Genomic DNA, 72,089 nt, shown 5'->3' with positions numbered 1-72,089 from the left:
GGTCACTATTATAAGCAAAATTTTGCATTCTAGATTCATTCAATTAATGATGTATATGATCTTTATTATAGACTACATACATCATTTAATGAATGAATCTAAAATGCAAAGTTTTGCTTATAATAGTGACCGGAGGGTGTATGTTCTTTATCAAAAGTTTGACTTCCATGACAAAAGGAAACATATAAAAATAAAATCATAAAGAACTACTCCCTCCGTTCGAAATACATGTCCAATTTTTGCAATGTACACTATTCACTTGACTTACTTTGGTCATACTTATTAACTGATGTATAAATACAAATATTAGCATGTAAGATGTTGTTTGATTTGTATCGACAAATATTTTCAAAATATTAAATTTTTATAATTTTTTATTTTACATAATTAAAGATATTAACGGTCAAAATTGTACATTGACATATGTGAAGTGGTTGACTTGAACATGTATTTTGAAACGGAAGAAGTAATTCAAACACGCTAAGACAAACGAAGACTCACAATTTTTTTATGAAGGCCCACATTTTGATCTTTGATGAATCACTATCTCTTATAGTGGCAACTATCCGTACGCAGCAATTTTGAATTTTAGGGCTGCTCTTTATTATTACTCCCTCCGTTTTAAAATAAGTGTCGCTTTAGCCAAAAAAAATTGTTTCAAAATGAGTGTCGCTTTCAGTTTCCAATGCAATAATAACTTTTTCTTTTCAATTGTACCTCCAATTAATACTCTGCACACTACTTCCAAAGTATTACTTTTAAAACTAACCAATAGTTAATATGGATAATTTGGTAAAATAACCATTTTCTTTCTCTTAATCATTGCATTTCTTAATATGTGTGTAAACATCTAAAACGACACTCATTTTAAAACGGAGGGAGTATTAGACAATAAGTTTTTAGGTGATATATTGTATCCCATTATCAGGGGCGGAGGGTACACTACAAGAAATAAGATCTTTCCCAGCGACCTTTTGTCAGCAATAATCAATTTGTTGGCAAAAACATATATATAGCAACAACTTATTTAAGTCGCCGCAATAAACTTATATTTTTCTTAACAATATCATTTTTGTTGGCAAAATTTATTTATCCCAACAATAATTATTTTCGTTGCTAATAATATAACTTTTTGGCAGCAATATAATTTATTGTTGGAAATAATGTGTGGTTTTGGCAGCAACATCATTTTACGCTGGGAATAATACAATGTTTTGGCAGCAACATAACATGTGATGAGAATTATACAAGCTTTTAGGAGCAATATTGTTAGGTCGCTGGGAAATATATACTTATGCCAACATAACTTGTCGCTGCAAATTCTTTTAATATGTGAATAAATTAGGCAATATTATATCCTAATAGGATATGATAGCTAAAAAAAATAATGAATTAACATTGTGGTTGTGAATTTCAAGTGGTTTTAGCCACTTCCTGCACATATATGATAAAAGGATGTGTTGATACTATTTTGACGGTGTCCGGTGTTCGAACCCCGGACTTGCATATATTATGCATTGTCCCTACCAATTGAGCTAAACTCATGAAAATAAGATGTGTTGAGACTTTAAAAGAAAGAACACTTCCGCAAGATATAGTTTTTTAATAAATTAAATAATGAAATAGCTTCCTTTTCATAATCGATGAAGGTCGACTCTATTGGTAAGGGATTAACTCACTCTCAAAGTCGTAGGTTCAACTTATGTTGTCGAAGTGAGGGCCTCTTTGATAAGTATCTCTATAAATGCTCTTTGAGTTTAGGGTTTGCGTCAATCATGATGAGCCTCTAGAACTTAACTCAACTAAATTTTTCCTTATAAAAAAAATAACTTCATTTCATAAAAGTGGTGAAATAAAAAGCTTAATTTACCTTATACATAATTTGTTTTGGTGTGATTAAAAAAACAGATAATAATAATAATAATAATAATAATAATAATAATAATAATAATAATAATAATAATAATAATAATAATAATAATAATAATAATAATAATAATAATAATAATAATAATAATAATAATAATAATAATAATAATAATAATAATAATAATAATAATAATAATAATAATAATAATAATAATAATAATAATAATAATAATAATAATAATAATAATAATAATAATAATAATAATAATAATAATAATAATAATAATAATAATAATAATAATAGCTAACTCCTAATTTTTTTGGAGTAATCCCTTAAAAAAACTGGAGTAATGATGATTGGGCGGTGAGTGTTTTCCTTAGCGCAACAAAAATAATTGGATCCATGTTCACCTTTTCTTAAGTAACTGTCCCCCACTATCTCCATTGGTGGAAATGAAGATTAATAGCAACTTCTAAAAAACAATTAACAATTTTCTTTAGGTTTAATAGAATGAAGATGGATTTTTTTTTTTCCTTCATTCTCATTCTTCTCGCACCCACAACATAGTTTCACTGGTACATATTCTTTTCATGCTTCAATTTTCATTCTTCTAGCACTTTCATATTCAATTGAGATTCTAATTTGTTTGGATCTTTTTCTTCTTATAAACTTGTATTGTTGTGTAACGCAGATTTAAATTTTACTTAGATTTTGTCTTTTTCTTCATCTTAATTTTACTTTATTCAATTTTTCATGTGGTTGCAGTTGAATTGAAATGAATTCCTACAGTCATTTTTACAGAATTGAAAATTTCACCAAAGTACCGAATAAAATTATTTTACTAACCAATAAACAAAGTTTGGCACATTTCAGATTCATTAATTTATAGTTTCATTTTGATGCGGTTTACTCATCCATTTTTATTTCGGTGTGTTTCAGTACTCTAATGGATTTGCCACTCGAGTCTTCAAGCAAAACAACAACTTGGTAAAAGAAACTCATCAAGTTCATATTTACTAATAAATTCTATTTTTTAGAGTTGCTTACACATGGGCAGGTACTTAGTGTATTACAAGCATTTTTACTAAGTTATTTAGTTTTTTTTTCTTCTCATATTACGAGTTAACTAGCCTTCATTTTAGTTGCTCTTTCGTTTATTAATTACATAGAAAAATACATATGAAGCTACTAATTCTCTATTGTAATAAATTGCAGGTCAAATAGGATTTTTCAGCTGCTTCTCAAAGAATTGTCCAAAGTCAAGTTATAACGAAGAAATGTTGCTATCAGACACAATTTATTATTTATTTTTTTAAGGAAGACACAATTTGTTGTTGTTGATTACAATATCCAGTTTTATTTGTATGAGAAAAGACCATTTATAATTTACTACTTTTATGTAAATACTTTTATGTAAAGGAGATGTTTAAGTAATGACATTTTCTCTTGTTGATATTTATTTTTTAATTGTTATTATAATTTAAATTATACAGATGATTGCTACTAGTTTAGAACTAAAATTTTGAAAACATATAATTAATTTTAATAAATGACCTAATCTATTGAGAAATATATTTTATATCAAAATATTTTGTTATTGAGGTATAAAAGATATAACGACTATTTGTATCATTGACAAAATATAATTTATTACAACGACTTTCATTGTTGTCAAAAGTACTCTATTGCAGCGACCGTAGTCATTGTGACATGTCAAATAAGGCAACAACAATTGTTGTTGTAAAAACATTAGTTATGGCAGCGACATCAAATGTTGTTACAAAACTTTTCGCAACATCACTTATACCAACGACATGCAACGACATTTTTTTCACTGAAAAAAGTACATTTCGCAGCAACTTTGTATTTTGCTCAGCGACATATGTCGCTGCTAAAAACCATTTTTCTTGTAGTGGTAGTGTATACATGGGGTAGCTTTGGCTACCCCAATTTTTTTTTATTTTGTATAATTAAGTAGGTATGTTTTCTGTCTTGCCACCCCAATAATATTTATTTCGCTACTGCAAATAAATTTATTTGTCAAAAACTGATAGAAACATGAAAGTTAAAAGAATATCACATAATTGATTAATTTATTTCGTGTTATCTTGGTACTTCTAGTCTATTCAATAACTATAAAGATAGTTTTGTTATCAATGAATCTTACTTAATATAAATCAAAGGTGGTCTGATTACTCCAAATCTCTAACCCTAATTGCAGCCCTAACACCCAAAATGACAAATTTATCCCTGAACATCAAGTCATTTCCCTCCAATTTGTTGTTTTCCAGCATTAGTCTTGAACCACTCAAACTCTGGTCCACTCACACGTTTTTCATTGGTCTTGAGCCACTCAATGAATAAAAGAACCATGTTTGCTATAAACGATGTATGTAGCTATTCAAAAACGCATTAACCAAGACTTAGGCCCAACTATCAACTACTTCATTAATGAGCATAACCTATTTGTGTCTATTATGCTAAGATTGCACGTTTTTCACCACAGGACAACAACTATCTCACTTCACTTCATTAATTAAGTTGGTTGATAAAGTAGCTTATATGTGCCTATGATCCTATAACTTGCATGTTCATTGTCAAAGAGCATAACCACTAATTCAACATTTATTCAGTTAGTTGTGTGCCTTGCAAACTTCATAGATGGAATTTGATGCCATAGAATATTGTGTCAATTTTGTATGTTTAATGTGATAAGGTTCATTGGATAAAAAAGTTCGCCAAGATTACCTTTTTTTTAGGGATTCATCAAGATTACCTATAAGTGTCTATGATGATAAGGATGCATTTTTTTAAGACAACAACTACCAAGCTTCATTTACGTGGTTAGTTGCTCAAAGTGACCTATTTGTGTCTATTAGCATCAACAATAGACTAATGAATTCAATAAAAGTTGAATAAAATTTATATGTCAATTTTATGCTTTATTACATTTAGATTCATATGTCAATAACGAATTCATTATTGGTTGTAAGAAAATATAATGATATTCATTTAAAACATACCCGCGCGATAGCGCGGGGCAGAAGTCTAATTGCTTACAAATGACACTCCTAGATAAATTTGACTCTTTAAAGCATAGTTGAACTCTAACATTTTTAAATAGTTATTGTAATTTTTTGTTTTTTTAGTGTTGTTTTAATTTACATTTATATAAGCAAAATTATAAATATATTAATTTTTCTTCAAAGTTAATTTAATATATTAATTTTTAATAAGTAATTTTTTCCTATATATTTGGCCCCCTCGTGAATTTATTGCTAGCTTCGCCGCTGCCCATTATGACCCCATATAATGATGGGATTGAATCAAAGGACATGGCACCTCCCATGTCAATACTACAATGTATATGCAACTTTTTGTTTTGGCTGAATGTAGTGCAACTTGACACTATATTATTCATTAGCCAACTTTAATTATCTCACGGGGACCAAGTTTAATGGGCATAATTTGATTAAAAATAAGAGTTTATATACAAAATAAATACAAAGAAATTTAACACAACTAAAATTTTATTGTTAGCAAACGTTTTTTTTTTAACTATATAAGTACCACTGGCCACCAAGTATAGCTTTTTTTTAACAAATAATGTTCGACGGAGTAGTAGGAAAAAATTAGAGAGAAAAAACAGAAAACATCCTCATAAAAGAAGTAGAAAAATAGTAGCTCATATAGTCTAAATGTATATTTATATGGATAAATGATGGACGAATTGAAAAAACTTAATTTGTGTATATGAGTGTGAGAGACATGATTAGATTTGCGTTACAATATTTTTTTAATAAATAATATGTCAAAGAAGAATACATAATACTTTTAAAACAAAAAAAATGGATAAATTACGAAAATGCAAGGGCAATCTTGGTATTCTATTGTTATTTTTTAGTGGTACCAACATGACTCACTCTTTAATGGATTCATGACATTATTCTTGCTCCCCTCACTTTAGTGATCACGCTTTTCAAATTGTTATATACGATGCTTCAAGCCTTCAAACCTTGAAAGAAATAATGGACAAAAGTGAGGATACACCTTTGCATTTTTTTTCCACTCTCTTTGAGCAAGGTGAAATGTCAACTTCTGATGCATGCATCAGTCCAATCGTGTCCGTCAATCATCATCGTAGCATTATTTAGAAAAGATGGTATGAATGTGATGACCAACCATTTATCCATTTCTTGTTCCGACAACAGCATCGGGCCTCGGCCTCACCAAACCCAGACTTTGTCTTTCTGGCCTCATCAATATTTTCCCAGCCGCAAAATGCTCTTTAATTTCTCCATAATTTTAGATGAATTGATAGAAATATTGAAATATTGTTTTTTTTTTTTAGGGAGAAATATTGAAATATTGTTAGAATTTGTATTTAAACCTTCTTTGTTGTTTTATTTCTTGAAGTAGGGTGCTTGGTTTTTTAAGGGGTGATCGACCTTCTACATTTTCGAAGGATCTTGCACAACAAAGGGTTATGTACAACAATGTCATGACTCTTAAGTTCATGAATGTTGTGTTTACGAAAATTGATTTTGTCATCTAAAAATGCTTAGCGACGCAGACAATGTCATGATTCATAGGTTCATGAATGTTGTGTTTACGAGAATTGGTTTTGTATCTAAAAAGGTCTAGCGGCGCAACTTGTTGTCCGCTTGCCTTTTTTTTTTGTGGTGGCTAGGGTTTGAACACCAGACCTTGTATATATTATGCATTGTCCATATTAACTGACTTAAGCTCACGAGGACGTCCGCTTACCTTCTATTCATGTGTAATTAATCATTGATATATAAACAATTTTATATTAAAAAAATATAGATTAAGTACTATTTATATTTATTTTGGAATATTGAAATAAGAATAAAGTTAGCCCGAAATAAAGATTGTATGTGAAATATGCAGAGATAACGAAATTAATGAAATAGAATTTAAACTTTGAATGACACTATCATAAAAAATGACTAAAAAAATTTCAAATTATTAGTTGATCAGCATGTAAATGGACTAAACACAAACAGTATAATCCATCTATTGAGCGTCTAAAAAAATCCATCTATTGAGATTGCGCTATGTCAATAACTCCTTATCTTCAACTTCAATATATTTTGCACATGTCATCTCGTCATCTACTTGTATAAACGATGTGCAAATTATTACAGAGAAAACACAACAAAATGTACGTATAAATTCGTGGCTAGTTCCGCAAAATTGCAGCACCGTGATTTTATGAAACTTCAAAGTATAATATTTTTCAAAATTACAGTGACTCATAGTGATTCTATTGATCTAATAAACCATTTTTAATTTTGAAAACTCTAAACCATTGGGATTATTTTTTTGTTGTCGTTGGGGCAATGTGTATGCATGGATGGAACGTTCTGCTCTAACTGGTAAATATACTTGAAAAGCAAGCTATCAGTTATGCCACTCAGCCTTGCCTCAGTTCTTGCTATCCTTTTCACAGCTTGTCAGAACCACTATTACCATTTGCCATCACTCGCCCGTCTTCCATTATTTCCTTCTTACAATCTTCTACCAACAATCTTCTTAGACCATGTACAATGGTTTATAACCTTCAACACCCACTTTTTCAATTTTTAATACTCCACATCATCTTCTCTCTCTTAATTCAACACCCATTCAACTTTTACCCTCTCCAATGGTTTTTCATTCAACACCCTACCCCACAACTTTTTATTTATTCCTTATTCTTATTTAACTTTTTGCTTTTATAATTACATAAAATTATAATTATCGATTATAATTAAATTTAAATAATACAATTAACAAATTATTTTTTAGTTTTTTTGGATAAACAAAATTTTGTAAAACTTGGTTTTTGTTTCTATGTCCAAATCAAATGATCCAAGATAGTGAAAAGCTAATAATAAGAATAAGAGAGTGAAAAACTTGATTTTTGTTTCTATGTCCAAATCAAATGATCCAAGTCTCTATGTGTAGAGAAAAAAAAATCACGAATTTTAGTAAAAAATAAAAAATTTATTTGCAACGAAATAATTGAGTCCAAAACATTAAGAAGATAAAAATTCGAAACAGCCAATCCTGATGCACCACGTGTCCCTCCTTCCCCACAATTTTTTTCTCTCTCTGCATCCAATGAAGCCTGACGCGCCCTGTCGGCGTGTGTTAGGCACTCGCTCATTTTCAGCAATTAAAACACTGACGCGTGGCACTGCGGGACCAGTTTAAACATGTTGAAAGCTTTCATCTACTCTCTCCTCCACTTCATCTTCAACAAGGATACTCCAATGGTTTCAATAGCTTAAAATTGCCATTCAATAGGCCATTGGAGATGGTCTTATAATTTTTTTACATTTGTGAAACAAATTTTATACATATACATCAAACAATCTTCTTAAAATTTCAATAATTATTATATTTTTGGAAGATTAACTGAAGTTGAGTTGAAAATATTGTATTTCTAGATGACAGAAAGGAAGAAAACAAGAAAGTCACCTATGTTTCCAAAGTTTTTTGTTTTGGATTTTTTTTTTTTTAATATTGGAGGACATGATACGGGCAATGGCAGAGCCAGGATTATTATCAAGCCTGAGCAACAAAAAAAATTGCAACACATTTATAGGGGGTTTACATAAGAAATTGCAAGTGAATAATCAAAAATCTAAAGAAATTGTCCAATTTATAGGGGTTTATATATAAGAAATTTAGAGGAATTTACATAAGAAATTGCAAAATATTTGGGCCGGAGCCCGGGCTCGTGCCCAAGGTCACCGGATGGTGAAACCGCCACTGGATACGGGTACGGTTCGTCAATAACATATATAAGTTTTCCTCTAAAAAAACATATATAAGTTTTTTTTTTAAGCATATATATATTTTGTTATATCTTATAATTAATATGAAAGAACTAAATTCTTTAACTCCCAAAAAAAATTCACAATAAATAAAAGGTTAAAAGTCAATAACATATTTGGTTACGAAACTTAAATACACAAATAATATCATATCGTTATATTAATATATGACAAAACCGCAAATTTCACTTGCCGTGAAATAATGAGAAAAAGTGGAGTACTGAAGTGAAGTGTGAATAGGTTATACTAAACTTAAGGCCTAAATTTGACATGTAACCTGTTATTTTAAGTCTGAGCCTAACTTTTTAGAAAATCCGATACATCATATTAATATGTTTAAATCGCCATTTCATATATGTAAATAAGTAATCTAACATGTGTTTAAAAGACCAACAAACTAATCAACCAATGGGAATAAACAATTCATTTCGATATTTAACATTATATTTTAAAGAATCTGACAAAATGTGTGTGTGTGTGTGTGTGTGTGTATATATATATATATATATATATATATATATATATATATATATATATATAATATCATTTTTCAATTTTAGATTATAATAATACAATTACATATGTAAAATAATGTAGACTAATAATTTTAAGTTACTAGTGAAAAATTCATCTAATTTCTAATTTAATACAAAGTAAAAAATTGGTTTAATTACTTGTAGGTCCTTGAACTATTTAAGAATTTTTAAATAGTTCCCTATATTCAAAAAAAGTAGTAATCAAGTCTTTCAACTATTTCCTTCAAAAAAAAAAAAAGTCTTTCAACTATTATATTTTTTAACAAGATCAATGTTAATCAACATCTAATCCATGCCGACAAGACATATGACATGTCAAGTAACTTTTACATATTACAACCATTTTATGATAAGTTTTGTGATAACTTTGTTTTTATTGGTCAAAAGTTATCATAAAATGTACACCTGTAAACAATAAAAATCTTAATAGGCCATCACATTATAAATTGGCTAAGATCCCTAATATACCATATTCAACATATTGTCTTTTCCACGCTGAAGAGTGCCTAAAGCATAAGGAGTTTGATTAGAAAGAACCACAAGCCAGTAAGTGCTTTTTACCCGTCGATTGCTATGAGTTCCAGAATTACCGTTGTTACTGCTTAGAGACTTTCACCATTTGACAATCAACATGCATGTCGTAAATCCTAAAACATTTGTGTGCTCATTTGTTTATGTGGTTTTTTTTTTTTTTTTGGGGTCAGAGTTCGAACCCAGACCTTGCATAAATTATATATTGTCCTATCAATTGAACTAAACTCACGAGGACTGTTTATGTGGCTTCTACTATAATTATAGTTTTAATTGTTGTATTGATTAAATATTAATTTTAATCCCAACAGTTGAAGTGTACAGTGGCGGATCTTGAGGTAAATTGTTGGGGGTGCCAAACTTTTGTGGAATATATAATATATGGTTTCAAAAACTACCAATTATTGATAACTGGCCTGGTGGTATAGATTGCCTGGAAACAGCAAGGGAACATGGGTTCTAATCCCCTCAATACAGTATCTAAAAAAGAAGAGAAATGTGTAAAAAGAAGAGAAAGAAGAGTATGGAGTGTTGAACCCGCGACCTTCAGCAACTTATGGCACCCCCGTTCCACTGCAACCGCGAAATTTTACTGATAATATACTATATAACGAAATAACGAAATACTGGGGGATGCCGTGGCCCCCGCCGGCCACCAAAGAGAACCGCCACTGGAAGTGTAAGCTCTCTATGGATATTGGAGAGACATGTATTTTCTTTGGATCTCTTTGAATTTATACGGAAAATGTATTCGGTCAAAATCAATTTTCGGTATAACTAAACTAAACACACCAATAGTTTGTTTGAGAACTTTAATAAGTTTCACAATTTGAAATAGTGCAAAGAAACAAAAAAGAGCATAAGAGAAGTGTACTGCAGTGGTAATTAATGTTATGCCAAAGGAGGCATGTAATGCATATATCTGAGCAGTGATGCATTGCACTGGCACTGATCAGCTACTACATACATCACCATCAACTGGTTGTGGTCACATGGGCATAATATATAGGTATTAATTTAAGATCGATGAAACATATATTGCAGACCATGACCCAGGGGGGGTCCTATCACTGTTCACTGATCGCAACTTTCTCCAAAAGATTAGAAAATAACACTGACACAACTCTTCAGTTATGATCAGTGTTATTATTAGTTCCACTTAATTACTACTGCATATTCCATTCGAGTGAATTAAGGAAAATTTAATTAGCCCGTATTTGAATAATTAGTTTGCTTGAATTTTTTATTTTTGCTTTTGAAGCTTTGTTTATAATTAATATTGATATTTTTATAAATTAAATTGAACAAACATTCCAGTAAAACTTGCACTTACTTGCAAATGGTTAGCAGTATCAATTAATGAATCTCTCTGAATTACGATTCATCAGAAGTAGCAATTAATTATCTCTAAAATATGAATCAGAAGCATAATTTTCGCAGTAAAACTTGCACACATACTTGCATATGATGTTGGCAGTTAATAGTTTTAGTTCTTGTTTAAACAAAAATATGCTAAGATGTTAGCCGAAAGGGCTACGGTCGAGATAAGATTTAACAGAAGTCCAATTAGTCCAATTAGTCGAATGAATGACTAGTTGAACTAAGCATAGTCGAATATGAGAAATGTGAATCTTTTTCACATCAAAAAGGTTTCACGGGGACATGGTGGTGTCAGAATTGGTCAAAGACACATGAATTTGATATTTCAAAGACTCGTGTTTCATGGTTTTAGCTCCATGAAATAAGGTAAAGAGTGCGTGGACAAGTCACCTAGAAATGTCGTGAAATAGGGGGAAACAAGGTCGAATGTGAGGCACCACATACATCCAACATGGTCGCAAATACGTACATTACCCACGAGTTCAGTCAAATAATGACAAAGAGAGCTGGATTTTGTACGTCACGATGTGTGGTTAATATGATTATGTATTTTGTCTCTTGTGTCTATAAATACAAATTGTAACAATTATTTCGCCAAACACAATCAATCAAACAATGATTTTTACTAGCAATTTCATTTACTTAGAGCATCTCCAATGGGGGGTCCTTACTTAACAAGGACCACTCCCCGTTAAGGACCCTCCATTGGAGGAAGAAAAATTGAGTCCCCGTTAAGGAACGGACAACTATATAAGGACCATCTCTCTCCTAGGTAACTAACGGGTCCCACGTTTAAAAAAGTAATAAAATGTGTACTACTTGGTCCCACTTGCATAAAGAATTAATAAAATGTGTACTACTTGGTCCCACTTGCATAAAGAAGTAATAAAATGTGTACTACTTGGTCCCACTTGTAAAAATGAGTAATAGATAAATTATTTTTGTTTAATATGTAAAGATTGTGGGACATATTTAAGTATTTTTTATTGGAGTCCTTATTAGTGTATTGTCATTGGAGTCATTGAGTTTTTAATAGGTACTTTTATTAAAAAATTATAAATAAGTGATGTGTCACGTGGGGTCTATTTAAGGAGTCCTTGTTAGGGAACTACCATTGTGGATGCTCTTATGTTTCTATTAGTATAGTAGCGTTAAAAAGACATCCCTACTTAATATTTTTAAAAGAGTTAAAGGAACCTACGATCGAAAAATAAAACTCTATCTTTGATATAATCGATTTGGAAAATATCTTTAAAAAAGTTAAGGAATTCACAACCGAAGAATAAAACTCAATCTATATATGATCGTTTGATGGAGAGAGAAAAAAATCATTTTTGAGTTATTATCTGAATTCTCAACTAATTTTCAACTTCAACAACATTCTCTATATTTATATGAAGAGGAGTGTTATTTGAACAATCACTTTTGTTGACAACTTGTGGGACAACCAAAATATAGAAGAAAATATGAGTATTGGCACAAAAATCAAAGCAATAGAGAGAGAAAGTAAAAACATATTGTGAGTATGAGAGAGAAAGTTGTCACAAAAGTTGTCATAAAATGGATGTTCAAATATCATTTCTCTTATATGAATCCATCATTTGTTATAGTTAAGAAAGTGAGGAAGAAAATAAAAAAAACGTGAGGATGTACCTTAGATTTAGTCGGTATTTATATGGCTTAATCTATATTAACTAACCCGATCAATTTGAAAATGAAGTGGGTGCATGCAGTGGCGGATCTCTTTGGTGGTCGGCGGGGGCCACGACATCCCCCAGTATTTCCTTATATAGTATATTACACGTATAATATCAATAAAATTTCGTGGCTTCAGCGGATAGAGGGTGTTAGAAGTTGCCGAAGGTCGCGGGTTAAACACTCCCTACTCTTCTTTTTACACTACTCTTCTTCTCTTCTTTTTACACATTTATTTTATTTTCTATTTTCAGATACTGTATTAAAAAAAAGAACGTGCTTGAGGGGATTCGAACGCAATATTGGATTTTATTTTCTATTTTCAGATACTGTATTAAAAAAAAGAACGTGCTTGAGGGGATTCGAACGCAATATTGGATTTTATTTTCTATTTTTAGTGCGATTTTATTTTCTATTTTCAGATACTGTATTAAAAAAAAAGAACGTACTTGAGGGGATTCGAAAAAAAAATGTGCTTGAGGGGATTCGAACTTAAAAAAAAGAACGTGCTTGAGGGGATTCGAACGCAATATTGGATTTTATTTTCTATTTTCAGATACTGTATTAAAAAAAAGAACGTGCTTGAGGGGATTCGAACGCAATATTGGATTTTATTTTCTATTTTCAGTGCGATTTTATTTTCTATTTTCAGATACTGTATTAAAAAAAAAAGAACGTACTTGAGGGGATTCGAAAAAAAAATGTGCTTGAGGGGATTCGAACAACTCATGTTCCTTTGCTGTTGCTGTTTCCAGGCAATTTGTACCACCAGGCCAGTTGTTAATAATTGTTACATTTTGAAACCATATTTTATATATTCCACAAAAGTTTGGCACCCCCAATATTTTAACTCAAGATCCGCCACTACTGGGTGCATGTTAGACTGAATAAATTTACATGGTAAAATAGTATATGTACTTACCTAATTTTTCTTGAAAGGATTACCTAAATTTCTTGTTTTTTAATATGTGTATATAAATTCTAAATCTTAAACGGAAGAATAATAACTTGAGAAACTTTCGTTTCAATGAAAAAATAGGCATGGAAACTAGAAATCAAGCTCTAAGAATTTTCTTACGTAAAACAAAAATAAACAATGTTCATGTTTTATATATGGAATCATCATGATAAAAAGTCAAAAAGTTAGCATCAAATCCACTATACACGCGTCAGCAAGTGAACCGGCTGTCTTCCATTCTTTCATTTTGCTATTTGCCACGTGTCGATGATGAATTAGCCAACAAAAAAAAGTATCATATTATAAATTTATTAATAATAATTAATATTAGTTATGCATGTTAGGGCATATAGGCACTTAATTTATGCAGCTGGTTCTTTCCTCCTTCAAAACAGTCCAACCCCACCTTCCTAAGCTGTACTGAACTACGACACACAAGGAAGCAGCATTTTTTGTTTATGAAAAATTGAAAGAACGATCTATTCTAATAAACAATTTTATTTTTTTTATGAAGGGTTTAGAATAAACAAGTTATTCAATGTACGAGTCAATGTCATTATATTTTTTTAATGTATCAAAGTTGTAAATACAATTTAGGTGTCTCTTCGGTTGATGTGATTAAGCACTTAAATTGAAATTGATTCTTAGAAAAAAGTTATGATCTCCTTATATTTTTTATATATGAATGACATTTTAATCGTATAAATTGTATTTGAGGAAAGATATGTGTAGCGAAAGTTTTTTTCACGTAGTCATCCTTAGAAGTGTTAATTAGCTACACATGTATGCAGCTAAAATACACCTTCGTGGAATTCTCGTGAAAATGTCTTTTGCTTGATATAGTATCCCTCATTGTATTTATATGTAATTTTGATGGTACAAGGGTTGATTGAAAGGTAGAGAACTATTTGTACTTCATTTTTTATGGGTTTTAGTATCATTTGTACTTATCTCTTTTTTGAATAAGATAAATATGATTTGTTTATTGTTAAAAAAATGTATCTTTTATTTATAATTTTATAGATTAATTGATTAAAAAAAATTGAGGACAAAAATGGTTGAGAATCAAAATGATTAATTAACTAAAGACATTGAAGTCAAAGATCTTGTATGCAATTTAATTTCAATCTCTTCAAAAACCAAATTATAATGACACTACCTCACACGTTCAAAAACTAAAGGTTTAAATATGATTTTCGTCCCTGTAATATAGGCGTGTTTTGATTTACATCCTTGTCAAAAAAAAAGTTTTAATTACGTCCCTGTAAAAAAAATTTTGTTTGAAAATGGTCCCTGGCCCCACTGTTCAGCTGACTTGGCATGGTTTTGGCCAGGTGGCAGTTGCTGACTGTGCAACTTTTGCCACGTGGTGCTGACGTGGAGTGCCACATAATATTAAATTTAAAAAAATATTTTAAAAATTATGAAAATTGTTTTTAAAATTAAAAAATATGAAAATAAATTTAAAAATCATAAAAAAATTCCGAAAAAAATCTGAAAATTATAAAAAATTTCCGAAAAATCTGAAAATAAATTTAAAAATCATAAAAAATTTATGAAAAAAATCTGAAAAATATAAAAAATTCCGAAAAATCTGAAAATAAATTTAAAAATTCTGAAAATAAATTTTAAAATATTAAAATAATTTTCTGAATTTATTTTTTTGTATAAATTTCAATATAAAATTAATTTTTTTGAATATTATATATTCTGAAATTTTTGAAAAAAATAATTTTCATAAAAGAATAAGAAATTAGATTTTTTTATTAAATTATAATTTATTTTCAGAAAATATAATTGCCATTGTTTTTCGAAAAAAATTTATATATAATTTTCAAATTAAAAAATCTATTTTTCGAAATTTTTTATGATTTATAAATTTATTTTCAGATTTTTCGGGAATTTTTTATAATTTTCAGATTTTTTTCGGATTATTTTTATGATTTTTAAATTTATTTTAAGATTTTTTAAATTTAAATAAATAATTTTCACAATTTTATTTTTATTTTTTAATTACGTGGATCGCCACGTGGCAAAAGTTGCACAGTCAGCAAATGCCACGTGGCGAATACCATCCCAAGTCAGCTGAACAGTGGGGTCAGGTACCATTTTCAAACAAAATTTTTTTTACAGGGACGTAATTCAAACTTTTTTTTTGACAGGGACGAAAATCAAAACACCCTTATATTACAGGGGCGAAAATCATATTTAAGCCAAAACTAAAATGAACGTTTACATTTTTATGATATATACCAATAATACATTAACTAATACTAGTAATAAGTGCGTTGGAAATGAAGATATTCAAAATTTTGTAGTTGTGTCTGAAAACCCAGAAAATAGGTTGTTTGTTTGCGGTGTGTTTTCATGGTACTACTAAAAGTGCTTGTAGTGTTGTGGAGGTTGACATCCTTTTCTCGTTGATTGCACGATGGTAAATGTTGATGGAAGATACTTAAGTGACACGAGTTATGTTGGCTTTTTCGAACAAGAAGTTTTTTATTTTAATTATTTGCTACTCAAATTTCTTGGTTGTCCTACAGCTAATTTTTAACTCATTTCATCCATCTCATCTTTTCCCTATTGAAATTCCATGCATTCAAGATTTGTTGAAGCTTGAATGGAATGTCCTATTGATTCTTATGTTGCGAGACTGTATCGAATGTGCATATTTCCTTGTTAAGTTTAGCTCTACTCAATGCCTAGAGGACTAGGTTCATACAAGATTAGTTTTTTTCTTGATTTTTTCCTAGCTTTATCTCATTCTACCAAAAAAATATTACTTGATCAAACTTTATTTATCTTCAGGTTGAACTCCGTATTAACAAAAAAATTCCTCTGAAACCGAATAGCTAACATAATAAAATACAAAATAAAAGAATAATACCAGTAAACAGTGGTATACACACAGACAAATAGTTGGTTTCTAATGTCAATACTTAACTCATCATCTCTTCACACTGTATGCATAATAAAATCGTTGGTACGTACATGATATCGATACACCACAACACACGCATACACAATTGTACACACACAGACATGGGGACCATTACCCTTGTTGGTCTTAATATTTGAGTCTTTTCATTGACGACAGGATCCGACTCTGCCGCTTAACATCTTCAATCTTCATTTTCATTTTCATTTTCATTATTATTTCTTCATCAATATCTATCTATCTTCTTATTCCTTTTTCTTATCTTATAATATATGCAATATCTCTTTCACTCTTCTATTCCTATCTCAAATTTCAATAGTATCATATTCAATTATCTCATGGAAATGGAAGACCATAATCAACACTATGATAGTAATAGTATCACTGATCTCAGACAACTCATTAATATTGTTCCAAGATCAACTACCAACAATTTCCCTACGGCGGAGCTATTCCCCGCCGGCAACCCACATCAACAACACTATGAGATGATGATGTTTGGTAGACAAGTAGCAGATATAATGCCTCGTTGTCTTCATGATTTTGTTTCAACAGATTCACCTGCTGTTGCTGCTGTTACTGTTGCTACTGCCACTCCTACCAACACCACCACTAGTGCTTCAACTCCTTCATTTAGTGGTAATTTAGAAGCTGAAACTACTGGTTTCATTGGCGTTGATGCTTCAACTGGAAGATGGCCTAGACAAGAGACTCTTACACTTCTTGAGATTAGATCTCGTCTTGATCCTCAATTCAAAGAAGCTACTCAAAAAGGTCCTCTTTGGGATCAACTTTCTAGGTAGGTGTTGTAACATTTTCTTTTTCACTCCTTTTCCTTCAAATTATTTGGTATGTTTGTGTTAACAAAAATGAGTGGCTAAATTAATCTACTAAAATTCAATCTTAATTATTTATGCTTGCACTTGGTTTTTTTTTAATTTTGTCCCTACTTTTTGTGGAATTTTTGTTAAGGTTCTTTTACTGGAAATGACTATACACTTGTGTAGTCTCTCAATTTAAGACTATAGTTCATATTCCAAGATTAGTACTACCTTTTTTCCCTTTTGAAATTGTGTACCCTCTTTTAAGTGCAAAGTGTTTCCCTTTTATTATCTCTTTATTTAAAATACACTCAACTTTCGGATTCTTTTTCATCTTTTTTTGTGAGCAAATTCATTGAGGGGGTACAAGGGATTCTTTTGCATTTCTAATTCTATCTGTCTAACATGGAATGACACCAATCAATCACAGACTCTTCCTTCAAAAACTCATTCCTATTGACAATTTAAATGACATTTCATAAAACATATTACACGACAATACATGGTAGTAGCATTTTTTTTAACAAAAATAATTCTCATCGTACGTAGCATGTGTTACTTTGGTAGTGCCAATATTCATAGCTCCAACTAGGGTTCAATATTAATTATCCCCCAATTAAGCTTTTGTTGTTTTTCTTTCATACTGATTTAGCATTGCTTGTATTGATGTTAAGGATAATGTGTGAAGAACATGGCTATCAAAGGAGTGGGAAAAAATGCAGGGAGAAGTTTGAGAATCTATACAAATACTACAAAAAGACCAAGGAAGGAAAAGCAGGAAGACAAGATGGGAAGCACTACAGATTCTTTCGACAACTTGAAGCCTTATATGGAGAAAGCAATAATCCTTCTTCATCTTCACTCCCACAAAACAATTTTTGTACCAACAACAATCAGGAAATGTTTCATTCCCACATTAACAAACACTGTGATAGTCTCAGCCTCACAAACTCCACTGAATTCGACACATCATCGTCAGATGATGATCATAGTACTCATGAGGGGATCAAAGAGAATGAGTTCTCCATGGATAAGAGAAAAAAGAGGAGTAGTGGAAGAAGCTTCTGGAAGGTAAAGATAAAAGACTTCATTGATTCACAGCTGAAGAAATTGGTGGAGAAGCAAGAAGAATGGTTGGAGAAACTCACAAAGACATTGGAACAAAAGGAAAAAGAGAGGGTGTTAAGAGAAGAAGAGTGGAGGAAACAAGAGAAAGAAAGGTTGGAAAAAGAGCATAAATTTTGGGCTAAAGAAAGAGCTTGGATTGAAGCTAGGGATGCTGCTTTAATGGAAGCTTTGCAAAAATTAACAGGTAATAATGATGAGATAATAAAGACTCAATCTTCTTCTCATGATGGAAATAATAAGAAGAGAAAGGAAAACACAAGAAGTTGTTTTTACTTTGATGATAACAACAATGTTGATCGGTCTTGTTTATATAATGTTAACAATGGAGATGGAGCTGGTTCCTATTGTGATGTTAATGATCAAAGGGAAGAACTTGGGAGAGTACAAACAAATGATGGTTCAAATTCTAATAATGTTGTTGCAGCTGAAAGTTGTTTCCCATTCTTGATGAGTACTGAGGGAGGAAATATGTGGGAGAATTACAACTTGAAGGTTAACAAAGCAAACCAAAACCAGTGAGTTGAAGTTTCACAACTTTTTTTTTCTTCTAAGGTGATCTCATAATATAATGTAAGCAAGAGCTAACTGAAGAAATGAGGGTTTTTATATATAGAGACATGATGATATTATTACTTATTAGGTAATTAAGGTACATGATCAATATTTTTATCAATCTCGGAGAGAAAAAAATATGGTCAAACCATTTTGTCAAAAAAATATAAATATGGTCAAACCTCAACAGAAAAATTGAAGACACAAAAAGTTAGTTTAATGATGGGCAGATATATTCCATCAAGTGTTGTTGGGGTATGACACTAATTCAGGTGAGTGTCTCACGTACCTAATTATCATTTATGCTTTGCAAATGGATCTGGAATTGTAGTACTTTGATATATTCATTGCATCTTCAAATGATATGTAATTCATGTATGGCTTTCATTCTTTTATGTAATTTTAGGATGTTTAAATAGTGTGGGCCTTCATTGAATCATTGTTTGTGTGTTCGCCGTAATTAAGAGATAAATTGCTTTACTATTTAATTATTGATCAATAGTTTTATGGTTTCTTAGATTTTTTTGTGGAAATCATCTCCATTTCTCAAACTAAATAGATAATTTTTTTAAAACAAAATGGATGATTCTTTTACAAATATTTTAATTGTATAAAAGCCAAATTATAAAAAAAAAAAAAAAACTCATGTGACCATTTTTTGAAATATAAGCATAGTAATGAACTCTCCATTATTCATTTCTCTAGATGTATACATTTGTATGAAAATATAAGACATTATCAATTAAATAAAGAGAATTGAACGGAAGGTTGAAGACTTTGAGACAAGTCTTAAAAACGTATAACTTATGTTTATGTTTGAGTAGAAGCAAAGAGTATATGGAATGCAGTTTTAACAAAAGACAAATTATTTCTTTCTTAGAGGTGAAATTTCGAGATCATATCATATCACAAGTTATAAAAACTAATATGAAATGTAGTTTTTTTTTTTTTTTGGATACAATATGAAATGTAGTTTTAGCAAAAAGACGAATTAAGATTGAATTTTAGTAGATTAATTTAAATGTACATGACATTGGACGTGAGGAAACGTTACCACTGCATTATAATATTTGTTGTGTATCAATCTTAAATATACTATATCCCTCAACAAAAAAAAATCTTAAATATACTATACATAATATATGTATATATGTAAGTGTATTATATTTACGTATTATTTTCGAAAGAACATATATTATTGTTATGTTTAGAAGATGTTATTACTACATATTATATTTTATTTTATTTACATAATAATAACAATAATACATGTTATATTACTATAGATGTGAGGTGTTTCTACTTATTTGCAAATTAAATGATTTCTGGCATTTTATAATTGCTAATTCTTAATTATCAAATCATTTGGTTTAGTCCCATTCAATATAAATATAACTTTTTATTGAGGACGAGTTATATGACCGAGTCATTTGATTCAATCAGATTCAGTCATGTGGTTCGATCAGTGACAGTGATTTAACCAATGACATAGTGACTCAATACCTTTACCGAGTTGATAATCGAGCCGGTTTCAAAAGAATCGAGTCTATAATAGAAGGCTTTAAATCCTACAATTGAAAGAATTGAAGTTTTTATTTAATTTTAAAAAATAATAATAATAGTGCGTCTTACCAACTTCAAATAAGATTTACCTATGCGTAAAACCCAACCAATAAAATATGCACATAATAAAGAAAGTATTTCTCAACAAAAAAGTTATGAGTTTTTGCCTAGCCCAGAACAAGGCATAACGTAAATCATAAAGAAAAGTCATAAACACATTTTTTTAACACTCACTCTGATACCCACTGTATTATTTAATACAATACATTTGATTTCTCTACTTTATATAAAATTCATTTTTAAAACGTAGGATTCACATAAGTTTCATTCAATAAAAAAAAAAAAATAATAAGTGTAGAGAGGGTTAAAATTAGTGTCCACAACTTTCCTTTATCGTAAATGAAGCCCAGATACGGATACTGGTACGGGTACGATACGATACGGGTACGGGAATACGCAAATTTTTCAAAATTTAGGATACGATACGGCTAGGATACGTCAACAAATTTTTTATACTAAAACTTATATGTATGTAAAATAATTGAAGAAAATAAACATTGATTAAAAGAACTCAACACAAATTTTGATTAACTGAATCATCTCTCTCTCGTTACCTTCATTCACAAGAAGTATAATTTTAAGCGGTTCATCGAGAAACAATTCTAGTGATGCATATCTAAAATTGAATCATATATATCTCCACCGAATGTTTACAACATTGTCTCACTTTTTTTCTCTTCATCTTTTTCTAGGATACGTATCTGTGAAGTATCTTATAAGTATCCTTGTGTATCTGCGGAGTATCGGATAAGTATCCGTTAAAATATTTTTTAAAAATTTAAATAATTAATTCGGATACTTCGTGGGTGCGTATCCGCGAGTATCCGTGGAGTATCGGTATCCGATACGTATCCGGTACGGGTACGTCTCCGTTTTGGAGTATCCGGGCTTCATAGATCGTAAGTAACCCTCTATCTGGCCTTGTTACTGTACGCCCAGGCGGTGGCCTGTTGTAAATGAAGTTTTCTATTTTCAAGGCCAAGAGCTAAAATTTGGTTGAAGTTAAGATATCGAAATATATATTCCAACTTCTATTAGAATATCTTGCACAGTCCAGCTTGGTAGGTCACTATAAAATGACAACACTGTTTGTTGTGTTTTGTATAGTAGGAACATTAAATGCGATCCAGCAGATAAAATTGCAGTACACGAATTCTCTGGCAAGACCGTTCCTTGCAATATTGTTTAGCTAGTCACCATTTATAATTTATAATCTACTAGCTAGTCAAATACTAATGAATTATTGTATATTTCTGTGGAAAATAATGGAGTAAATAACTGAATTAGATCATATATGAGAAAGTCTCAAAACTATTCTTTGAAAATACAATTTTCTTTCCTCCATTTTAAAAGCACCTGTAATTATTGGGATATTAGCAAGTGCATAATTGACACATAAATGATGAATAACTACCCTATGATATCTGCAATAGTACATTATTTATAAAGTGATGAAAGTGAAATACCCTAAAGTTTGGCAAACAAATTACTAGTAATAATTTTCTGCAAGCAACGGGACAAATTAAGAAGGACAGTAGCATGGCAGAGAGAGGCTTTAGTGCAGTTGTTTTTGCATTTTAAGGGTGGGGTGGTGTGTTAGTAGTAATAGTACGTAACGGCACAGGCACTAGAACCGCTACTACACGCTGAGTCTGTGCAGATATATACACATGCATTGCATCATACTTTACACCTTACCTTACGCTACTAGCTTAAGGTCATGGACTGCCAGTATCCGTACCTGGGAAGTAAAGAACTTTCCTACTAAAGGGAGACATTTTGGCAGTTTTTCCTCACCTTTTTCCTCCTTCTTTATTTGCTAATTTGTCTTCAACCTTATAGACACTCAAGTAATTAAAGAGTCAAAGGGTGCCAAAATCGATCACTCTTTGTTTGTGGGTGGGGGGAGGAGAGGGTGTGCATAGTGCATTATGCATACATAATACTACTATGCTTTTTCTGTGACGTGACTACCTGCACAGTTCTAGTTGCAGCTTGGTTACCTCAAAATTGTGTGTGTGTTTTGTTAATAAAAAAATTGCATTAACTATCTAAATCACACTACATATAATGGTGTCTAATTAAGGATAAGAAAACCCTATCACAACTAAATTGAAAGAAGTAAAATGAGATCGATGTGCAATAAGTATTTAAACAAGCTTAAGGTCGAAAAGAATTGGACACACTTTACTTGCAAGAGTATTTGAAGATGTGATTTTACGCATAAAATTAAACACAATTTTATCATTTTGATTACGAATCAACTCACTACAAATTGAGCCTCCATGAATTCGTTTATGACTCTGATGTACAATGTTGAATCTTGTTGCAATTCAACTACGATGTCATGAACATGATTGTTAAAGCTTCTCTACCACATTTGATTGATGAAAAAAATACGAGCATGTTCTTGTCGTTCTAAAGAGACCATGCCATAACTCCAAAGAAGCATGTGTGTTAAACATGTTTTTAATCCTACGAAAATTTCAAATTCTATTTTTCTTTCATCACACAAAAAATCGCATTGTAACCAAAAAAAAAAAACATGTTTGTCCTTTTTGATTTTTTTTTTCTAGCATGTTTAGCAAATTATAAAAAGTGTTTCCTTATAGTTTAGGATTTTTTTTTTTTTTACAAAAGATGAGTTAATGAGTTTTTAAACTTTAGAAATTCAAGATTTTCTTTTTAAAAGAAAAAGAGTGTGCAAACGCAATGAACCAATGCATTTTTTTTTTTGAAGGACAATGAACCAATGCATCTCAACTATATTTACACCCTTGATCGCCACCAAAATTGCATCAATAGAGGTCTTGTGTTCCTTAGAATACAGATGAAAAATTCTGGCTTCAAAAGCTTGCTTATAATTACTTCTTCGGTCACATTTTAATTGTTTTTATAGCATTTTTTTCTTTCTTTTAAAATAATTGTTATTTTAGAATATTAATGAAAATTTATTATTTTTTTCCCACTAATATATTATTGTTTATTGAATTCCACTTAACCTAACTAATCATTTTCTTAAAAACCACACACAACCTTAAATCTACAATTAAAATGAAATGGATGGAGTATTATTTTGGGATGTGGGTGGAAGGCAACAATTATTACATATCTAATCTCATCCATAATTCAACAATAATGCAAACAGGTTCTGACATGAGATTTCGTAAAAAGAAATAAAAAATAAAATATATATATATATATATATATATATATATATATATATATATATATATATATGGGTTTTGCTACAATAGACCCACTCCTTTTTATGAAGGAGCATTTTAGCATGATGCACCTTTTCATTTGGACCAAAAAGTCCAATTTTTGCTTTTTGGAAAACTAAAACTCAAGGCTAAAGTCGTAATTCTGCTGTCATTATTCCCATTTGCATTCTCTTCTCTCCCTTCCGCCGATTTTCTCTTTCACCTGCAGCTTCTTTCATGTTTTAAAATTTGCGTTCTTCTTCCAATTTCTTCAAATCAACACACTGTGTGCTGAAAAAAGCATGGCTAAACCTCCAATTTCATCAATTGAAATGAACACTGTGTGTCTAAAAAATTGATTCATCTTCCAATTTGCTAATTTCTTTTTTTACCAAATGAAACAAATTGATATTCCAAAACAAATTGATTTGTTTTGTTTTTCTTTTCTTCCAACCAAATTGATATTCAATTTATTGTCTTCAACGATTCTTATTCCAACATGATGTTCTAACTTTCTTTCATGGTTATCGCATGATGCAGCTTGTTTTGTATCATGCTATAGAATTGTTTAAATGCCAAAGACAATTGAACCAAAACGATTTCGAACACGATTGTTGGTTTTGAGCACGATTATTGCATATGATTTTAATTTTTAAGGATTTGGAAGATTGAAGAAGAACACAGCAACCAAGAAAATGTAAACTGAGAGAGGAGAACAATGGCAACAAGAGAACGATGTGGGACCCAAAAAAGCTGAAAAAGTAATAAATTTTAAAATAAAATAAAATCATTTAAGCACCAATTACACTTTTGTCCTTCGGTTTTGTCTATTACAAAAAAATAAGAAATGGTTTTTTTGTCTAAAAGAAAAGGTGCATCATGCTAAAATAGACCTTCATCAAAATGAGTGGGTCTATTGTAGCAAACCCCTATATATATATATATATATATATATATATATATATATATATATATATATATATATATATATATATATATATATCAGACATTATATGAGTACGAAAGCTCAAGAAAAGGATTCATAATAACAGTACTTAAATATTTCATTGATGTCTGGATGAAGTTCTCTGTTAGTGGGATAGGCCAAAAATAACTACCCTATCCTAATAGACACTACAGTACTACTACCTCATAATCCAAGCCTAACCTTTTCCATTTCAATATTTTATACATGGAATTCAATTCGATTTCACTAAACGCAGATTTAATAAGAAGGGGAAAAATGAAAGCCCCTTAACTCTTGATTTTAAAGTGTTAATAAACACAACTATTTAAAATAGACTTGATCTCCAATAATATTGATTTTAGGCTCTTGACTTGATTAATCTGAAAGATACTTTTCATGATGCAGCATCTTAGTTAAATATGTCTTCTAAACAAATCGAAAAATCCTACTGCTCAAGCTGCTAAGCCATTACCACTTGTTGGCAAGCCCACTCAACAAGCAGCAGTTGCAATTGAAACTGCTAGAGTTGGTCTTTCCTACTAACTCTTACAAAGAAGAGGAAACCAAGTGCAATTATGAATCTAGTCACTTGATTAGTTTTATCAATTACACCCTTAAAAGTCCAATTATTGGATGGAAAGAAATACTAAGTTTTAATCCTAAGATCAGATTCATGAAATTGAAAGATGTCAAATTAGTGAAAAGGAGTGTATGAGGTACTAAAACGTAACCATATATGCTCCAATGTAAAAAACAACTAACTCAGCCAAAGGAAAAAAATACTACGATTTGTGGTATCAATACTAAGAAGTGTCGCCTGATAATAATAAAGGGATAAACTCAGAGAGAAAAACAGAAGCAAAAGAAAAAAAGAACCAAAAAGGGATGATACCAAGCCAATATAGCTTGGAGTGATTATTTTTCAATCCATAATAAAGCTCTTATAATGTTGATGCCAATAGCACAAAAATCTCTCCCAAAAAAGCTCACTACCTTAAGTACCTTAGTATTTGTAATCCTTGACATGGAGAGACTCAGAGGCACCTTCACCCAGGGTAGCATCACCTTTATAGGTTCCCAAAGTTGCATGTGAGTTAGCCCTGCACCTAGAGATGAATGCATCCTGAGCCTTCTTAATGTTTTCATCTTTCCCAGCCCATGCCTTGAGAGTACTCTGCTGAAGTGCTCTTCCAAAAGAGAAAGAAAGTGCCCATGGCTTCTTTCCCTTCAACTTGTTCATGGCATTGAGGTTGAGTGTTGCCTCCTCCTCACTCTGTCCACCAGATAAGAACACAACGGCAGGAACTGCAGCAGGAACGGTTCGCTGCAAAGCTTTAATGGTATACTCGGCTATAACTTCGGGGGAAACCTTTGGAGAATCTGAACCAGGGGTGACCATGTTAGGCTTCAAAAGGGTGCCTTCGAGCAGAACATGATGATCGTTTAAAGCTTTGTAGCATGCTGCCAGAACACGTTCAGTCACCTCGGCACACTTGTTGATGTCATGAGATCCATCCACGAGGATTTCGGGCTCGACTATAGGAACTAAGCCATTTTCTTGGCATATGACAGCGTAGCGAGCTAGACCATAAGCGTTCTCGTGGATAGCCAGCTCAGATGGCTCGTTGGGACCAATCTTGAGGACAGCACGCCACTTCGCGAATCGGGCACCAGCTTCATAGTACTTTTGGCAACGCTGACCGAGGCCGTCCAAACCTTGGGTGGTGGTTTCCCCATTGGTTCCAGCTAGCTCTACAGTGCCTTTGTCAACCTTAATGCCAGGAAGAACTCCTCCTTCCTTCAACAACTCTACGAAAGGTTTTCCTGCGATAAAAAACAAAGATTAGGAACTAATGAGGACCCAAAATTATGGCATGATTTAGGCCTTGTTTGGATATACAACTTAATTTAACACTTATAGCATAAGTATTCATATAAATGCTTGAATATAAGTTATTTCTATTATTAAAGATTAAACAAAGTAAAACTGTTCATTTAAACTATTAGGTGTTTTCGTAAGCTATTTTGGAGAGCTCATATGGATATATCACAAACTCATACCATAAACTCTCACAAATAGTCTCAATATTCTTACACCAGTGGATAAGTTCAAATATATCAAATCAAAGAGGCTCTTAAACATAAATTGTAAAACGAGGTAATTGTCATAATTAAGAAAATATATAAATACATAAGAACAGTGTAAGTATAATTATGCTCATTGATTCCTCATAAGGAGATACTTAACATGTACTGCAAAATGTATCTTACAGATATCCTAAATAAGGAGCATAAGTACCTGCAGCTGTCTTCTGGTAAAGGGTTTCCTCGAACAAAATCACACCACTGAGACACTCAAAAGCACCAGGGGTGGTGAAAAGGAGTTCACGGAGAGCACGCCTGTTTGTTTCGACATTCTCAACATTAATGCTGGCCAAACGCTTCCCAATTGTACCAGTTGATTCATCAGCAGCAAGGATACCCTTCCCTGGGCTGCCAATGTAAGCAGCATTTGCAATGAGTTCATCTGCAATACATCATCACATTAACTAGTAGATTACATATCTTTTCAATCCTGCCGTAATAGCAGTTTACCTCTATAATAAACTTATTTCAGTTTTAGATGAATAAACATAGGGGAAGGAAAACAAACAACTGACAGCATTTACCTTCTAAATCGGGGGAAAAAATGACAACTTGTTTCAACAATAGAACTAATTAAAAGTTGTTCTGTGCAGGAGGGGAAGACATATGAACTGAACTAACTTTTACTAATCCAGAGATATTGAATTGAATTACATAGATGTAAACTAATTATAGTTATCAATTCTGAATAGTGGCACTAGCATGTAACGGCCAACCAATCTAGAAAGTTCTATAGCATGATAGCACAGTGTGCGATGTCATACCTAAAGCAAAACATAGAAACAAACAAGTTTAAGCATCTAAGGCTTAAAGTAAACAAACATGGTTTTATTTTTTCTGAAGCATTTAGCTGCTGTTATTATGGCCACAACAGTAAAACGCTTAGCTAGAGTTCAAATGGTAGTCACCGGCTGCTCGGCTGTATCGCATATAGTGCACTGTTGACTACATAAATACCAATGTTTGTGCAAAATTATTGAGTTGAATTACTTTAACGTGTAACAATCTTTTTTATAATTTTAACCAAGTTTGTATAACATAAAAACTCAACAACCCATATCTTAAGAGTGCATCAAGATCTAAATCTTATTTAAAATAAACAAAATTGTTTATTTTTATTTAAAAAAAATTGCATTAATAATCCCAAATTAAAAGTATGGACCAACCAACTTAATGTCAGGAAAGGACAAAATCACCAGCATTGAGGTAGATCTAGATCACAAGTGCGAACAGAATTAAACGTATTCCATTACATAAAAACTCTTAAACAGTAGAAAAGGATTAACAAAATAGACATCCACAATAGAAAATATCAAATTTTGCTATCTTTAAGATCACAAGTATGAAGCATAGTAAAAGGGCTAACAAAATAACCATCGACATTAGAAAAAATAAAATTTTGATAACATGATCAGTTTACCCAGATGGAAAAACTAGTAGCCTAAAGAAGAAGCATAATTCTTCAACCATAATCGACCCCGACAAAGCGAAAACGAGAAAGTAGATAGGAAAAATCGATGACATAAATAATAATGAATGAAACAAGAGTGAACGAGAGAATACCTTGGTATTTGCTCTTGAAGGCAGACATGGTGAGTAGTGTATTGTATGTATAGAGAGCGAGATTGAGAGAAGAAAATGAAAAGTAGAGAGGGTTTTGTGTGTGTTATTGATGATCGATGACAAGAATAAAGGGTTTATATATCTATGAGCGTGATATAAGGTGGCGTGGACAAGGGGTAAGTGCGTTACCATATAGGTAATCTGGCGTGGTCCGCGTGGACAACAAAGGGGTTAAGTGGCGTGAGATTCATTTTTATGTACCGTACAAAATCAAATCGTTTGTATTCTGGTAGGGTCACGAAGGTTCTATGAGAGAAGATATGCATTGTTTGTCCTGAGAAAAATTGTCCGTTCACAAGAACCACGATGGCCTGGGCTTTAAAGATCTTATTTCTTTCAATGTGGTTATGCCGGGTAAACAGGGTTGAAAGTTAAAAAAAAAAAAAAATCTTACTAGTCATGTCTTGTGGCTCGTTTATTTAAAGCTCGTCATTTACCTAATGATTTTATAGGGTCAAGGCTTGGGAACAATCCGATCTACGTGTGGCGAAGCATATTTAATGCAAAGATGGTGGTGAAACAAGGGGCGAGATGGAGTATAGGAACAAGTGCAGCCCGTTGTTCCCGTGCACCGTGGCTAAAAGATGGGTTGTTTCTCACAACTGATAATTATATTTATGCACTGTTGTCACATGTGAATGTGAAGGATATTATTGATCATTCTACCAAGGTAGGAAATGCTCTTTTGATTTATAATCTCTTTGATCAAAATACAACCCAACTGATTTTGAATACACCTCTACAACCTCTGGTTAATGAAGACAAATTGATATGGAAGACTGAAAAGAATGGTAATTATTCGGTGTGTAGTGTCTGCATATTATGTGTAATAGAAATTGTTGATAATTCTCATTTGCATATACCGAGTCGTTGAAATTTAATTTGAAAACTTAAAGTTTCCCTTAAGATCAAAAATCTTGTTTGGAGTGTGTGTCGTGGTTGTTTCTCAACACACTCGCACCTAAGCAGTAGAGGAGTACATTGCCATGTGTTTTGTGTGGAAGGAACTTTGAAATAGCATTCATATTCTCTTGGAATGTCCTAATGATATGCAAGTTTGGCACGATGTGAATTTATGGGACAAATTTGATCGAGTTCTTCACCAAAACTACAATATGGATGTGATGATCTTTACCTTATTGCATCAGCTCAATCCGAGTTAAAGTGAACTCTTTGCCACAGTCTTATGGAGCATATGGAAAAGAAGAAATTTGAAACTTTGGCAACAAAAGCATAAAACAAGTATTCAAGTGGTTGAAAGGGCAACACGTCTTCTTGGTGACTGGAGATCGGCTCAAATGATTCGGGGAGGTTGTGTTGTGCCTTCATACATACACCAATTAGGGTCAAGCCATCATGATACAATTTGATGGGAAAAGCTAGCAATCGGGTGTTATAAATGAAACATAGATGCCTCGTTTTCTTCTTCAGTGAACATAGTAGGAATTAGGATGTGTATTCACAATGATTGAAGGGATTTTGTTCTTGCAAAAAATGCATGGTTTTCTCCTCTATGTGATGTTGAAATAGGGGAAGTAGTTGGTTTGCATACGCCTTTGGAATGGACATCAGACCTTCAATTTGATAATTTTGATTTTGTTTTGGACTCTAAGAAGGTTGTAGATTCCTTTAGTACATGTGTAGATGATAATAGAGAATTTGGTTGTATTATTTCTGCTTGTAAATAGTTGTTCTAGAATAGTTTCCAAAACTCTCATGTGGAGTTTAATAGAAGGTAGACTAATAAAGTCGCTCATGAATTAGCACGGGTACCCCCGTCCCCATGTAATGTCAACTCACATATTTACGATGATGTACCATCGTGTATTTGGTCTATTTTAGTTAATGAAATGCATCAAATTGTTTGAGATTAATCCCTATTTAGTTTTGAAAGAAAAAAAAAATATTCACGAACACCTCATCCATCCAATTCCAACCTACATTATTTCTCTTTTGGTTTCTCCTCTCGCCTTGTTTTGTAATTTGGAGGGTAGAAATGTGGGATGTATCTGAGGCGTAAATTGATGGATGATAGGGCAACCGGAAAGCTGATTGGACATGTCACGTGAATATTTTAATTGATGTGGCGGCCATGACATTGAATAAAAATTCTATAGGAAGAAATCCTTGCACATCTGCTCATAAGCAAGAATTCACGAAATCAGCCCTTTATTTGTTACTTTCAACAAGTTACCTTCAACGAGCACCATACCCAAAAAAAAGTAGTATCAAACATAATAGAAAGAAAGAGAAGATATGATATGATAGGGGGAAGAGGGGATGTCCATTTCTGACAATCAGACCATATGCAGTATTTCTTTGGGCTCTCGCTGTATTCAACACCTATTGTAGGAAGGGGCAGTGGGGGTTCAACCCACTCATCAAGCAGCAGTTGCAACCTAGACTGCTAGAGCTGGTCACCTTTTACAAAGAAGAGAAAGCAGATATGATTATGAATCTAGTCACTTGATTAGTTTTATCAAATTACTACTTAAAAGTCTAATTATTGGATGGAAAGAAAAACTATAATCTTAAGATCAGGTTCATGAAATTGTAAGATACCAAATCGGTGATAAGGTGTGTAGGTACTAAAACTAACCATATATGCTGATATCTGTAAAACAACTAGATTATTCAAAGGAATTCACTCAGTATCAGGTCATGAATAAACAAGAGTTACTCACATTAACTCTTTCTTTTCTAAATTCTTCTAAAAGCGGTCATGTGCAGCTCACATTATGATGCTTCAGTAGCGTGTCATCTTTTAAAAAATAAACCCTAAAAATCTTTTTCCGCTACAGAATTGCATGCGCTAGCAGTGGTAGCGAAATGGTCATAACATATCAGATTTTATAGCCATTTTCCCAAATCTCTCTTCGCAGTAACTGGACTTGGAAGTTTCAAGTATCTCTGCCATCAAATTCTCTAATTTAATAATAACACGTTAATTTTTTTCTAAATTTATTAGCTTTAACTAAGAATAGCTCTATGCATATGCAGCTGACAAAATGTTTTCGGATCCAATTTGCATTGAAACAAGAAATGTCACTTAACAATAATAAAGAGCACAAAATTCAATCAGAGAGAAAAACAAAAGCCAAAAAAAATGTGGAAAAGGACTGATGATGTCTATGGCAATAGTGCAAAAGCCTCTCTAAATGAACATCACAATTTTTAGTATTTGTAATCCTTAACATGGAGAGACTCAGAGGCACCATCACCAAGGGTAGAATCACCTTTATAAGTTCCCAAAGTTGCTTGTGAGTTAGCCCTGCACCTAGAAATGAATGCTTCCTGAGCCTTCTTAATGTTTTCATCTTTCCCAGCCCATGCCTTGAGAGTACTCTGCTGAAGTGCTCTTCCAAAAGAGAAAGAAAGTGCCCACGGCTTCTTTCCCTTCAATTTGTTCATGGCATTGAGGTTGAGTGTTGCCTCCTCCTCACTCTGTCCACCAGACAAGAACACAACAGCAGGAACTGCAGCCGGAACGGTTCGCTGCAAGGCCTTAACGGTATATTCGGCTATAACTTCAGGGGCAACCTTTTGAGAATCTGAACCGGGGGTTACCATGTTGGGCTTCAAAAGAGTTCCTTCGAGTAGAACATGATGATCACTTAGAGCTTTGTAGCACGCAGCCAGAACACGTTCAGTCACCTCAGCACACTTGTTGATGTCATGAGATCCGTCCACTAGGATTTCGGGCTCCACTATAGGAACTAGGCCATTCTCTTGGCATATGACAGCATAGCGAGCTAGACCATAGGCGTTCTCGTGGATAGACAGCTCAGATGGCTCGTTGGGACCAATCTTGAGGACAGCACGCCACTTAGCAAATCGGGCACCAGCTTCATAGTACTTCTGGCAACGCTGACCAAGCCCATCCAAACCTTGGGTGGTGGTTTCCCCATTGGTTCCAGCAAGCTCTACAGTGCCCTTGTCAACCTTAATGCCAGGAAGAACTCCTCCTTCCTTCAACAACTCTACGAAAGGTTTTCCTGCAATTAATTACATTTAAAAAAATAAAGTTTAGGAGCCGATGAAGACTGAAAAAATATGGCATGATTAAAGTTATAACAAAATATAAATTAAAGTCAAATTGTTTTCATATAAGTTATAAGTTGTTTTCATTTTTTATCCTTTAGAGCTTCTGGAAATAAGCTCGGCAACCAATGGCGACTGAAAATAAAGTAAATTTGTTTTTATATAAGTTATACGCTGTTTTGAAAAGGTATCCAAACTATTTTCATATATGTTATAAGTTGTTTTCATTAGTTATTAGAACTTCTGGAAATAAGTTCAGCAACTAATGGCAACTTAAAATAAAGTAAATTTGTTTTATATAAGTTATATGTTGATTTTAAAAGCTATCATAGAGAGACTATGGATATGTCATAAGCTTATATCATAAACTCTCTTAACAGTCTCACAAATACTTACGTGACTAGATAAGCTCAAAGAAGTCAATCCAAGAACATTAGACATAAACTGAAAAACAAGGGAATAGTTATATCTAAGAACATATGTCAATACATAAGAAAAGTTTAAGTAAGATTTTGCTCATTGATTCCTAGTAAGGAAATACTTAACATGTACTGCAAAAACATCATAAATAAGGAGCATAAGTACCTGCAGCTGTCTTTTGGTATAGAGTTTCCTCATATAAAATCACACCACTGAGGCAGTCAAAAGCACCAGGGGTGGTGAATAGGAGTTCACGGAGAGCACGCCTGTTTGTTTCGACATTCTCAACATTAATGCTGGCCAAACGCTTCCCAATTGTACCAGTTGATTCATCAGCGGCAAGGATACCCTTCCCTGGGCTGCCAATGTAAGCAGCATTGGCAATGAGTTCATCTGCAATACATCAGCACATTAACTAGTAGATTACATATCTTTTCAATCCTGCCGTAATAGCAGTTTGTTAATCTCTAATAATTTTATTTCAATCCAGATCAAAAGTCATGATAGGCATCACAAAACCAACACAAGATTAAAATCTTACATAATACAAATAAGTGTTCTTATTTTGTCATATTTGCAGGCATAATCCCAACCTACAGGTATGGTATCAGCTCAACTATGAAGCACGGACACTCCTCAGATTATATCATTTTCTCAAATTATTATGTGTTTCGGTGTGTCCGTGTCCGTGTCTTCGTAGGCTCAATATCATGAAAACAAGAGCACAAGCATTCCGGTAGATCAAGCATAGATTAAGCAATTTATTTTAGGGCACACAATTAATAAAAAAGTATCAAAATCTTAAGATCACAAAGTCTGAAGCATAATAAAAGGGTTATAATAAAATAACCATTCGCATTAAAAGGGATCAAATTTTGATACAGCATAATTGTTCAACCAAAATCGACGAAAACGAGAAAGATAGAGGCAAAAATCCATGACAATTCGAGAAAGTCTGACAAGATTAAGAGACAATAATAGCATCGGACATTATTAACAATGAAAAGCAAGAGTAAATGAGAGAATACCTTGGTATTTGCTCTTGAAGAAAGACATTGTGGGTAGTGTGAGTGAGTATAGAGAAGAAAAGTCGAGAGGGTTTGTGTTATTGTTATTCGATGAGAAGAATGAAGGGTTTAAGGGTATTTATAAGAGTGATATATGGTGGCGTGTACAAGGGGTAGGTGCGTTACCATGTATGTATTATCTCTTTTTTATCTTGGCTTGATTTGTATTTATGTTGGCGTGGACAAGGGGTAAGTGCAATTCAGCATTTTTTTTTTTTTTTACTACAATATTTTATTTACTGTATTTTCGTTAATAAATAAAATGCTTAATTTCAAAGTATTTTTGTAACAAAAGCTCTTTGAGATTTATCAATTATCTCTGGTAGAATTATTTTCAGACACTTAGCCATAACTTTTGTAACAATTTTATAAATGACACTAGTACAGAGACATCGGTATAAAATCATCTGTTGAAGTGGACTAGTTCTTCAACAGCACCTGGTCAATTGATGCTTTACCTGATTCTTATATCACTGATTATCACAGGATTAGTAGTTCCCTTCATTTTTGTATGCTAAAATATGTTGCTAAAACTGCTAATGTTGTTGTTGCAACTGTTTTAGCTGCTTATTTATTCCTTCATGATGCTTTCACGATTATGTTTCTCGCTAGAAATATCATTTCCCAATGATAAATTGTGACTCTTCCAGAAGCTAAGACGATTATCCATCTTCTTCAAAATCATTTGAAAAGTGTCACGAGTAACACAGTGATGTCAGAAAGGCACTCCAATATACTTCCCTAAACGGTCGGTCCTCCTAAAGCCAAAGGACTTGCTGATTTAAGAACGAACATTTCAGTTAACATTCTTTGAGAAGAAAATTCTAGTATTGTCAAGACTAATATTCTGTTCCGAACTCTTGCATAAGCATAACATATCCAAACAAGAACAGGTAACATCCACTTGTGTTGTGTTATCTTTATCAAAGAGAATAATACCATAGTAAATGCCGCCAGATGAGATAAAGGAGGCCCTCTCTAGTTTACAACTACAATCATGAACAACTTAACAATCATGTGAGATAATCGCTCGAGGCACAAAATGAAAAGAAGAGGAGAAATTGGATCATATTAACGGATACCTCTAGTTGGATGGAAATCTTCAAGCGCTTCATTATTCCAGAGCAGCACGCACATTTTAGATGAAGAAATACAATTCCAGATAAGATAAATGAAATCAGAGGGAAAGTCAATCTCTTCAAGAGTCCCTTTAATAAAGCACTAATTCAAACATTCATAAGTTTTCTTTAGTTCAATTTTAATAGGCATCCACATTGTTCTACCTGATTTCATTTTCACAGAATGAATCATTTCCTAAGCGATGATAGTACTTCAGGTTTACTTTAAGTGTTTCGTAAAGACCTTATTAGGAAACACAATGAAATGAATAGAAATGATTCTTATTGATGAAATGAGAGCTTACAACATGTTTATATAGTAAAATCTGGGCACATTCTAACCTACCATGCACTAGCTTTATGTAAGTAAAACCCTAGGGCACAGTTACTTGCGCAGCAAGTAACAGCTCTCTAAGTGATATTATCATCAGATATATCACTATGTAATATCCCCCCACAAGTTGGAGGCTGATAAATGTTGATCAGACCCAACTTGGATAGAAGAACATTAAAAGTCTTGGGAAGCAATGCCTTGGTAAAGAAATCTGCAACTTGGTCTTGAGAAGAAATAGGAAGCAGTTTAAGGATCCCAGCTTGTAACTTTTCTCTTATCAAGTGACAATCAATCTCCAAGTGTTTGGTGCGTTCATGAAATACAGGATTGGAAGCAATGTGAATAGCACTCTGATTGTCACAATAGAGGACAGGTAACTTGGAGCATGAAATGTGTAAATCTCTGAGAAGATATAGGATCCACTGCAGCTCACAAGTTGCTGAAGCTAAAGCCCTATATTCAGCCTCTGAGGAAGATCTGGACACTGTGATTTGTTTCTTAGTTCTCCATGAAATCATGGAGCTGCCCAAGAAGAAGCATTGACCAGAAATGGACCTTCTTGTATCAAGGCAACCAGCCCAGTCTGCATCAGTAAACCCTTGCAAAGTGAGAGAAGATTTTCTGGGAAAGAACAAACCCTTGCCTGGACAACCTTTAAGATATTTCAATACTCTTAAGGCTGCATGATGATGAGTTTGTGTAGGTTTAGATAGGAATTGACTCAGTTGCTGGGTGATGAAGGTAATGTCAGGCCTTGTGGTATTAAGGTAAAGAAGCCTCCCTACAAGTCTCCTATATGCAGCAATATCATCAAAAGGAGGACTTGAATCATGATAAAGTTTGATGGAGGGGTCAGAAGGAGTAGAAACTGGTTTGGAACTGACAGTGCCTGAATCATTGAGCAAATCCAAACAATACTTCCTTTGACATAATGAAATACCCAGTTTTGAATGAGCAACCTCAATCCCTAAAAAATATTTCAGCTTCCCTAAGTCTTTGATTTTGAATAAAGAATCCAAAACTGACTTGATATGATCAAATTCACTAAGAGAGTTTCCTGCAAGAATAATATCATCAACATAAACCAGAAGGATGGTGAATGATGATGAAGATTTCTTGACAAACAAGGAATGATCAGAAGCTGCTTGGGAGTAGTCTTGAGCTAAAAGTGTAGAGGTTAATCTTTCATACCACTTTCTGCTGGCCTGTTTCAGACCATACAATGACTTTTGTAACTTGCACACTTGATTTTGCTTGTCAGTTTTAATACCAGGAGGAATCTGCATGTAAACATCTTCCTGAAGCTCTCCATGAAGAAAAGCATTGTTAACATCAAGTTGATGCACATGCCAACTATGAATAGAAGACAAAGCAATCACAAGTCTGACAGTGGTGAGCTTGGCAACTGGAGAATATGTATCAAAATAATCTAAGCCTTCAACTTGATTATATCCTTTGGCAACCAATCTTGCCTTATATCTCTCAATAGTGCCATCAGCATGGTATTTAACTTTGTAAATCCATCTGCATCCAATTGGTTTGACATTGGGTGGTAAATCCACAAGCTTCCAAGTGCCAGTTTTCTCAAGAGCCTGAAGTTCAACTTGCATAGCATGCTTCCAACAATCATATTTACTTGCTTCAGCATATGTGGTAGGCTCAGGATGAGAATGCAAAGACATAACAAAGGAAGAATGATTAGTAGAGAGTTTATGATGTGAAAGATAATGAGAAAGAGGATATGTAGATGCATGAACATTATTGCAGATGTAATCATTAAGGTAAGAAGGTGTAGTGGTGTTTCTGGTGGAATGTCTATGAATGACAGGTGGTGCAATATCTGTAACAATGGGAGGTTGTGAGGAAGGGATGGAAGGGACAAGAGGAGAGACAATATCATCAATGATAGGAGGTTGAGTAGTTGAAGGAGTATGTTCAATAATATCTGAAGGTGGAGAATGAGAGAAATACTCCCAATCAGGAGAAGTAGATGATGAAGAATGAGGATAGGGTAAATAATTTTCATGAAAACTGACATGTCTAGACACAAAAAGCTCTCTTGATTGAAGATCATAGAGAACAAAACCCTTATATCCAGACTTGTATCCCAAGAAAAGAGACTTCCTGGCTCTAGGTTGGAGTTTGGTTCTGTGAGAATGCAAGGTTGAAGCATAACACAAGCAACCAAAAACTTTGAAAAGGGCAATGTCAGGAAGTTTATTGTAAAGAAGAAAATAGGGAGATTGGTTTTGAAGTAAAGGTGTAGGTACTCTATTTATGAGAAAGACAGCATGAAGAATGGCATAAGACCAATATGAAGGAGGAAGTTTTGACTGATAAAGCAAAGCTCTACCAACATTCAGTATGTGTTGGTGCTTTCTTTCAACTCTCCCATTTTGTTGGGGAGTTTCAACACAAGACATTTGGTGAACTATACCATGTGAAGCATAAAAGGAAGGTAACATGAATTCAGGGCCATTATCAGTTCTTAGGAACTTAGGTGTAGTGTGAAAATGATTTTGAATCATGGTAATGAAATTCTTAACATGGGATGACACTTCAGCTTTGGTTTTTAGAAGTATGACCCAGAGAAATCTGCTGTGATCATCTAAGATAGTAAGAAAATATCTATGACCATGAACTGAAGTAATTGAGAGAGGACCCCAAATGTCTAAATGGAGAAGTTCAAAATTAGCATCAGCATAAGAAGAACTAGAAGTAAAAGGCAAATGTTTGTGCTTGGCAAAGTGACAAAGATCACAAGCATCTTTATTATTATTAAGAGTAATAGCAGGATACAAATTTGACATTACATGAAGTCTCTGATGAGACAAATGACCAAGTCTAAAATGCCAAAGGGCATGATTAGGTACATGATGAGTAGCTTTATTACAAGGAGGATTTAAAACTGCATTACAAGAAGATTGAGACAAATTAAGAGACTCAAAATTAGAAGTTTTGCATGATGGATAAAATTTGTATAGTCCATCTATCTGCTCAGCCAAACCAATCATCTTCAAAGATTGTTGGTCCTGTATAAGACATTTTTCAAGGGAAAAGTGAAAGAAACATGTTAAAGATTCACAACATTTAGCAACAGATATAAGATTGAGAGTGAAATGGGGTGAATAAAGAACATGACTCAAATGAAACTTTGAATTGAAAGATATGTTACCAGCAAAATGAGCTAACACAGAGTTACCATTGGGTAAAGAGACATAAACAGGTTTGATTCTATAGAATGAACTAAAAAATGCAATGTCACAACAAATATGTTCATTAGCACCAGAATCAACAAGCCAAAATGAAGGTTTGCTTGTTAAAGAAGAAACAGAAGCAGATATACCTGCTGAAGGATCAGGAGTGGAAATGCTGGCAGATGCAATGTGGTTTGATGTGGCTGGAGGAGAAGAAGATGCTGAAACAACCAAATTTGATTGTTGTAACATGGATACAAGTTGAGCTAATTGTTCTTGAGAAAAACTAGCAGAAGAAGAGCTTGCAGATGCACCCAAACCAGAAGAAGACATTGCACCAGTTTCAGAGTCTTCTTGAGAAACAGCATTCACTCTTGGTGAAGATTTGTTGTTGACATTAGGGTAACCATGTTTCAGATAGCAAAAATCCACAGTATGATTTGTACGATTACAGAAAGTACAAAGTCTAGAAGGTTTATTGGATGGAAAACCTTTACCACGTCCTTGAGGCTTTCTATTGGAGTTGTCAACAGCATTGATTTGTATTGAAGTGTCTTCAGTTACACTCAAAGAAGTAAGAGCAGCATGATTACTCTCTTCCTGAACAACTAAAGAGTAGACTTTGTTCAATGAAGGAAGAGGATCAAGGAGAAGAATTTGAGTTCTCACAATGGAGAAATGATCATTCAACCCTGTAAGAAACTGCATGATCTGGTCCTCATTTCTGTGAACCTTAGCAACTCTAGATGCAGCACAACGACAAGGATGAATACATGAACAATTAGGAATAGGTCTATGTGAAGACAATTCTTCCCACAACGTCTTCATTTCAGTAAAATAATCCAAAACAGATTTTGATCCTTGTTTCAAGTTGTTGATATTAGAGCGCAAATTTGCAATGCGAATACGATCAATTTTAGAGAACCTTTCCTTTAGATCAAGCCAAACCTCAATTGCAGAATTGCAAAAAACGATAGTTTGAGCAATTGATTCAGAAACAGAGTTGATAAGCCATGATTGCACCAAATGATTGCACCGTTCCCATGCTGCACGATTCAAATCATCTTCGTCAGGCATAGGGATGGATCCATTGATGAATCCAAGCTTGTTCTTTGTGCCCAAAGAACGTTCAACAGTGCGACTCCAAGCAATATAGTTAGAACCATTGAGTTTTGGAGTAATAGCAAGAGAATTAGGACCTTCACTAGGATGAACAAAGTACACTGATTCAGTATCAGGTGAATTGTTCCGTGGCGCCATGGATGAAGCTCAAAATTCAGAAGAACAGAGTAGAACAAGATCTGAAATTGATGTTGAAGAAATTCAACAAAAATCAAATGTGATTGAAGAAATTCAATCAAGCCGAGAAAAACGAGATCAAGAAAGAAGAATCAAGGTGTGAAATCAAGAATATTCACACACAAACAACGAGAAATTGATCTAAGAAAGAAGATCAATGAAGAACAGAGCACAGCGGAAAAACGGTTACAAAACCGTTATGGATCGTAACAAACTCTTTCTCTTGTGAAAGAGCTCTTGATACCATATTAGGAAACACAATGAAATGAATAGAAATGATTCTTATTGATGAAATGAGAGCTTACAACATGTTTATATAGTAAAATCTGGGCACATTCTAACCTACCATGTGTTATACCCTAATTTTGGACCTAAAAATACTAATCAATTTCTTCTTTTCTTACATTACAAGTCATTTGAACTATCTCTGATCAATTGCATCTTTCTCTGCATTTTATTTCAATGTCATTTGCAAAATTTACATGTAAGGGTATTTTAGTCATTTCCCATGTCAATTTCCTCTCAGTCTTTCAAAATTTTGTTTGAGTCTTTTCAAATAGGTTGAATAAGTCTTTGTTTCATTCTATGTCAAAATCCATTCCAAAATTTGCATTTAAAGTCATTTCGAGTCAATTTTGCCCCTAGGGGCATTTTAGTCTTTTCATGCGTTAAAACCCTGTTTAAATTCTAAAATTTGTCTCTGAGTCTTTTAATTTGTTTGAATAAGCTCTTGCTTTAATCCCTTGTTAAAAAATCATTTTAAAATTGCATTTGAGTCGTTTTTAGTCGTTTTAGTCCCTAGGGGCGTTTTGGTCATTTCACATAAAAACTCTTGTCTGTTTCGTTGTTTTTAATCGTCTCGCTTTACGTTAATTTTCAATTTACTTTTTTCAATTCAATTTTAGTTTTAGTTTCCATTTTGATCCTTGTACTTTTGTTATTTGCATTTTAATATTTTTTTTTAATTTGTTAGAATCCAAGTGCCACGTGTCCAAGTGCTATTGGTCCATAAGAGTTTGTTACAAGTCCAAGTACACATGGCATTGTCTCATTGGTCCAAGCATTCCCACATCACCTATATAAGTCAAACCCATAGTCAAAATTTCATAACCATTAATTATTTTTACACCTCCACAAAAATCACAAAGCTTTTTCTCTCAATTTTTTCCCTCCCATTTTCTCACTCCTAACTAACTTTCTCATCCCTAACAACCTTCTCTCTCAACTCTAACAACTTTCCACCACCACCAAAACCACCTCTAACCATCTCTAACCACCACAAAACCACCACAACAACCTCCTTAACCACCATCACTACTCCATTTTCATTGCCTCCAATCAATTCACAACCTCCACCATCAACCTCGAATACTAACACTAATCCACCAATTTTCTAGATCGATTCGGATCAAACAACTCCCGGACCTCGATTCTCAAGGGTTTTGCTTACTTTTTCCCTTCCCAAGAAAAAATAAGATATCACCAGTTTAAAAGGTTCAAACGTAATCAATGTTTGACACCCGAAAACCAAGATAAAACAGCTGGCGACTTCACTGGGGATATTCGAGAGTTACGCCTAGTCTTTATTTCCACGCTTGCGCTTGTATTTTTACTTGCTTCTTTTACTTGCTTTCCTATGTGAATAAATGTTTAATTTCTTGCAAACGTGTGGGGTGAGAATATCAAAAGTCCTGCACCCGGGCTGAGTGAACTTAGGATTTAGGAGGGATATAATCGACAATTCATTCCGGGGGTTGCCTCGTGTTTTGGATTATGCGATCAATCCCACATAGCTGAGGCATTTTGGAGGTGATGTTGTCGGCGCGGGTTGTCGCGTTTAGGCACTTTGCTTCTAATTGTTCTATGACGCTATGGACCGTAGATAACCAAACCCATCCATGGCCATTTTCTAGGACGTAGTGCGGAGGCTAAACCGAGTGTCGTCTCGGGTTTTAGTCGTCACGCGATACTACACTCAAGTTAGACCTTCCACGTATAATCATGGAGCGAGAGTTGTCTCGTGACACCATGAGATACGTCGGAGAGGTTGCAGCTTGGGAACCTTTTTAGAACCCGGTTACTATTTCCTAAAGCCCTAGTTTCACCGGACGCCGTGTCCACCCATGACTCCTCGACTTTGAACTTCAACCCACCATGTTTTCACCGAACTTGAACATAATCATGCATTCATGCATACATGCATAAACTTTTTCCCATGCATTTATCAGAGGACTTAGACAAGTCATCTTTTGAACATAACGGATGTGAACACCAAGTGATACTATCTCAACTAAACTTCTAGTTTTACTCAAGATCTTCAAATAAAACCGTGTTTCTCCGTGATGTTCACAACCACTTTGACAAAGTCCTCTGACAAAAAGAGTCTTTTCGCATTTGCATATCATGCATCATATGCATCATTCATCGGTCACAAATGGCTTCTCGTGCTCATTGCCTCCTGGTTTTGTCCGCCGCAGTCTGAAAAGTGGCTCGTGCTCGTAAAGTTTACCAACCAGATAGAGTTCATCAAACAAGATTGTACAAGAGAAGGAACATGGCTAACCTTGAGGAAGAGAATGCCAGCCCCTCGGGCCAGCCCATTAAAGAGTCTAATCTGGATGAGGTTCTGAGGCTTATCAAAAAGAGTGACTATAAAATTGTTGACCAGCTGCTGCAAACTCCGTCAAAGATATCCATCTTGTCTCTGCTCATGAGCTCAGAAGCTCACAGGAAAGTGTTGATGAAAGTACTTGAGCAAGCTTATGTTGACCACGAAGTCTCTGTGGATCAGTTTGATGGGATAGTGAGTAATATTACTGCCTGCAACAACCTAGGGTTTGGAGATGATGAGCTCCCCGAAGCTGGGAAACGCCACAACTTGGCTCTACATATCTCAGTACATTGTGGATCTGACCTGATATCCAACGTATTGGTAGACACTGGATCGTCTCTGAATGTAATGCCTGAATCCACACTAAGGCAATTGAGCCATCATGGAATTTCTCTGAGGGGTAGCAGTTACCTGGTTAAAGCTTTTGATGGATCCCGCAAGGATGTTCTCGGGGAAGTGGACTTGCCAATTACTGTTGGTCCCGAAACATTCCAAATAACTTTCCAAGTCATGGATATCAATGCCTCTTACAGTTGTCTCCTCGGAAGACCATGGATCCATGACGCTGGAGCAGTAACTTCCACTTTGCATCAGAAGCTCAAGTTCATGAGGAATGGTAAGGTTGTCACTGTATATGGTGAGGAGGCATTTCTGGTTAGCCAAATATCATCGTTCTCTTGTGTTGAAGCAGGGTCCGCTGAAGGGACGTCGTTTCAAGGATTGACTGTTGAGGGTGCAGAGCCCCGGAGGGCTGGTGCTAGCATGGCCTCACTGAAAGATGCCCAGAAGGCTGTCCAGGCAGGGCAAGCTGCTGGCTGGGGCAAGGTGATTCAGATCTTAGAAAACAAGCGTAAAGAGGGCCTTGGATTCTCCCCGACATCTGCTGTTTCAAAGGGAACCTTTTACAGTGCTGGGTTCATCAATGCTGTTACTGAAGATGCTGCTGAAGGTGATCACGTGCCTGCATTTGTTATACCAGGAGGCACCGTGAGAAATTGGGAAGCCATTGATGTTCCTTTAGTCATGCATGCTTCCATGTAATGTGTTTTTGTTGCTCATGTTTTCTTGTTTTCAAAATAATAATCCTCTCGCTCTGCCCAAGGCGAAAGTGATACCTTTGTAAGGGCGTGTTTGTTTCGGCATTGCCGTTTTCAATAAAAGTTGTCGTTTTTCTCACGACTCTTTGTTTTTTTTACTTTTTAGTGCCTTTTTCTTGGAAAAAATGGTAATGCCAGAAAAAACCAAAACATCTGTATTTTTCTTATTAATTTCAAAAATCTGCATAAAAAACATTTTTCTAAAATCATCCCGATCACATTATGCAGATTGAACCATAATAAACCCGTTGAACACAGTGACCCTATGGTTCCTCCAAATTTTGAATTCCCTGTATATGAAGCTGAAGATGAGGATGATGATTATGAAGAGATACCGTATGAGATCACTCGACTGCTTGAGCAAGAAAGAAGAGCCATTCAGCCTCACCAGGAAGAGATTGAGCTTATCAACCTGGGTACTGAAGAAAACAAGCGAGAGATCAAGATTGGTGCTGCACTTGAGCCAGAGGTGAAAAAGAAGATTATTCAGCTCCTTCATGATTATCCAGATGTCTTTGCATGGTCCTATGAAGATATGCCGGGTCTAGATCCCAAGATTGTGGAACATCGGATACCGACAAGACCTGAATGTCCTCCTGTCAAACAGAAATTGAGAAGGTCTCGTCCAGACATGGCTCTTAAGATCAAGGCTGAAGTGCAGAAGCAAATTGATGCGGGTTTCCTTATGACAGCTGAATATCCTGAGTGGATTGCCAACATCGTGCCAGTACCAAAGAAAGATGGGAAAGTTCGAATGTGTGTTGATTACAGAGATCTGAATAAAGCCAGTCCAAAAGATAACTTTCCATTGTCTCATATTGATGTGCTTGTTGACAGTACTGCTCAATCCAAAGTATTCTCTTTCATGGATGGTTTCTCTGGTTATAATCAGATACGAATGTCTCCTGAATATAGAGAAAAGACGTCCTTCATCACTCCGTGGGGAACGTTCTGTTATAAAGTTATGCCATTTGGCCTGATAAATGCTGGTGCTACCTATCAAAGGGGTATGACAACTCTGTTTCATGATATGATTCACAAAGAGATTGAAGTGTATGTTGATGATATGATTGTGAAATCAAGTGATGAAGAGCAGCATGTAGTGTATTTGAAAAAGATGTTTGAAAGACTGAGAAAGTACAAGCTGCGGTTGAATCCTAACAAGTGCACATTTGGTGTAAGATCTGGAAAGTTACTAGGCTTCATTGTCAGCCAAAGAGGCATTGAAGTTGATCCTGACAAAGTCCGAGCCATCAGAGAAATGCCGGCCCCTCAAACTGAGAAGCAAGTCAGAGGTTTCCTCGGACGTCTGAATTACATTTCAAGATTCATATCTCACATGACTACTACTTGCGGTCCAATTTTCAAATTGCTCAGAAAGAATCAGCCTGTTGTATGGAATGATGAATGTCAGGAAGCTTTTGATAGCATCAAAGAATACCTGTTAGAGCCACCTATCCTTGTCCCACCAGTGGAAGGAAGGCCTTTGATTATGTATCTGTCAGTGTTAGACGATTCAGTGGGTTGTGTTCTCGGTCAACAAGATGAGACTGGTAAGAAAGAGCATGCTATCTACTATCTGAGCAAGAAGTTCACCGACTGCGAGACTCGGTATACGATGCTTGAAAAGACTTGTTGTGCTTTAGCCTGGGCTGCCAAACGCCTGCGTCATTATATGGTGAACCATACAACTTGGTTGTTATCTCGAATGGATCCAATCAAGTACATCTTTGAAAAGCCTGCTGTTACTGGAAAGATTGCACGTTGGCAAATGTTGTTGTCTGAATATGATATTGTGTACAAAGCTCAGAAAGCAATCAAAGGAAGTGTCCTTGCTGAGCATCTTGCTTGTCAGCCTCTTGATGATTACCAGCCAATTAAATTTGATTTCCCTGATGAAGAGATTATGTATCTGAAAGCAAAAGACTGTGAAGAGCCACTGATCAATGAAGGGCCGGATCCCAATAGCAAATGGGGATTGGTGTTTGATGGTGCTGTTAATGCTTATGGTAAAGGAATCGGGGCCATCATTGTAACTCCGCAAGGGCACCACATTCCTTTCACTGCTCGAATAACTTTCGAATGCACAAACAACATAGCTGAATATGAAGCATGCATTTTGGGTATTGAAGAAGCCCTTGATCTGAGAATTAAACACCTTGACATCTATGGAGATTCTGCACTTGTTATTAATCAGATAAAAGGTGAATGGGAAACTCATCATGAGAAGCTGATCCCTTACCGTGACTATGCAAGACGTCTGTTGACATACTTTACAAAGGTGGAGCTGCACCACATCCCTCGGGATGAAAATCAGATGGCTGACGCTCTTGCTACTTTGTCTTCCATGTTTCGTGTCAATCACTGGAATGATGTGCCTGTAATCAAAGTGCAGCGTCTTGATAGACCCGCTCATGTGTTTACTATTGAAAATATGCCAGATCAAGCTGACAAAGATGTGAATGACAAAAAGCCTTGGTACTACAACATCAAACAATTCTTGCAGAATCGTGAATATCCACCTGGTGCTTCCAACAGAGATAAAAAGACCTTGAGACGATGGGCTAGCAGATTCCTTCTGGACGGAGAAATCCTATACAAGAGGAACTATGACATGGTCTTGTTGAGATGTGTTGACAAACAAGAAGCTGAGAAATTGATGCATGACGTACATGATGGTACTTTTGGGACCCATCCTTCGGGTCACACCATGTCAAGGAAATTGTTAAGAGCCGGCTATTACTGGATAACCATGGAGCGTGATTTCCACAAACATGCTAAAAGATGCCACAAATGTCAAATTCATGCTGACAAGATTCATGTGCCTCCACATGCTCTCAATGTTATCTCTTCCCCATGGCCTTTCTCTATGTGGGGCATCGACATGATCGGAAGAATTGAGCCAAAAGCTTCCAATGGACATCGTTTCATCCTAGTGGCAATTGATTACTTCACCAAGTGGGTTGAAGCTGCTTCCTATGCTAATGTAACCAAGCAAGTGGTTGTCAAGTTTATCAAGAATAACATCATCTGTCGATATGGTGTTCCCAACAAAATTATCACTGACAATGGTTCCAATCTGAACAATAGCATGATGCAAGCTTTGTGTGAAGAATTCAAAATTGAACATCACAACTCTTCTCCTTATAGACCTCAGATGAATGGTGCAGTTGAGGCCGCTAACAAGAACATCAAGAAGATTGTTCAGAAGATGGTCACTACTTTACAAAGATTGGCATGAAATGCTACCTTTTGCCTTGCATGGTTACCGTACTACGGTGCGTAGTTCAACCGGGGCAACTCCTTTCTCTCTTGTATATGGTATGGAAGCAGTTCTCCCTCTGGAAGTGGAGATTCCATCTCTTCGAGTAATCATGGAAGCAAAGTTAACTGAGGCTGAATGGTGTCAAAGTCGGTACGACCAATTGAATCTGATTGAAGAGAAACGTATGGATGCTATGGCTCATGGACAGTTGTACCAAGTGCGAATGAAGAATGCTTTTGACAAGAAAGTCTGACCTCGAGAATTCAAGGAAGGCGAACTTGTATTGAAAAGAAGGATAAGTCAGCAACCCGACCCAAGGGGCAAGTGGACACCTAACTATGAAGGTCCTTATGTTGTCAAGAAGGCTTTCTCTGGTGGTGCTTTGATTCTTACACACATGGATGGTGTTGAACTCCCAAATCCTGTTAATGCCGATATAGTCAAGAAATACTTTGTCTAAAAAGAAAAGAACAGCGTGGTAGGTCGAAAACCCGAAAGGGCGGCCTAGGCAAAAATGCGCTTCCCGGTGGATCGAAAACCTGAAAGGGCGATCCAGGCAAAAGTTAGGGACAAAAAAAAACAAATATATGAAAAAGCTCGCTGAGATTGTACGCAACTCAGGCAAGAATGAGCGCCTCGATGAGCCGAAAACCCGAAAGGGCGCGGTTCATGCAAAAATGAGGTTGACAATAAAAGACAAGTAACTATATCTGGCAAATCACCATCACCCCTTGGGGCATCTGCAACTGTCAATGATCGTCTTCATCAGAGGCTTCTGTACTTGTGAATTCAAAGTTTCTATGAAATGTAGCGGTCATCGTGTTCAATGTATCACCAACCAATAAAATTACCATTTTCCAAGCTTTGTAAATCCGTGAAGCCATGCCTTTGGCTGACTTTCACTCTTCTACATCAATTTGAGCTTTTCTATTGTTTGAAATTCTGTTTTCTTTCTACTTTCAATGCTTTATACAAATATTTTCTTTCCATTTGATAATGTCAGTGTCTGAAACAAACATCTTTTGAAAACTAAACAATCGTTTTTCCGTCTATTTTGAAAGCAAACCTGAGCAACAGGGTACATTTCAATGGAACATGCATGAATGAATGAGCATCAATGTCTATTTCAATACATGTTACAAGCAGGTTACTCCCCAGGATGATCTGTGGTCAATGGCAAGAATGAAAAAACAGAATGAAAATGAAAAAAAGTGAAAAAATGAAAATGAAAAGCTCGCTAAGTTGAAAACCCGAAAGGGTGGCTTAGGCAAGAATGAGCACCCCGCTGATTGACAACCTATGAAGGCAATTCAGGCAAAAATGGGGCAATGAAAAGAATCTAATTCCCCGGTGAATCGAAAACCCGAAAGGGCGGTTCAGGCAAAAGTGGGGTTTGAAAATGAAAAATGAAAAGAATGAAAAAGCATTGACCACAGATGCGAACATCCAATGTTTACCCAGCACTGACACGCCTAGCAACGGCGAACTGTGTCCAAGAATCTTCCAAGGGTCCTCCTTTACAAGTTTTATTGCCCTCAGCCATGGTTTCAATACGTCTCCCAACGACGGTCTCTCCAAAAGAGGTTTTTCCCCTGTGAATATGTTGCAGCACGAGCCACTACGTGCCCAATCTTCCAATGTTTCATCTGCCTTTGTGAAACTTCTCTGTCAAACTGCCAATCAATCATGCATTTCAAGCATCCATACATGCATAATCATGCATTTTATGTGCTCATGCATCCAATGATCTTGCTATACCATACATACATGTTGCACATCCAACTTTCAACTGCCAAATTCAATGCAAGTTTCAACTCTCCAACTTCAATTCCAATCATGTCAACTGTCAAATTCGAAGCAATTTCCAATCTCCAATGTCAATTCCAATCTCAATTTCAATGTCAAACTGTCAAATTCAACTCAATTTCAATTGTCAAATTCAATGCAATCTCAACTTTCCAATCCCAATTTCAATTTCAAATGTCAAAGTCCGAAGCAATCTCAACGTCCATGACAATTCTAATATTGACATCCAATGACAATGTCAATGTCAATCTTTCAATTCCAATGTTGACATCCAATGACAATGTCAATGTCAATCTCATATTCCAGTATTGACATCCAATGACAATGTCAATGTCAATCTCCAATTCCAATGTTGACATCCAATGACAATGTCAATGTCAATCTCCAATTCTAATATTGACATCCAATGACAATGTCAATGTCAATCTCCAATTCCAATTCCTATGCCAATTCCCAACTCCAATGTCAATTTCAATGTCAAATTCCAATTTCAATCCAATTCCAATGTCAATTTCCAATTTCAATTCCAGTTTCAATGTCAATGTCAATTTTCAATTCAATTTCAATCCAATTTCAATGTCAATTGCAACTCTCCAATCCAATGTCTATGTCTATGTCTCTGCCAATGTCAATTTTCAATTCAAATCAATGTCAATTTACTCTTGGGCCAACAAAAATGGTCATGTCAATTTTTCAACTCAAATCAATGTCAATTTACTCTCAATTTACTCTTGGGCCAACAAAAATGGTCATGTCTATTTTCAAATCAAGTCAATAACAATTTACCCTCAATTGGTACCTTGTTAAGCCAGACTTTCAATTGGTATCTCATTGCTGGTCAAGTGCCAGGTTCAATCCAAAAAAGAACCACTTGTACCTGCTTATATACCTATGCTTCCGGACAAACGGCAAGTTCGATAGAACAGTTTGTACCCAGCTTATGCTTTGTTATCGGTCAAACGGCAAGTTCGATAAGAACAGTTTGTACCCAGCTTATGCTTTGTTACCAGTCAGACGGCAAGTTCAATCTGAAGAACAGTTTGTACCCAGCTTATGCTTTGTTATCGGTCAAACGACAAGTTCGTTCTAAGAGAACAGTCTGTACTCTCCCACATGATGTGGTGATAACCCAACAAGCAAGTTCGATCCAAAGAAACAGCTTGTATCAACCCTTTTGTCTATGTCTCCAGCCAAACGGCCAGTTCAATCCAAAAGAACAGTTTGTGTCTGCCTATCTGTTTGTATCTTCAACCAAGTGTCAAGTTCGATCCAAAGAACCGCTTGTATCTGCCTATATGTCTATGTTTCCGGTCAAGTGCCAAGTTCAATCCCTAGAACAGCTTGCACCTATCCCTTGTTTTTGTATTCCTTGGTCAAGTGACTAGTTCGACCCAAAGAACAACTTGTACCCTATTTTCTACTTCCTGGCTTGTCTACCCTGTCAGTGTCTATCTGAATCCCCAGTGACATGATAGGTTCCATAGACTCCAGTTGTTTGTCTTGCATTCATAATCAAATATTGCATAACATTCATGTTTTTGAAAATCTGAAAGCGTATTTTTACGTCCAAAAACAGTGCAAATGTTAATATTTAAGTATCTTCGTCCCGTCAACTCTAAGACTTCGTCTCTTGACTCTCCGGACAAAGAAACTTAAATAGGGGCAGCTGTTATACCCTAATTTTGGACCTAAAAATACTAATCAATTTCTTCTTTTCTTACATTACAAGTCATTTGAACTATCTCTGATCAATTGCATCTTTCTCTGCATTTTATTTCAATGTCATTTGCAAAATTTACATGTAAGGGTATTTTAGTCATTTCCCATGTCAATTTCCTCTCAGTCTTTCAAAATTTTGTTTGAGTCTTTTCAAATAGGTTGAATAAGTCTTTGTTTCATTCTATGTCAAAATCCATTCCAAAATTTGCATTTAAAGTCATTTCGAGTCAATTTTGCCCCTAGGGGCATTTTAGTCTTTTCATGCGTTAAAACCCTGTTTAAATTCTAAAATTTGTCTCTGAGTCTTTTAATTTGTTTGAATAAGCTCTTGCTTTAATCCCTTGTTAAAAAATCATTTTAAAATTGCATTTGAGTCGTTTTTAGTCGTTTTAGTCCCTAGGGGCGTTTTGGTCATTTCACATAAAAACTCTTGTCTGTTTCGTTGTTTTTAATCGTCTCGCTTTACGTTAATTTTCAATTTACTTTTTTCAATTCAATTTTAGTTTTAGTTTCCATTTTGATCCTTGTACTTTTGTTATTTGCATTTTAATATTTTTTTTTAATTTGTTAGAATCCAAGTGCCACGTGTCCAAGTGCTATTGGTCCATAAGAGTTTGTTACAAGTCCAAGTACACATGGCATTGTCTCATTGGTCCAAGCATTCCCACATCACCTATATAAGTCAAACCCATAGTCAAAATTTCATAACCATTAATTATTTTTACACCTCCACAAAAATCACAAAGCTTTTTCTCTCAATTTTTTCCCTCCCATTTTCTCACTCCTAACTAACTTTCTCATCCCTAACAACCTTCTCTCTCAACTCTAACAACTTTCCACCACCACCAAAACCACCTCTAACCACCTCTAACCACCACAAAACCACCACAACAACCTCCTTAACCACCATCACTACTCCATTTTCATTGCCTCCAATCAATTCACAACCTCCACCATCAACCTCGAATACTAACACTAATCCACCAATTTTCTAGATCGATTCGGATCAAACAACTCCCGGACCTCGATTCTCAAGGGTTTTGCTTACTTTTTCCCTTCCCAAGAAAAAATAAGATATCACCGGTTTAAAAGGTTCAAACGTAATCAATGTTTGACACCCGAAAACCAAGATAAAACACCATGCACTAGCTTTATGTAAGTAAAACCCTAGGGCACAGTTACTTGCGCAGCAAGTAACAGCTCTCTAAGTGATATTATCATCAGATATATCACTATGTAATAGACCTCAAACACAAACCTCGTATATTTGTATGCTTGTGTTGTGTAAGCTTAACTTGTTAGCATGCTGAGGTTAGTTTAATGCGAAAAGTATAGATTCAGTGGTGCTCTAAGAAAAGTGCAAGTGTTGAGTACGTTCTCTCGGTAAAATAATGAAAAAGCTCATAAAATGTGGGGACTAGACATAGCCCAAGGTTTAGGGTGAACCAGCATAATCTCTTGTGTGATTCTTCTTTACTTAATTTTATATACTAATTGCACAAAACACATTATTCATTAAACTAAAATCAAGCATACTTTGATAGATTCGAACTTTCTTTTTGATGAGAAAGGTCACTTACAAGTTTGTTTTTTATCTAAGTATCCACTTAAGATAAATTTTGTTAAGTGATGCTTTATAATTTAAAAAGGGTTACAATTAAAACCTCATTCTTATGACAAACTCATCCACTTCAGTATGTCCTGACTCTAGTGAGCCCACAAAACTCAACTCATCTAAATTTTTATTAAATAATAAGGTTGTTAAACATATTTGTCCTTCTATAAATAGGTTCTAAAGTAAACAAGTTACGTACGAAATAACTATTAATAAGGTGTGTTCTTTATATGCGAAATTTGGTGCTTAACATATTAGCTCAACGAGTTGTTACCTCTGTCGAGTTGCACTACTGACAATGATCCCTTTTTTATCAAACAAATATGCAGACAAATGAGTTATGTTTTTCAGTTGTTGGTTCCTAAACTTCTTTAGAGAACGTCTAGGTTGAACGACTATCTAAGGGTGCGTGAAATATAAAAGAAAACGATAATAATAAGTAAATAGTTGTTTAATTCATTGAACGTGTGTAAAATAATCTTTACAACGGATATTTATTGACTTAGAATAACTACCAAATATACAATATGTTTTTCGTGTTCTTGACCCACTAACTCGCATATTATATCATATAGGATTGTGTCGAACAACACTAATGTAAGTAACTACCGTGGTTGTTGAGTTAAAACCTTTAACCGTTTGTTAGCCAACCTTCCACAACCCAATTATTAAGGAAGTAGGTCTTCATGGTCGTTTTGAACTCAGTCCACTAATACCTTGCTTGTGCGGTTAAGTTGAGGGCAAAAATACACTTTTGTGGCTCATTGTCCGTCGGTCGGCCAACTATCAACTATTCATGTTCTCTACATTCCGAGCATCCACAATGGTAGTTCCTTAACAAGGACTCCTTAAATGGAGCCCACATGACACATCACTTATTTATAATTTTTTAATAAAAGTACCTATTAAGGACTCAATGACTCCAATGGCAATACACTAATAAGGACTCTAATGAAAAATACTTAAATATGTCCCACTATCTTTACATATTAAACAAAAATAATTTATCTATTACTCATTTTTACAAGTGGGACTAAGTATTACACATTTTATTACTCCTTTATGCAAGTAGGACCAAGTAGTACACATTTTATTACTTTTTTAAACGTGGGACCCGTTAGTTACCCAAGAGAGAGGGTTCTTATATAGTTGTCCGTTCCTTAACGGGGACTCATTTTTTCTTCCTCCAATGGAGGGTCCTTAACGGGGAATGGTCCTTATTAAGTAAGAACCCCCCATTGGAGATGCTCTTAAGGGACCATTGTTATCCAAATTTTTGCTTCTTAAATAGATGGGGTTCAAATCAAATCCTCTCCTACGATTTTAAAAGATTTAGTTTGGATCCTCTCATACGATTTTTCTCTACATTTTATTGCTCTATCTCCCACTTGAAAGTTCTCTCTCAGAATCATCTTTTCATTTTCCCTCATATTCTCTCTAGTCTCACTCACATTATTTTTGTTGGAGAATGATGCATGCATAAGAGGAGGATCCAAGTTCTAAACTAACCTTGATATCAATTTATCTTCTTTTCTTTGCACATAACCACCTCTCACTTCATCCTCAAGGTCATGGAAAGTAATTCTATAACACTTTAGGTAAATTTTTTGATACAATCTCTTAGCCTCTTATTAAACATTACCACCAACCTAATAACACCATCAGTCGATTCTACATTAGTTTATTTTGCATCAACTTGTTGTGGGGCACATAGGCAAATACTTCCTTTTCAGTCCCGTGACCAAATACATTATCGACCAATTATGTTTTAGTATCAACAAATTGAAACTTTGGTTAGAAGTTCTAAATTGTCTGATTTGACAGTGTAGTTATCTTCTTACGTAAAAGAATCACATTCAACTAGTTAGTTAAGCAACAAGGAGTCCAAAACCAAGACGCATTCATAAAAAGATCGTTCATTTAGACTGAAGTGCCCTCCATAATTTCAAACAAAAATAAACTACAGAATCAGTAAATTTATACACATAACTTAGAGTAAAACTGTTTTGTATAAAAATAAATAAAAAATAGGTTAATTTACATTTATATAACAGTACATGTAATTACATTACAATTACCTTAAAATCTGCATCCCATTCTTTCAGAACAGACATTACATTACAAATTAAAAACAAAAGATATGTTATCATGTGACATATGAAATCAGTTTGTTTCAGTCTTCAAAAAACCAGTTTAACAAACTCCCAAGAAATTAAACAAAAAGATAGAATCAATCAGGCAGGGTTCTTACATCCACATATCAACAAAGAGAATCCAATTTCCTTTTGTTTCTGCAAATTCTTCTCTTCCAACCATAATCTACTATTCAAACCACTCCTTGTCCTAAACATAAAAACAGCAGAAACAGAATCAATATTACTAGGATTGAAAATCCAATCATGCAAATCCCACATCATATCCACAACCAAACCATCCACAAAAATTGTTTGATTCCCACGAAAATTCCACTTCAATCTCTTCACCTTAAACACCATCTTCTTATCCATAAACAAACATAACATGTGACTCTTTGATGTTGATCCTTCTTCTTCTACTCCACACTTAATCAATATATCGTGTGAAATTCCTGTTTCAGAAAACTTTGCCTTTGTTGCATAAACACTTGAACCAGAAAATCTTTCACTTCTTGAAACCATTAAGAATTTCGCATCATGGTTTTTCTTATCTTCCAAGTTCTTCAACGATTCTTCTTCTTTGTCTCCAAGGAATAAACCCAATTCAGAGTTCACCAAAACCATGACGTAAAACCCATTAACCGGTTCAGGTCCTTCATCATACTTAGCATCAGAAAGATCCCATAAAACTTTGACTTCAAAATTTTGATATTGAAACGTATCAGTGCCTTTGTTCTGTTTCAACAACAGGGGAGGATTTCCATTGAATTTTGAGAAAACATGGACATAATCAGAATCAGAAGTGATGTTTATGATGAAGCCTTGACCAATGAGTTTCTTGGTCCAAGTTAGTGTGATGAGAAATTGTTGCTGAATTGATAGAAAGTTGAGTTTGTATATGCAAGTAACTGAATTTTGAATTGAAGGGTTATTGAGTTTTGGAATGATTGAATTTGAAGGTCTTGAACAATATAAATCAGATACTCTAATGGCATGTTCATTGTAACAAGATGTTATGCCTCTCATAATTTTTTGAACAAGAAAAATAAAATATGTGACAATTTGTGGTTCAGAAATAAACCGACATATGAAAAAGGATGAAGACAATTTTGTGGTACGTACGTGTGAATTGTGACAAGAATAATTATAGGAAAAGCTTAGGTCGCAGGTTATTCTTGTGTGTTTGGATATGGTGGAAGTAAGAATAATATGTGAAGAGAAAAAGAGAGAAGAGAGAAGGAGATTAATTGAAGGTGACAAAAGACAAAGGCACTTCCCCTTCTCTAGGATTTTTCAGTGTCAAACAATTGTCCTTTCTGTTTTGTAGCTTAACTGTAGACACAATTAGAGAAACATTGTAAAGACAAAATATGATGTAAGAAAACGAAACCCATGATACATTCAATGACATTATTTTATTATATAATAATATTAATATTTTCACCACCAAAAAAACATATTAATATTTTATAAATCGGATATCTTCCGTGTATTTATAAAGACAAATTTCTTAAAGAGTAGGACCGCAATAAAGAACAAAGTACTTAAGTTTTAGTTTTGTTGTTAAGGTTGGTTTCAAACACATAACTTCTAATTAAGCTAGAAAACATTTGAATCATTCGTATTATCAAAACACTCTTAAAGCATTCAAAGTTGTGATGACCTATCATTATCATTGGATTATTAAAACACTCTTAAAACATCCACAATTGTGATCATCGTACTTTGGGCTTCACGTCTACGCAACACTTATTTTTTTAATGTTATTTTTTAATAAACTCTCTACCACTATAGTGGATGCCTACTCATTTTAAATTCTAATTCAGACTATTAGTAGGATGTTATACCTAAATTTGTTCAAAGATGTGACTTGTGTGATTTACATAAAAGAAATTAATTGAAATGACTTATGAATAGAAGAAACTCAAGAGATGGTTGTATGTATACTCAACTGCTTACGTTTCTTTTGGCATCACTTAAAGTGATTAAATACAATTAATCAAGATTTGACCCGTCTTATAGTTGTAATATAAATTTTTTGTAAGTTATATGTATCAATGTATGGATTTAATATGGATAAGATCCGGTCAAAAAAACTATGGATAAGATAACAAATATTAAAAAATATATGGGTCATGTTAACCAGTGCCCCGGGGCACTGGTTAAGGAGTCAAATGTGGTAAGTATTACGTTGGAATTTGTGTTGTCAACTTTTCAAAAGCATAAAAAGTGTTACTTTCATTTTAAAACTTCCTTTTTTTAGTTTCTTTAACCAGTGCACCGGGGGCACTCGTTAACATTACCCAAAATATATAAGCAATAAGGCATTTCTCATACAAAAGGAAGATAGAAGCAAAAAGGCATTGAATATTGAATAGTGAGCAAGTTTAGGAAGGTGGGTTTGTATGAAAAGCAAGATGTTTTAAATAGGCTGAATTAAGGAGGGTATTTTCATTTGCTTGACATGTGGGTTGGGATGAATGTGACATAAAATGTACTCCCTCCGTCCCGGAATAACTGACCCATTTTCTTAAAAAAAGTGTCCCAAAATAACTGATTCATTTCAATTTTCAATACAACTTTCATCATTTCCAATACAATATAACATTAAATAATACTACTTTTATCATTCCCAATACAATATATTCCACTTTCCCCTTTATTTATACATTTTTCTTAATATGTGTGAAAAACAAAATTGTGTCAATTAAATTGGGACGGAGGTAGTAAAAGATAATAACGAAGCTGAGTGAGAAATGGAGATGAAGATGCAAAGATGAAAGTGATAGTTGGACCCACGAATTAAAGTCAGGCTGGAGATTCACCTACTTGAAACTAAGATACATATTATTCAAGGGGTTTAAAGTTTAAACTTTCTTTATTACTTATCTTTCGAGTTAGTTACTACTATATAAGTTACAAAAAGTTTATACTTTCCGTTTATTAAAATAAAGACAATGGAAATAGAGCTAGAATAGCCAATTTGAACTTTTAATACAATTTCTTTTTTTCTTTTTTGTTGAGAGAAACTTTTCATATACTTGCCTTTGTATGAATATATCAGGATACTTGCCTTTGTACTATTTGTCCATAAAATAAATTGCCTTTGTAGTGCGTATTAAAAGTTTTGTAAAAACAAAAGGTGGTATTTTCGGTTACGTGGGAAACAAAAATTCAACTTGCTAATTAGGGAAAGTTTAACAGTCTACCTAATTTGGTACCTCTCTTTTTGGTTTTCACTCACCAATTACGTGGGGACAGATAATATTGAGTTAACTATTGGACAAAAATAAATTTTTCACGTTACTTTTAATTTACCTTAGAAGCCACCTTGTTTTGTTGATAAGATTTTCTTTCTTACAAAGATAAAAATCTGTTTTTTTTAACTCACTCCTCATAACATTTACCGCATATTTTAGCTCTTCTCTCCATTTTTTTTTTGGCAAAATGAATTTGTAATCCTGTGATTTGAGTTCATATGTACCGAGTTGATCTTTTGTCATATCCACGTGATTTTGGTTTATTAATTTGTTTGTAAATGAATTTTTGAGTTTCAAATGAAAGATATATATGCAAATATGGGGTGATTAATCTTAGATTTGAAGATTGAGAGTCCATATAAAAATAAAACTATAAATTTAAGTCTTAAAAATTCATATCTGAACATATCAAAGGAACCAAAATAATGAGAGAGAAAAGAACTGAATTATTATCTAAAACTAAATTAAACGATCACGTGGTAATTTTGTCTTTCTTTTTCAGTAATCCCCTTTGACAATTATTATTCGTAAAAAGTAGCTCAGGATTAGGAGTACTTGGAAAAACATCTATTGACCAAAATGAAAGAAATGTAACTAAAAGTCTCGCGAGGCATCTAATTACAATGCAACCACCATTGACAGCCTATAAAGAGAGAGGAAAGTAGTCCAAACTATATATATATATATATATATATATATATATATATATATATATATATATATATTAGTAAACACAATTTTAATTATTGTTACAGTAAAATTGTGGGTGTTAGGTGATTTTGCTTTTAATGTAAGGAATATACAGAAATACCAAAAAAAATTGCCATATAAATAGGATTGCATAGATGAAGGCATGGTTATTTTACTGAATTTGAGTTGAACATAATTAGGTTTCTTACTTTGGTCGGCCGGAATAAATTACTTAGATCTCAAACAAGACAATTAGTTCAAAAACAGTCATGAATAAGAAAAGTAAGTTGCGTAAGCTCTTGGGAGGAAGAAAACATTTTCAGAAAATTCAAAATTTGAGATGAGGAATAAAAAAGTCAGATATAAAAAATACGGATAGAATACAGTTTTTGCATTATCTATCAGCAGGACTGTAAAATATTTAAAAAATGGTATAGTTTTGTATCCCTTGAAAATCTCTCTAATGGGTTAAAACTCACAAAAACACCTTTATTTTTGGAGCGCACGAATAATTGGGGGCTTAAAAGAAATTCACTAAATAAACTCGTAAATGTAGTGGGGAAGATACTAGTCCAATGTATAGGCCCATGTCTATGTTAAATGCTTGAGATTTTCTTCCTTCCATTACTACAAACAATACATAAGCCACGCATACTATAAATTAACACGATTTTTTGCGTGAACAAAGTATAAACACCATGTTGACCTCAAACTAGACATTCCTACATCTTCACGTCTACACATAACTCTCTTGATGCAATGTAAGAATTCACTTTCTAATTCTAACTAGTAAGATATGGATGCGCTTACGCATGGGTTTAATTTTGCAAGCAGAGTAAATATCGAAGTTCGAAAATGATACTTTTGTTTTGGTTATATGTTGATCTAGTAGCTTGGTTTATGCTAATAACTTAGTTAGGATCACTAGTTTGAACAATAATATTTTTGCACTCTCTTTGATTTGAAAAAAAAAAAATACAAATATGTATCGTACTGCTAGGTGTATCATCTAGGTGGAATAAAGCATTTATTTATTTATTTGAAAGGAGAATGAAAGCATTTATTCTTTACATCACTTGTAGGTTTAAATTGCTTCAAAAGATGGCATATGTCGTCTAACAAGCAATAGGACGCTAACATATAGCGGACAGGTAATTGAGACTTAAGAGATATTTAAGTGGTTCAACAACTAGGAAGATTCTAAGTGAGAGATTACATCATTGTTTTGTGCATATATTTAGAAAATGTTAACATTAGTAAAATTGATAGAAATGAGCCGAGAGATCATATTGTTGGGATTAAAGATTATTTTAGCAAAGGTAGTTAGGTTTTGGAAGATGACTTGTTTCTCAAGCTACTTAACAAAACCATGTATATAAACTTTTTGTATGTGTAATTCACAATCTAATGAATTCACAATTTACATACTTCTAATCTTCTCATTCTATCTTCTTCTTATTCTCTCAAATTTTCTAAAATTATAACCCTAAAAACCCTAGCTTGTATTACAAGCATTGTGTTGTGTTAACATAAAGGAGGGACCAAAAGGGAAGATGGAAAACTTTTAGGAGGCTAAAAGTTGAAGAAAAAATTTAGAGGGACTAAAACGAAAAGTTGACATATTTATAGAGACCAAAAACATATTTAACTTTATTAAAAAAATTATAAATGTGTAATGTGTACACATAAGATCCGTTTAAGTACTCAAAATTGAGAGTCTCCATTATGGATGCTCTTGTAGATATTCAAGTTACTATTAAATAAATATCTCCACAAGTCTCTCATCAAACATTATTTATCATCGGTATGATAACATTAACAATCCGACATTGTCTCTGATTGTTAAACCAAAATCTATTCCTAAACTTTATCATGTTCAACACATTACACCCTCCGTCCCGCAATAGTTGACACATTTGAAAATCTAAAATTTTGACTTAACGTACTTTAACCATATTTTTCTACTAATACACAAAGGTAAATAATATCATATAAGATGTCGTTAGATTCGTCTCGATGAGTATTTTCAAAATATTAAATTTTCATAATTTTTTCTGATATATTATTCAAGATATTTAAGCTCAAAATTATGCATTGGTATGCGTAATAGAGTCAACTGTGTCAAGTATTATGGGAAGGAGGGAGTAGTATCCTAAATCGAGATCCAAAAAGCATCTTTTACTGACAATCTAAATCAGAACATCATTTCATGATTGAGTCGGAAAATCATTAAGAACAATGATAAGCATTGGTATTCATGAAAAACTAGAATTATAATTACATGATAAAAAAAATACATAAGAGTATGGTTAATTACATCTAATCCGAACAAAAGACATAAATAGTTACTCATTGTCATGGTAGATTTATACAATTGATGATAAAATGAGTCACATCGATTGTTGGATTTTTTTCCTTACTTGATCACTCCACATTGTATTTCGCTCTCTTCAATCTTATCTCAAAAGTGTGTATATGCAAATTGTTGAGATTTTATTTATTTAATATAGCAGGGTATTAATTGATTAGCAACAAATAACTGTCTCATGTATGAATTGTAATTGTCTCATGTATGAATTGTACTTTTCAACAACACTCTTTAGTAATTACTTTGCATAAAGTAACATGAAAGCAACGAAATGGCAAAAGGGGCTTGCGAGATATTTGGTGGGGGTTAAATTATTTTCACAGAATTTTATTAGAAACAAAATAGTTTAAAAGATTGGGCTTTGGCCCATTTATTTATTCAATTTCCAGTTTTATAAACTTTCTCATGTAACAGAATAAAACCATGTCTTCAACCTTGAATTCTGCTCTTTACCCAAATGGTTTTGCTCACTCCCAAAATAAAAGTCCAAAATGCCCTTACGCAACTTAACTTGTGCTAGTGTATTCTGAGCTTATATTAAGTCACGCTACGTGACTTAACATGCGCTAGTGTATTCTGAACAGAAATACACTAGCGCAAGTTAAGTTGCGCTGCGCAACTTAATTTGCGCTAGTGTATTCTGAGCTCATGTTAAGTCACGCTACGTGACTTAACATGCGTTAGTGTATTATGAACGTGACTTAAGTCACGCTCCACTTAGCACTAGCGCAAGTTAACTCACGCTAGTTGGCCGGTGAAGAACAAACGTTTTTCCAACTTTGATCAGCTTTTCAACATTAAAGAAACATGTTTTTTTACCACTTTCACACGTTTTTTTTGACCACATATATGTTAGATACAACCTAAGTTCTCATTTCTACCTATAAATACCCTCACATACTTCCTATATTCCTCACATTATCTCCTCCCACTCTCTCCCTCTAATTCTCTTCTTTCTTTGTTTTTTTTCAATATTCTCTTTGGGGTAAAAAGTGATCAAAATTCGTCGGGGTAAAATAGTGAGTAGCAGACTTGGGGAAGTGATCGACCCTTGGGATAATTTTAAATCTGCTTTTTTAACCGCAGAAACTTTTTACCGTGGGTAAAAAGAACTTCTTGTGGTAAAAAAAAACCAGATTTAAATTTAGCCCAAGGGTTGATGATGTATTTTCCCCAAGAAGGCTGCTCATTATTTTACCCCACGAAGATTGATTACTTTTTACCCCAAAAAGGAGAAAATAATTAGATTTAGTGAATAAGTTCAAAATTATTGTATGACAATTGTTGTAATGTATGAATTATTAATAAAATAAGATATTGTTATATGCATCAATTTTATTCATTTATTTTATATTTGCTTTTATTTTCTAATGTTGTATTTACTTTTATTAATATTTGTATTTATTTAAAGAATAATATCGAATCAATAATTTAGATTAATGTAAACAAAATAATTTCGGAATAATGTTAATAAAATAATTTAGAATAAAGTTAAGAAAATAATTTAGATTAATATAAACAAAATAATTTCAGAATAATGTTAATAAAATAATTTAGATTAAAGTTAAGAAGTTAATTTAGATCAGAATTAAGTCATGCAACGCGACTTAAGTCACGTTTCTATTATAACTAGCGCAAGTTAACTCACTCAACTAGCGTGAGTTAACTTGCGCTAGTGCTAAGTGGTGCGTGACTTAAGTCACGTTCATAATACACCAACGCATGTTAAGTCACGTAGCGTGACTTAACATGAGCTCAGAATACACTAGCGCAAGTTAAGTTGCGCAGCGCAACTTAACTTGCGCAGCGCAACTTAACTTGCGCTAATGTATTTCTGTTCAGAATACACTAGCGCATGTTAAGTCACGTAGCGTGACTTAACATAAGCTCAGAATACACTAGCGCAAGTTAAGTTGCGTAGGGGTATTTTAGACTTTTACTTTGGGAGTGAGCAAAACCATTTGGGTAAAGAGCAGAATTCTTCAACCTTTATTTGGTTCATCTTTGTTTGGTTTTGTCTCCTCTATTTCCTTTTAAAATTTTGAAGATTATGTGATGATAACCAAAATATACCCCACTCGGAATCTTTTGTTATTTTTCTGTTTTCTTCCAATGGTTTAGCTAAAAAAAATTTGCTTAGACTACTACTAGTGCATATCAGTTTTTCCAGTTTATCTTGATTTAAGTGCGAATGAAGGTGCACGTTGAGTGAAATTCTGTATTTGTGGTTTAAAGGATAATTTTGGATTGTTTTCATATAATAAAAAAAAACTTAGGGGAAATTTGGCAATATAATAAAAAAAAAATTAACATCCCTCCCCTCCCCTCAAAATCTCTCAATTTGAGGAATTAAAAAATGCTTTAAACTCGTTTTTCTTCATAATATAAAATTCTCATAAATTTGAGAGAACTTAAAAATTATAATGAAAGAGGATTTTAGAGGGTTTATATTAAGGAAAATGCTCTTTAGTACGACAATATACACGCACGAGAAGCAACGAACCATTCACCACCCTTAGATTTTTATTCCTTCCCGTATCCAATTGAATTCTCTCTCCCACGTTTTACTCTCCATCAAATGATTTCCACTATTTTTGCTTGTTGCCTTTCGTCACGTGCTACATAGCACTTTTGTTAAATTAATTATTCAAATTCAATATATGTTATTATAATATTCTTAAAATTAAAAATATATTAATCAAATTTATCAATCTCTAAACAAATTTATCAATTTTTGAAAATAGCCCTATCCTCCAAACTCTAGAACAAAACCTTGAGAAAGTTGAACTGTCCAATCCCAAATACACGTTTATTTGGTTTTGCTAAACCTTAGCATTTTGTGTAATTTATCTGATATTTTTAGGAAATATGTTCTAACTGTGTTGCTTCGCTCTCACACTCGAGCTGTAATATCGTGTATAGCCTATAAAGTATAGAGCCACGACACGATGGAAATGGTTGTTCATGATAACGCTCACACTAATAGTCTAGGTTGTCCCCACAATATTAGAGGGAGCGTACAACAACCTTTAGAGAGCTAAGGATAACAAACATATAATCTGAGATTACATGATAATCATACATACAAGACTAAATCAACTATCTCATCTGTTGCACAATCAGTCATGTTTCGGAAAAACTAATGGTGGGGTTTAACATGGGAAAGGGGAATTGTTTCCCACCATGGGAAAGTTTTTTATGACCATTAGATTAATTAGGTGTACATATTTTATAATAGACTGCCTGTATTATATTTTTTTTCTTTCTCTTTCATATTGTCTTCAACCCATGGATACCAAAATTTTGCAGAGATCTGAAATCCATGTTTTACCAAAGCCTTTCCAGGTAACATTCATAAACTCAAAAACACATTGATTCTTGGCCTTTTTTGCAAGAACCTTAAAACACATGCAAATAAAAATCACCAAGTCTAAGAATAAAAAAGTGTGGGAACATTAATGAACAAAAAATCAAGTTAAAAACAAACATCAAAAGTTGCTCACGGCAATGGTTTTGATTTTGTTTTCCTATGAATTAACTTGTTTTGTTTGTAACTTAATTGTTCAACAAAAAATTAAGTAAAAAATCGAAAATAAATTTTGTTGTGTTTCATGAAATAATTATATGACTTTTGGATTATAACACTCAGAATCTTGTTTGTTCATAGGAAAACAAAATCGAACATTAATGAAGAAAACATTAAGTTAAAAACAATCATACAAAATCTGCAATGGTATCTCATGTTAATTGTTCTTTAATTTTATTTACTGGGTGTTTTAAGAACAACGTGATGAAGATGGAGTCAGTGGTGGTCAATAGCTGGAATTTGAGAGGTTGTTGTTGGTGGTGGTGGGTGAGTAGAGACATGGAGGAAAAAGAAGGATGATGGAAGACAATGTAAAAATAATCTAGTGTTGAAAGACTATGACAATATTATGTTCCTTACATTATCTAATGGTCATAAAAAACTTTCCCATGGTGGGAAACAATTCCCCTTTCCCATGTTAAACCCCACCAAAACTAATATGGCCAATTTGTGAAGGATGATGGCGCCGCAACACCATACTTGGATATGGCACCACCATAAGTCTGACGTTTGGCATTCAGCCGTGTTTCGCCGTCAACAACAGCTTTGTGTATGATATTCATTCTCTCAATTTATTTTTATCATTCATTAACATTTTGATCCGGGTATGAGACGACGTTCTTTTTGATTAGGTGATTTTTGTCATAGGACGCACTCATAAGGCTCATTAAAATCATCTCAAGACTCAATAACATGTTAGATCATCCACTAAAAAGATTCTCACATTAAAGCAGAAATAAAACTCACAATTATACAGGTTAGTTAACTCCTTATCCAACTAATATTATGAAATATTTTATAAAAAGTAATATGCATTCGATCATAAAATTGTAAGTAGGAGTGTTTTCTTAGAAGAACATCCTATTTTGTTTAAAAGTATGATGTATTTTATTTTTTATCAAAAGTATGATGTATTTCTTAAAAGAATAGAAACATTTTTTGTCATTTTCATTATTTTCAAAATTGCTTGAGTATTGTAAACATTGAGAATATGTTTTCTTCCTATTAACAAGTAAAATTAACAAAAATTCTTAAAAAAACATAAACAACAATATTTTGACAAATTTCTTAACAGCATTCCTATATGTAGAGAAAAAATTATTTCGCGAAAACATAACGAAGTGTTACACATTAAAACAAACTACTTGATTTTCCGACTTTTACACACAAATTTAACGTGAAACCGACGAATCAACATTCTTCGTGATGTATTCGGGATAAATTCTGTTGGGAAATTAAACATTTTCCATCTCCTAACGTTCTTTTCTTTTCCGCCATTTGCAAAGAAAATGAATTAGTGGCCGCAGTTTTCTAGTCAACTACACTTCAGTGCAAATTGCAAGATAAAATAGTACGCCCGACATCAAAATCAGACAACTACTATAGTACTTGTTTAAAATTTGAGTTCGGTCGTTGAATTTAAAATTGATTCCACCATGCCCAAAATACTGTAGTAACTGGTTTCATCCACCACTCCAAACTTGTTTCCCCAGTTGGTGAGAGAATATACAACAAATTAAACTCACCATAGTCAAATTTGGTCGAACATTTCACCAAATCTGCATGCACTTCATCCATTGTGCCCAAATCTATGAAAAATGAATAGTCAAAGCAACTCAAGTGGAAGTGGAGGAAGGTCACGTCACATGCACAGATGCACCAACCACTAGATTCATCCATGCTGAGTGGAAATATTAGAGTAAAAGGACCCCACCCCACTACACACCCAAAATCCAAATGGGTACAAAATGATGATAATCATAATCAATTGAAAATCCCAATGTCAACCATCAAAAAACGTCACCCCTTCCGTCACACCAATATTTCTTTAATGCGCACTACTCGACATCTCGACGGATCTAAAACTTTCGGATCCAAGATTCCTATACGGGCCAGGCAAAGCCCAATTCTCATCCTCCTCTTTCATACCCCCTTTTCTCTTTTTCCACCTCACTACACATATCACAACACCAACAACAACAATCCCAACCAAAACAGAAACCACAATTCCAACAATAACCCCAACCCTATTCCTTCTCCGTGCACCTTTCCTCACTTTAAAATAACCCACCTTTGACTCATCCCCTGTTCCTAACATTGTTCCTATTGGATAATCCAAAACATAACAAAACCCGGTTTGGTTATTATACAACGCTCCCCAACATTTACAATTTTTCTCGCACAAACCCTCACATTCTGTTAAAGATAACGTTGTTACTTCCTCTAGTAACTCTTTATGCGGTGGCTCCACTCCAACCTTTCTCAGAATCTTGTAACTATTCTCTTCGCCAATCCCTCCACTGCACAAGTCTCCACCTCCATCACCATCATCATCATTAAAACACCCACCCGGTTCAAACCTAGCTTTGTTATCTAAACAAGAACAACTAGACCCACCCGGGGTACACAAACCATACGAACCACATGGATTTGGAAGCTCACAAGTTTCGCTAATAGCTTGGAAGTTAAGTATCCAACTAGACTTTGTTGAATCCCAATAATACCCTTTGAGATTCCCGTCTTGTTCTAACCTAACCAAAAGAAACGACGAAGTTTCTTGAAAACTGTTGAATTTCTGAACATCAGCAGGTTTAGAACTTGTTTGGTACATTCCAATATAACCCTCGGTGCTTACTCTTGCATAAATGGGTCCATCACCTTCTATGATTTTAGATTTTGCTTGTAGTGCAGAACGTTTCCAATATAACAAAAATAACCGTTTTGTTAACAAACTACCTTTTTCTTTGTCGTGATTTTCGTATAAACCCATGAAAGTGTCACCTAAACGTAAAGAGTAGAGATTATTGGTTGATACTAAAGACATGTTTGAAGTGAAGTTTTGATCTTGTACGAGGGTATTTGTGGGGAAATGGAAACTTTCCCAAAGTGGCGTTTTTGAGGTTGTTTTTGTTTGTACTAGTAAGTTTGAGGTATTGAGAAGAACCACGCGCTCACCGTTGGTGGATGTTGACCATGATAGGGTTCTTTGTGGGTCCCACAAAACAAGACTACCGTTGAAGAAGAGGCGCGTGGTGTGGGACCAAGATACTGTGTGGGTTGGGTTGGCCGTCCATAGTGGTTCAAGGGAAAGGGTGTGAACGACGGCGAGTTTTATGTCGTTTTGGTTGTGGCGGAGGAACCCGAGAGAGAAGTTTCCGGTAGGATCGGTGAGGATGGGTTGAAAGGAGGTGGATGTTGAGAGTGGAGATGAGGAGAAGCCTTTGAGAAGCTCTTGTGGGATGGAAGTGGTGATTGTTGCAAAAGATGTTAAGGTAGTAGAAAAGAATAGAACGAGAATTATATTTGTGAAATGAAGCTTATGTGTTGCATACATGTTTGAATATTGTAGAAGCAACTGGATAGACATGAGAGTGGACTATATGATATTTATAAGGTTAAGGCTTTGTATATAATAGTATAGTATTAGATACAAAAATACAAGTAGAATAATATACTACTACTATATGGTTGGGAGTAGAATAATATACTACTATATTATATCTCCATTAATGATACTCGAAATAAAAATACAAAAACGGATCAATTGGTGTTGGTGCGTTTACTATAATTAGAACATGAAAAAATGTTATATAAACATTCATACACCCACTAAAAGGATCATGATTGCCGTCAGATTTATATATATAGTATTGGGACAACCGTGATCGTTGCTTCCTCCATATCTAACCGTTCAGATTTTAAATTTGGTGTTTTTTTAAAAATAAAATAAAATTGTATTGGAATCTCAATCCTTGATAGTATACATATCAATTCAACGACCACAGTTGTCTACATAAAAAATCGATGGTGTGTAATTTAATTTGTCATTAAATACCTTAAGTTATAAAAAATATAGTGTTATGAATGTGGTATATGTTGGTGATGAAAAAAGATCGATAGTGAGAAAATGAAAAAGGTTAGAAAACGAAAATAAGCATTCGTACGTATTTTATTTGTTTCATATGAATTTTGACTAAATGGGTCCGCGTTAATAAGTGATGAACTAACATGTCGACTGTGTTAATTAGTTAGGTGAAACTTTACCCAACTTGAAAATATCATTTAGTCCTTGAAGAATATGTTTCATGTAAAAATGGCGGATTTTGTCAAAAAAGAAATGTAAAAAGAGAAATGATATTTGTACAATCAATTTCTAAAAACTTTTGACAACTTTATCTCTCAAACTCACATTATATTCTTATTCTTTCTCTACCTTTTTCTCTCTTTATTGATTTTGACCAATCAAAATAAAGAAAAACAAAGTTGTCATGGAAGTTGTTTAGAAAGATGTGTACAAATATCACTACTCATGTAAAAATGGCGAATTGCAAAAGGAAGCAAAGTGGGACCATAAATATAGATAAATAAATCTTATTTTATTCGCTGAATTATCATCTTAACTAGTTAGGGGGATTACAAGGGATGATAAATTCTTTGAGTATCTTTTAAAACTACTATGTTAAATGAGAAATAGATATAAGTATCTGATTTAACTGTCTCATTTTTAGATGAAAAAGCCCTAATTAAAAAAGAGGACTGCTATATCTCACGAGAATAATTCTCGCGAATATTTCACGACCGAACAGTTTCATATACTTAGTCACTTAATGGAACCGTTTGACACTTCTCTCCATGGAACCCGGGATCCACTTGTGTACCATTGGGGGTTTTCAAGTTATATAACATTGGCGAATCAGGGTGTGCCACGTGGCACACCCTTTTTTTTTGAAAAAAATACAAGAAAAAGAAACAACACGTGAGAGAGAGAAATCTCAAAAGCTCCAACCATTTTCTTCTTCTTCTTCCTCTTCAAAACAAAACCCAGCAACCATCATCATAAGATTTTCCTCCACCGCTGCCGCCTCCGCTGCCGCTTTCACTGCCGTCGACCTGACACACCCTTTTCTTCTTCTTCCTTCCGCTTCAAAACATAATCACAAAGGCAATCACAAGGTTGCTTAGAACACTTCCACTTGACTTTGACAGCACAAAGGCAGATTTGAAGCTGATAGAAGGCATGGTTGTAGAACATAATGAATTGAGATTCTTTTGATATAAGTTTGTAACTTGTTTAGAACATAATGAATTGAGATTCTTTGTTTCTTATGATTAATCTTGTCCATTTAATTAACCATTATCAACATACAAAATGAAAGCAGAAACACAGTACTATAATTGCAGAAACGGCGGCGAAGGCGGCTGCAACCAGTGGTGGAGGAAAATCTTATGATGATGGTGGCTGGGTTTTGTTTTGAAGAGGAAGAAGAAGAAGAAAATGGTTGGAGCTTTTGAGATTTCTCTCTCTCACGTGTTGTTTCTTTTTCTTTTGTCTTTTTTTCGAGAAAAAAAATGTGTGCCACGTGGCACACCCTGATTCACCAATGTTATATAACAAGAAAACCCCCAATGGTACACAAGTGGATCCCATGGAACCCACTAAACCGACTTTCTTTTGAGTGTCCTACACCAAGCTTCTCTCCATGAATCCATGTACACCCAGTACCCTATCATCGTTATTATAGCAATATTGCAATTTGTATAACATTTCATGACTCGCATATGCATCGAAGTTGAAGCCATCTCTTACTCAAAAAATAAAAAAGACATTCTTCTTCTGAAAATAAAAAAGACATTTTTTTCAAACTCACTTGCTCTTATCTGATAACAATTCAGTTTTATTCTCCATTGAGTTTGAGTGGAAAAGAGTCATAACCAATTTTATGAACTTCGTCGGCACCGGAAACGATTCGACGACGATGCTTAAATTGAGTTCTTCAACTCACATTCGAGTTCCGAAATCATCGACATGCTTGCGAAATACACCTACTTTGATGAAAACAGTGATAATGAGGTTGAGGGGCTGTTTGATCTCAGCCTGAAAAATGAAACTTGTCAGATTTTTTGCCATTGTAGTTTTGTAGAGCTATCCAATCCAAGTGAGAAAGTGAAGCATGAAACTGAGATTTATTTCGGCGCTGGTTTCTTCCATTACGACGATGTTAACGACAAACATGGAAGCGCGCGGCTATAGATTCATCACCTGTGAAGTGGGGGTGGAAGTTGTAGAAGGATAACGGTGGTCTTGCACTTTGTTTTGGACAACGCACGTTGGATTTTCGCTGTATTTAGCATTTTTCATTAAAAAAACTGTTATTTGAACAACTGTATTTTGACAGTTAATAGAACGGAATTAGATCACCTTTGGTTACATGAATACCGTTCATGTGATAAGTGAAAATTACTAAAATAAAAAAATTACGATGAAAGACAGGTGATAAAAGAGATAGAGACGTAAAGGGGATAGGATCCAGATTTATATGATAGAACTAAAGATATACAAGACAATCTAGGTATTGATACTGAACCTAAAATGAACAAAAAATTTATTAAAAGAAATACTAAAATGACATTGCATATGGAGTTTAACATTGGGTTGTTCTAAAATAGTTCTCAAAATATCATTCTCATAAAAAAAATATCAATAATATGTATGATTTACCTACAAAGTGATATCTTTAGAGATTTTTAAGAAAGTGTGTTATTTGTGTTAGTTTAAAATTATAAAAAAGATATTTTAAATCTCTCTGCCATTAAAAACTGTTTTTTTTAAAAGCTGATCAAAACAACTTTTCATTTTCAGCATGAAAATTATTTTATAAACTTTATTTTCTAAAAAACCAATTTACACTAAAACCATAGTTAAAACATAAAAAAAAAGTAATAATATTAAACAATCATGTTATAATTAAATTGTAAAACGGATAGTTGCTAATAATGGTAACTAAAGGATACATTCACTGCCTTTAAATGTGATTAGATTGTAATTTACACTGATTAAACAGTCATTATATAATTAAATTGTAATTTTAGAATATCTATACACATAATAGAAAATTTTCATATACACGTTTCTTTTCACAAACTTTTGCTAATTTCATTTACCACAAAGAACAATTCAAACCAAATAATCACAGCTACTAAAACCTCCAAACTTCAAAGAGTGAAAGACTTGAGGATTGTAAACCCTCGTTAATTTTTAGAGTTCTGACTTTAAATGTGATTAGAATTTGAGAGTGGGAATATAGTGTATTACGTACTGTGTTTAGGATAAAAATGGCCAATAATTAGTGAATTTAGAAAAGAAAAAACAAGTTGAGTCCCTTAAAACTTTGACACTTAAACATTTTTTAACCATTAACCATTATTTGGTGCTCAAAAGATATAGAACCGTGTGCGATTGTACACCTACAACATATATTTGGAGCATTCCTTCAAAAAAATGTTGTATATTTTTTTTTATATAGCTAGCTTGCTAGTATTTTCCAATTCAAAATGGAAGGCAAGTCAATTGTAATTTTTCTTTTGTTGCAAAAGTCTTAGAATTGATTGAACTATTTAATTTCATGAACTTCTTCCTACTCAATGTTCCCATCAGGGCACTTGCATGATCTTTTATCGGTTCTTATCCATACTTGAGATGATTTAAGAAAACGAAACAGTTCGGGTAACGCTGTTCGATTATGGAACGTATCTGCAATTCCCTTTATAGCCCCACTTGGGGTCCAGATATGCGTTGACAAATAAGAAAGGGTTGACAAACTGAAAAGCTGTTTCACTTTATAGTAGCCACAAAAAGACTTTAT

The 72,089-nt window shown here is 33.9% G+C and overlaps 5 protein-coding genes and 1 long non-coding RNA gene across 6 annotated transcripts; 2 read left to right on the top strand and 4 right to left on the bottom strand.

Moving 5' to 3' along the window:
- Window positions 1-2,305: 2,305 nt before the first annotated feature.
- Window positions 2,306-3,323, top strand: LOC146910691 (uncharacterized). The gene is made up of 3 exons (XR_015019756.1): window positions 2,306-2,445; window positions 2,810-2,927; window positions 3,086-3,323. It is a non-coding gene; the product is annotated as an uncharacterized LOC146910691 (long non-coding RNA).
- A 13,433-nt stretch (window positions 3,324-16,756) lies between these two features.
- LOC146910690 (uncharacterized) lies at window positions 16,757-19,693 on the top strand. Its single transcript, XM_085726412.1, has 2 exons — window positions 16,757-17,552; window positions 18,249-19,693. The coding sequence occupies exons 1-2, from the start codon at window positions 17,026-17,028 to the stop codon at window positions 19,219-19,221; spliced, it is 1,500 nt and encodes a 499-aa protein (XP_085582538.1). The 5' UTR covers window positions 16,757-17,025; the 3' UTR covers window positions 19,222-19,693.
- A 6,027-nt stretch (window positions 19,694-25,720) lies between these two features.
- LOC146910689 (fructose-bisphosphate aldolase 6, cytosolic) lies at window positions 25,721-28,869 on the bottom strand. The gene is made up of 3 exons (XM_085726410.1): window positions 28,759-28,869; window positions 27,350-27,577; window positions 25,721-26,874 (listed from the first exon to the last, which is right to left on the bottom strand). The coding sequence occupies exons 1-3, from the start codon at window positions 28,784-28,786 to the stop codon at window positions 26,054-26,056; spliced, it is 1,077 nt and encodes a 358-aa protein (XP_085582536.1). The 5' UTR covers window positions 28,787-28,869; the 3' UTR covers window positions 25,721-26,053.
- A 2,944-nt stretch (window positions 28,870-31,813) lies between these two features.
- Window positions 31,814-34,462, bottom strand: LOC146910688 (fructose-bisphosphate aldolase 6, cytosolic-like). The gene is made up of 3 exons (XM_085726411.1): window positions 34,308-34,462; window positions 33,445-33,672; window positions 31,814-32,813 (listed from the first exon to the last, which is right to left on the bottom strand). The coding sequence occupies exons 1-3, from the start codon at window positions 34,333-34,335 to the stop codon at window positions 31,993-31,995; spliced, it is 1,077 nt and encodes a 358-aa protein (XP_085582537.1). The 5' UTR covers window positions 34,336-34,462; the 3' UTR covers window positions 31,814-31,992.
- Window positions 34,463-54,397: 19,935 nt separating this feature from the next.
- On the bottom strand, window positions 54,398-55,837 carry LOC146910687 (uncharacterized). Its single transcript, XM_085726409.1, has one exon. It carries the CDS (start codon window positions 55,566-55,568, stop codon window positions 54,642-54,644), a length of 927 nt encoding a protein of 308 aa, XP_085582535.1. The 5' UTR covers window positions 55,569-55,837; the 3' UTR covers window positions 54,398-54,641.
- A 9,663-nt stretch (window positions 55,838-65,500) lies between these two features.
- LOC146910686 (D-mannose binding lectin protein with Apple-like carbohydrate-binding domain-containing protein) lies at window positions 65,501-67,807 on the bottom strand. Its single transcript, XM_085726408.1, has one exon. The coding sequence runs from the start codon at window positions 67,778-67,780 to the stop codon at window positions 66,275-66,277; it is 1,506 nt and encodes a 501-aa protein (XP_085582534.1). The 5' UTR covers window positions 67,781-67,807; the 3' UTR covers window positions 65,501-66,274.
- Window positions 67,808-72,089: the final 4,282 nt, after the last annotated feature.

The sequence above is a fragment of the Medicago sativa genome, chromosome 7, assembly GCF_051527215.1.
Source record: "Medicago sativa cultivar Bolivia chromosome 7, Bolivia_mono, whole genome shotgun sequence".
NCBI lineage: Eukaryota > Viridiplantae > Streptophyta > Magnoliopsida > Fabales > Fabaceae > Medicago > Medicago sativa.
The sequence above is the reverse complement of the archived record's forward strand: the minus strand, read 5'-3'. Positions and strand labels throughout refer to the sequence as shown.

Excerpts from the sequence above, each read along its gene's own strand:
- LOC146910690 (XM_085726412.1), top strand. The coding sequence starts at position 17,026 with ATGCAATATCTCTTTCACTCTTCTATTCCTATCTCAAATTTCAATAGT. Across the intron at positions 17,553-18,248 it reads CTTTGGGATCAACTTTCTAG|GATAATGTGTGAAGAACATG; the intron begins GTAGGTGTTGTA and ends ATTGATGTTAAG.
- LOC146910689 (XM_085726410.1), bottom strand. The coding sequence starts at position 28,786 with ATGTCTGCCTTCAAGAGCAAATACCAAG. Across the intron at positions 27,578-28,758 it reads CTTCAAGAGCAAATACCAAG|ATGAACTCATTGCAAATGCT; the intron begins GTATTCTCTCGT and ends GATGTATTGCAG. Across the intron at positions 26,875-27,349 it reads TTACCAGAAGACAGCTGCAG|GAAAACCTTTCGTAGAGTTG; the intron begins GTACTTATGCTC and ends TTTTTATCGCAG.
- LOC146910688 (XM_085726411.1), bottom strand. The coding sequence starts at position 34,335 with ATGTCTTTCTTCAAGAGCAAATACCAAG. Across the intron at positions 33,673-34,307 it reads CTTCAAGAGCAAATACCAAG|ATGAACTCATTGCCAATGCT; the intron begins GTATTCTCTCAT and ends GATGTATTGCAG. Across the intron at positions 32,814-33,444 it reads ATACCAAAAGACAGCTGCAG|GAAAACCTTTCGTAGAGTTG; the intron begins GTACTTATGCTC and ends AATTAATTGCAG.
- LOC146910687 (XM_085726409.1), bottom strand. The coding sequence starts at position 55,568 with ATGAGAGGCATAACATCTTGTTACAATGAACATGCCATTAGAGTATCT.
- LOC146910686 (XM_085726408.1), bottom strand. The coding sequence starts at position 67,780 with ATGTATGCAACACATAAGCTTCATTTCACAAATATAATTCTCGTTCTA.